At 34.3% G+C, this 58,420-nt stretch overlaps 1 long non-coding RNA gene across 3 annotated transcripts; it reads right to left on the reverse strand.

Moving 5' to 3' along the window:
* Nucleotides 1–13,068: 13,068 nt before the first annotated feature.
* On the reverse strand, nt 13,069–47,148 carry LOC142624663 (uncharacterized). Of its 3 annotated transcripts, XR_012842360.1 has the most exons (3): nt 46,375–47,053; nt 45,627–45,849; nt 44,754–45,538 (listed from the first exon to the last, which is right to left on the reverse strand). It is a non-coding gene; the product is annotated as an uncharacterized LOC142624663 (long non-coding RNA). The 3 variants fall into 3 exon arrangements; XR_012842361.1 differs by lacking the exon at nt 44,754–45,538 and adding an exon at nt 13,069–13,400 and having other exon boundaries at nt 45,627–47,148; XR_012842359.1 differs by having other exon boundaries at nt 45,627–47,148.
* Nucleotides 47,149–58,420: the final 11,272 nt, after the last annotated feature.

Genomic DNA, 58,420 nt, shown 5'->3' on the forward strand with positions numbered 1-58,420 from the left:
ATTCCCAAAAAAATAAGAAAAGAAAACAAATAGAGCAAACAAAATTACAGAATTCCAAAAAAAAAAAAAAACACACACATTAGAGTAAACAAAATTATAGGGGAGTTTGTTACTAACAACAACAATCTCTTAATATAGAAACAGAACAGCCAAATGGGTTGGCGAGAAACACTGCAAAAGACACACCGCATTGGTTGGAGGTTTTGTGAGAAGAAAATAAAAGAGGGAGAGGCAAATTGTTGCGCGTACGTTGACGTTGAGGTTGTGGTTGAATGGAGCTGGAGATGGGTGGTGCTGGACCAAAAACGTAACCCTAAACCAAAATCAAGTCTTTTAAAAGACTAAATCATATTTAAAATAGAGAAAAAAAAAAACGTTTTGACAGAGAATCCAAAAGGCAAAACAAAAACGAATTAAATCTAAACCTATCCAACAAAAAAACTCAATCAAAAGTAACATTTCATACCCAAGTCTAAAAAATGGAAAAAAAAAAAAAAAAAAAAACAATGTATGGTGCCCAATCGATGCAGTGTTTACCGTTCTGCCTCTTTCTTTGTTTTTTTGTCCGTGTCCCAGGCCTCATCCTCTCTCTATTTCATCGTCTCTCTCTTTCTCGGTCTCTCTCTGTTTCATTGCCTCTCTCTATTTCTGAGACAAAATACCAATCTATTAATCAAAACCAAATCTGACCCAAAATACCAATCTAAATCATAATTAACACCCAATTGATTCTCCAAATAAAAACCAAAAACCCTAAATTTTTAAAATTTAAACAAAACTTTACCAGTAGTGATTCCGATAGTCGAATAGTGAGTGGAGGCTTACGGTGATGGCACGGCGGCACCTTTGTCTCCATCTCTGCCTCCCTATTTCTCTATCTCTCTTTTCTCTCGATATCTCTCCTTTCTCCGTGTAGCAATCTTTCTCTTGTTTTTCTTTTAAGCGGTTATTTTCCTTTTATACCAAGAGTCTCCCAAACAGTGTTTTAATGCAACGAAACATTATAATTTAGACTTGGTTTGGATAGCTGAACGCGTCTAGCGTTCAGCGTTTCCAGCTCTTTTTTTTTTTCTTCCGTGCACAGGTTTCAACCAGATGACAAGCAGCATTATTCATCACTGTGCTGGTGCTGTTCATGCACTGTTGATGAATAATTCACACACTTTCAGTTTTTTTTAAATGGGACTCGCGGTACTATTCACATATTTAAAAATTATTTTACTATAGTATTTTCAGTTTTCCTTTTAAACGGTGTTATATTTCGCGTTTTAATTTAAACGTTTAATGAAAGTGAGTAAAAAACGTTTAATGAAAATGAGTCTCCCAGACTCATCGCATGGTTTTTTTTTTTTACTTACATGTCAACACCTCCTTAATTGTAGCAAAAGACTTCTGCTTTTATATATAGTATTAGATTAGCCGATATGTGTTGAATTGTTTAGACTTTAGATGGGTTTTGAGTTTTGGGAATTCTGGGCATGTGAAAAACAATAGAACTTTTTTTTGGAGGGGGGTGGGGGGTGGGGGTTGGGTATGTTAAATTTGTTGAATTTTTCGGGGGTATTTTTTTTTTTTTTTCGAGAATTGGTTTTAGTAGTGTGTTTAGAGACATATTCTTAACCTTTTGTTGAGAATGAAACAATTGAATTATCATACAAACTTGTGTTGCAAATGAAATCAAATAATTTCATTTTGTTAGGGTTTATTTTTTATTTTTTTTTTATTGTTGTTGATGAATTTGGATACTGATACTTGATTCTAAGCTAGTAGTTTTTATTGGATAAATCCAGTTCAGTTTAGTGGAAAACATCTTAAAGGGTTATCACTGTGTGGCTAGCTTACTAAGGCCTGATGAATCCTTAGGTGCTGAGACAAATTTCTTGGCCTGATTACTATGAACTTCAGCTGAATCTATTACATTTTGTTAAACGCCAAAAATATTCCAAATAAGCTTAGACAAGCCCCCTTCTGACCTATAGCTGGCTTAAATTAGAAATTTAGAATGTTTCAATGGTTTACTCAGATCAATTATCCTTGTTTGAAGGCTTCAAATGAACCCTTGAAACATCCAAATCAATATCAAAATCTTAGAGGTACCCTTCCAGTGTCTTGGATGCTCTCTTTTATATGGGCTTATATGTAAGCATGGTTCATGTAGTTTAAGAGGTTCCAAGTTCCTGAAGACTTATCGAAAGTCAACACTGCACTAAAAGCTGCTTATGAACAAGTACAGATTTTTTATAGTAGTCACGTAAGTGTTATTTTATTGATTAAGAACACCAAGAGGTCAAGAAAGTGGGTTTATGTCTTTATTATTTTGCTTAATTAATGAAGTTTATGAATTTTCCCACAACTGATGTTTACCATTTTCTGCCGCACGCTATCTTAGTTCATACACAACACAGGATGAAAAGATCTAGATAGTGTTCAAGGCTAAATCTTTAACAAGTCCAATTTAAATTCAAACTCATAATTTTTTTCAAACAAAAATATTTTTTTTAAATCCAAACTTATCAAGAAATAAAACTCTATCTCTCTAATAAGTCCAATTTAAACTCAAACTCAAACGTTGATATTATTATTATTATTATTATTATTATCTCTCTACTTCACTAACATGATATTTTATGATAGGTGCAAACTTATAGTTATGGATTATTCTTTTGAATGTAACTCAATCTTATTCTTATATTTTTCTCTTTTTAGTCATATATATTTTGTTTTGTTTCAATAATTTCTTAGTGAATCATTTGATTCTTTAATATTTTTTGGTTTTTTAGAAGTTTTAATATCTAAGTTTTTGTAGTATTTGAAATTGTTTGACAAATTTTTTGTAAGCCATGACTTCTTCATTAAATTATAACACAAATTGAAGTCATATAAGAGCAAATCATATAATGATGTAATTTCTTAATCAATTAAGATTTTATAAAATTATTTTAATTTACTTCGCAAATAAATAAGTTCCCATGTATAGTACGAGCTAGAGACTAGTTGATCTAAAATATGAAACTAATAAGGATACATGAATAGATGGCCGAATCAGGACCACTCGCTGGACAGAGAATGAGACAAGACAGATACAAAATCCTAAAACCCAAACCTGTATTTCACAAAGCTATTATTTGGGCTTGCGCCTAAGAATTAAGATTAGTTTCATCATGCGGTCCAATCCTACGTAAAAACCCAAAGTGAGAAAGTGGGAGAGTTGTGTCTTGGAGACAATAAAAGTTTTTTTTTTTTTTTTCCATCAATTTTTGGGCTCATGCTAGGACTTGCAAATGGTTTGGAGTTGCAGGCCATGAATCCATGATGGCTAAATTGTGTGTGGTAGTGTTTTCTTTTTCTTTTTTTTTTAATAAATAATTAGATAGTTAAAATAATAAGAATTAAGGACTTTAAACTCTAATTCTCTTCATCAAGAAGTGTAGGTAATATATACCACTAAGTTAAAAAAGCATAGGAATGGTACTACAAAAACTGACAATGAGGAGGCGGAGGTCTTGGCTTGTCGCTGTGCGATTGAGTTTGCTCTAGGCTTGGGTTTCCAAGATTTTATCATTGAAGGCGATAATGTCTCTGCAGTATGATGACTTATGGGACCTTTTCTTCTTGTCTGGGCCACGTCCCGCTTGACATTCAATCCTCTTTGTCATGGTTGTCTTGGTTTTCGAAGTCGCACATTCATAGAGAGGGTATTCTGTAGCACATTCTTTAGCTAGATATGCTAGGCATGTTTCTCATGATGTAGTCTGGATTGAGATCTCGTCCTCTAGCTTTGGAATCTTTGTATTTTGATTTAGCTCATATTGCTTCTTAAATTATATTTTAGTCCGTTTTCAAAACCAAAAAAAAAAAAAAAAAAAAAAAAAAAAAAAGAAAAGAAAGAAAGAAGAGGATTGATGCCACAAAAACTTTTTTTAATAGTGGCAAATTTGGATTTGGTCAATCTGCAGTGTCACTTAAGACTTGGCCGATCGCCCTGCCAATGCAGTATTTTTAGGCACATACCATGCTATATATGAACAAGGGCACACCAATGAAAAATCAAATATATTCTGCATATTCTATTGGCCACTATATTACATATATTGATTGGGAGATCAAGCCAAGTGGCTTCATTAATTTAATTGGGGATATCATCTTGCATATTTTGAATTGTTGATTAATACAACATCACTTTTACATGAGAATATTCAGGGATTGACCCATGTTAGGGCAAAGGGGGCCATGCCCCCCCCCCCCCCCCACTCCAATTTTGGAAAAAAAAAAAGCACTATATACAAAAATTTCCCCTAAAAAATATTTTTTTGGCCCCCTTCCTTCAAAATCTTTACATTTTAACCCATGAAAACTAAAAAGAAAATTGCAACATCCTTTTGCCCATTGAATATTGATCCAAAAATATGAAGCCTGTGGAAACTATGATCAAATGTGTGCATTAGATACTAATGCTTGTTTATAGGTTTATTTTTATGAATTATTAACTATTTTTAGAAAATATTTTATTAACATTAATGTTGTTGTAGCTTGTGGGTATGTTTGTTTGATTTATTTTTTGGACTAAATTTTGAAACGATAGAGCTATATAATATAGAAATAACGAAACTTTTACTTGAATTGTTGATGATGAGAAAATTATCTATAATATTTGATTTTTTTAAAGAGAAGAAATTACAAATAATTTGAAGCTGATAATGCAACATTGCCTCTAGTGTTGATGTCCCAATTCATGAAAATTTTCAAACAAAATTCCAAAAAATTACCACCTATTGAATTAGTATTCGGTCCAAATTGTGAAAATATGAAATCATAATGTTAATAAATGTGATAAAATTCAACAAAACTTGAGTAGATGTTAGTTTTGATTTTTATAAACTTTTTTGGGTTTATACTTTGCCCCCCCCCCCCCAACTTCAAATTCTGGTTTCGTCCCTGGGAATATCGTTGACATCGTTTTTATTATATGTAATATACCACCTCAAGAATTGTAAAGTTTATTGTGACTTTAGGTGTATTGTCAATTTTTTTAAAACCTAAAATTTTTGTACTGAATAAAGTGCTAGTATATATGGTAATATCCTATGATTAATAGTATGTCTTTCTACACGCACAAATTTGAGTAACATGGTAACATCAATGATTTATGTGTCTCTTACTTTGAGCCTTTCTCAAATTATCTTGATAGGTGAAATTAACCAGAGTTCTATAAGTAAAGAGTGTGAAATATACTCACACTTATCAAATGAAGAAGGATGTGCATGATACATTATTAGCTGAAAACGATATTGGTGTATGCCCCAACTAGGGACGAAGTCAAAAATCTTCTCTTGGAGGGGTTGACCCTATTACCAAGATGATAGTGTATAAATTCATATCACAAAATGAATAGACATACATGTTAGTATGTAGTTATTTATTTATTTTTTCTCTTGAAAACGTGATTTTTTTTTTTGGTGAGAGATAACTAAACTAAAATTGTAGAAATATTTTGTAATTAAATTTAATTTTTTAGATTTTTTTAACATCATAAAATTTCTTTATATACTGATTTATTTCACATAAAATTGGAGAAGTCAAACGTTATTAATTAAGGAGTTGAAAGATTTTTAAGTTTTATATAAAAACTCAATTTACACTTACCACTTATGTTATACTTGAAATATATTTTTGATTTTATTCACGATGAGATAATTTTTGATTTAGTGAAACCTTTAGACATTTGAAACTTTGAAAAAATAATTCCATTTACCACTCACAATACTAACAAAAATTGTAGAATACACTAGATGCTTGGCATAAATAACAATTATTTGACCCACAAATAACAAAGTAATATACCAATAAAGAATTTTAGGGAACTATCGTTCCAATCGATTTAAAACTCAGAATTTCTTTTCAATTAGCATCTCATGTAACTTTGAATTCTTTCTTATCCCAATTATCAAAAAATGAATTCTACAAAATAAGAAAACTTATAGTAATAAATTGAAGAACAAAATATTTGAATACTCAAGAAAATATATAATTAAGCATATTAAATACATAGTCTGAAAAGTACAGTATTGGAACTAGGTTGACAAACTTAAAACTTTAGACAATATTTTAGTACTCATACCGAGTTGGTAGTTTACTTTAGATTTGGCAATGTATTTTATTTGGCCACATGCCTTAAATATAATTGTATTAGAATCACTAAATAATAATCATATATTATTTTGACAAAAATAAAGAATTTGAGTGTGGTTTTGATACCATTTGTTTAATTTATTTGTAATCTCATTATGTTTTATGAGGTACTATAATTCTATAACTTTTTAAAAAAAAATCATAATTTTTTTATGGGGTGGAGTGCATACATAATTTTTTAGGGGCCAAATTATTAAAAGTTTTAATTTAAGGAAAACACATTAACTATTTTAAGAAAATGCTTAAAAATATTTTTCGTAAAATATTTTATAATGAAACATACAAAGTGTTAAAAGTTGTTTGTTTTCAAATGTCTTGCTATTGGTAATATTATATAAGTGATTTAGAATTAGGCGAAAATGTTGCATTGTTTTGCTTAAGATGAACCCTCTCTGGCTTTTCCTACATAAACATCAGCCCCATATTATTGATATGCTCCAGATTTTGAAGTTGATTATTTTAAGAAAGCACGAGGGAATATAATGAGCCATCCATTTCTAGGTGCAAGTTGTAATGAAATATAAAAAATCCCAAGTTGTTTCTATTGGTTTGGGCCTTGGATCTTTTAGATCTCCCTGAAGAATTTAGTTTCATGGGGGTGTAAACCTAAAAATGAAACATGAGTATATGAATGTCCTTGAGAGAGCATATGAGATAACATTTGCCAAGGATATTGGGTACAGTCATTTTGCTAGATAGGCTTCAACCGAGTGGTCTAATGGAACTCACAGTGTGAGGAGTCTTGTTTCTAGTTGCTTTTAAGTAGAGTGGTGGGTACACAACTACGATGAATAGTTTGCATTTGGGAATGGTTTGTTACACCCAAAAAAGAGAGAATGGAGTATTGGGATTGTAGGTGTTTAGCAAATTTTCTAGATTATTCTTTTCAGTGCAGTGAGTTTACTATCGTAAATTCATTGTACTTTTATTATTAATAAAGATTGTTTTACCTATCAAAAAAAAAAAAAAAGCATATATATTCTAGACATGGGCTTTGTTTTCTATCATATTTTCAATTCCTTTCATCCTTCCTCGTCGGCTTCAAAGTTGGTTCGAAGACCCGACTTTTATTAATTAAAAATAAGTGATCAATTACACCTCAAATCTTGATGATCAGTGGCAACTTTAAACTTTTGAAAGTTGAAATCCCCCAATGAATACAAGTGTTAGTATGGGTGACCTTCAATCACACGTGCTCATTTCCACATTGCTATGCTTAATGGAGTTCGATTATGGAGGCAAATTTTTGCCCCACATATGGAAAGGACGAAGTCCAAACAACACAACACTCTATGTATGGGGAGCTACCATCCCGCATACAAGAATGAGTGGTAAGATCTAATTATCTAATCTATTTACACTACAAAAAAACTGTACTATTGCAGCGGGCCAAAACCCCGCAAAAGCCCAAAAAACCGCCACTAAAGGTCCATTTGACCTTTAGCAGTGGGTGATATTGTGGCAATTCTTCCCGTCAATGTTATTTTGTATGGACTGTGAATAGAATCAAAAATATATTTCAAGTATAACATAAGTGATAAGTGTAAATTGAGTTTTTATATAAAACTTAAAAATCTTTCAACTACTTAATTAATAACGTATGACTTCTCCAATTTTATGTGAAATAAATAAGTATATAAAAAAATTTCTGATGTTAAAAAATCTAAAAAAGTAAATTGAATTACAAAATATTTCTACAATTTTAGTTTAGTTATCTCTCACAAAATATAAAAAATTTGTTCACGTTTTCAAGCAAAAAAAAAAAAAAAATACATAACTACATACTAGCGTGTATGTCTATTTATTTTGTGACATGGATTTATACAATATATCATCTTGGTCATAGGGGCAACCCCTCCAAGAGAAGATTTCTAACTCCGTCCCTAGTTGGGGTATACACCAATATCGTTTTCAACTAACAAATGTGTCATGCACATCCTTCTTCATTTGATATATGTGAGTATATTTCACACTCTTTAGTACTTATAGAACTCTGGTTAATTTCACCTATCAAGATAATTTAAGAAAGGCTCAAAGTAAGTGACACATAAATCATTGATGTTACCATGTTACTCAAATTTGTGTGTGTAGGAAGACATACTATTAATTCATAGGATATTGCCATGTATACTAGCACTTTATTCATCCGACCAGGTCTAGTACACTAGAAGCACTGGACCTAAACCCCCTAATAAAAATGATATCATCGATATTCCTGTGTGAAAGTGATATTGTTCTAATCAACGATTCAAAATATGCAAGATGATAGCCCCAATTAAATAAATGGAGCCACTTGGCTTGATCTCCCAATCGATATATGTAATATAGTTGCCAATAGAATATGCAGAATAATATTTGATTTTTTCATTGGTGTACCCTCGTTCATATATAGCATAGTGGCAGGGCAATCGGCCAAAGACTTAAGTAACACTGCAGATTGGCCAAATCCAAATTTGCCACTAAAGAAAAAGGGTTTTTGTGGTACCATTCCTCTTTTTTCTTTTTTTTTTGTTCTTTGTTTTTTCCTTGAAAACGGACTGAAATATCATTTAAGAAGCAGTATGAGTTAAATCAAAATATAAATATTTTAAAATCGGAGGAGGAGAGTCCTCAATCCAGACTACATCATGACAAACTTTCCTAGTATATCTAGCTAAAGAATGTGCTACAAAATACCCTCTATGAATGTGCGACTCCGAAAACCAAAACAACCGTGACAAAGAGGATTGAATGTCAAGCAGGACGTAGCCAGACGAGAAGAAGAGGTCCCAAAAGTCATGATACTGTACATAACAGAGACATTATAACCTTTAATGATAAGATCTTGAAAACCCAAATCAAGAGCAAACTCAATCGCACAGCGACAAGCCAAGACCTCTGCCTTCTCGCTGTCAGTTTTTGTAGTATCATTCCTCTGTTTTATAACTTAGTGATATTGCCTACACTTCTTTATGAAAAGAATTGAAGTTCTTATTTCCTATTATTATAACTATCGAATTATTTATTAAAAAAAAAAAGAAAACACTTCTATACACAATTTAGCCATCATGGATTCATGGCCTGCAACTCCACAAACCATTTGCAAGTCCTAGCATGAGCCCAAAAATTGATGGAAAAAAAAACCTTTTATTGTCTCCAAGACACAACTCTCTCACTTTTTCACTTTGAATTTTCACGTGGAATTGGACCGCATGATGAACTAATCTTAATTCTTAGGCACAAGCCCAAATTATAGCTTTGTGATATACAGGTTTGGGTTTCAGGATTTTTAATCTGTCTTGTCTCATTCTTTGTCCAGCGAGTGGTCCTGATTTGGCCATCTATTCGTGTATCCTTATTAGTTTCATGTTTTAGATCAATTAATTACCTGACATTTAATCCTTTTGTGGTAGCAGGAGGTAAAATCATATCGTCTAGCCTTGGCCCTTGAGTAATTGGGCCTTTAACAACTTTATGAGTCAGAATACGAAAGTTTAATTTTGCTGGCCTATTGTGTTGGGCTATAAAGATTTAGCCTCTAACACTATCTACATCTTTTCATCCTGTGTAGTGTATAAACCAAAATAGCGGCATAAAATGGTAAACATCGGTTGTGGGAAAATTCATAAACATCAATAATTAAACAAAATAATAAAGACATAAACCCACTTTCTTGGCCTCTTGGTGTTCTTATTCAATAAGGTAACACTTACGTGACTACTATCAAAATCTGCACTTGTTCTTAAGCAGCTTTAAGTGCAGTGTTGACTTTTGAGAAGTCTTCAGCAACTTGGAACCTCTTAAACTATATGAACCGTGCCTACAGGTAAGCCCATATAAAAGAGAGCATCCAAGACACTTGAGTCTGGAAGGGTGCCTCTAAGATTTTGATATTGATTTGGATGTTTCAAGGGTTCATTTGAAGCCTTCAAACAAGAATAATTGATCTGAGTAAATCATTGAAACATTCTAAATTTCTAATTTAAGCCAGCTATAGGTCAGAAAGGGGCTTGTCTAAGCTTATTTGAAATATTTTTGGCGTTTAACAAAATGCAACAGACTCGGCTTAATTCATAGTAATCAGGCCAAGAAATTTTTCTCAGCACCTAAGGATTCACCAGGCCTTGGTAAGCTAGCCACACAGTGACAACCCTTTAAGATGTTTTCCACTAAACTGAACTTGATTTATCCAATAAAAACTACTAGCTTAGAATCAAGTATCCGTATCCAAATTCTTCAACAAAAAAAAAACACTAACAATGAAATAATTTGATTTCATTTGCAATGCAAGTTTGTATGATGATTCAATTGTTTCATTCTCAACAAAAGGTTAAGAATAGGTCTCTAAACACACTACTAAAAACAGTTATAAAAAAAAAAAAATTACTACTAAAAACAATTCTCTGTGAATACTCACTCGGTAAAGTCACAAATGCCAAAACACAATATGTATTCATGCTATGCTTACAGTAGAAGAAGCAAAAAAAAAATAGAAAACCTTTATCAAGCCTCGAGTCACATCCTTCATTGTACATATATACACTTCTGTCAGATTTTCAACAGCGATGCCAGCAGGGGCGCAGCCAGGAATAATTACTTGGGGGGGCCGGGTTGTAATAGAGATATACTAAATATAATTCATAAGTCTATTGGATACAAAATTATCAACTTTCATATATCATCATATACTTGAATATTAATAAACATGAAAAACTGTCTAGTTCAATGTAGACATACAAAAAAGGTGAGTATTCCAACCAATTTGAATGTGATTCAAACCATGAAGATTGAAAACTACGGTGATAACTTTTCGGTCCTATGTATGGATACTTTATGTCTCTAGGTTAATATAGACCGGCTATGACATAAGCACGTTGAATTTCATCCTATTAGTTGACAAGGAATTCATATATTTGTTTACGTGATCCTGGATCACGGTCTATCCATTTAGATTCAATTCTTGAACATTTGGAGGGACGCTCATTAGGCATTGAAGTATCAACATTTGTTTCTACAGAAGTCCTAAGTTTTGAATGACTAATATCTTTTTTCTTAAAGAATGCATCAATTGTTTGTCGTTTGCTCATTATTTGACACCTAATTTCAATCCCAAAAAAAAAAAAAAAATCAATTCAACAAATGATAAACTAACTTGGGAGAGAGAGATGATAAATTATCATATAAAATCCATTCTTACATGAATTATAATATAAATACACCTGTAGTTAAGTAATGACCTTTTAGGATAAAAAAAAAAAAACTAAATAAAAAAATCAATCAAAAGTATAAACAATCAACATAAACCAAATAAATTTACAACACCCCACTACCATGTATAATGTAATGACTGAAAACCAAATACATAGACTCACGACCCTCACCCCAATTTCCTTCCATAGATTAATTTTTTTCATTTATAATTTACTTACTTTACTGCCTAACTACACAATGCAAGCCCCACCCGACCCCCACTCAAGGGACAAACAACACAAAAGCTAAAAGGCTGGTCTCGGAGTCAATGGATCAAATAATAAAAAATACAATAACAATAAACACAAAAAAAAAAAAAAAAGACAAAGTCAAATAAGTATGAACTGCTTTGCTGGCAAAGGAAAATCACATACACATATTTGATATTTCTATTCTACTATTAGTATTTAGTTCAGTTGTAGAGAAAAAGAGATAGAAGTCAACTAAAGAATTGAGATGAGAATGAAGGAATGAATGAGTGAGATACCTTGAGGAATTGAATTGAGGGCTTGAGTTGAGATTGAGGCAATGAAGGCTAGTTTAGCAGGCTGGTGGAGGCAGTGGCGTCACAATGAGTCAGTGGGGAGGTTGTTTTTGATGTAGAGGCGTGAGCGTGACACTATTGGAGGCGTGAATTGAAAAGGTAAAAAACTAAGGCAGAGGCGTGAAAGTATATTAGATTGTTTTCTTTTTTTCCTTTTTTCAGACGGTGAGAATTGAAGTCTGAAGATGCTTTTGTTTGTGTTTAATTAGATATTTTAGATTTTGGATTTAGGCTAGGCTGAAAGCGTCTATGGTTTAGAAAATAATAATTTTGTTTGATTAGGGAATTGGGGCTGGATGTGGGCCAAGTTTTTTGCTTAATTTGAAGTTGTATACTCTACAAGAATTGTTGAGAATAATATGGGGGCCGGATCTTCACTTTGGGGGGGGGGGGGGGGGGGCATGTAATTTTTTTTTACATACTCTAGTGGAAATTTGAAGAATTTTGGGGGGCCCAAGGAGCCAAGTGGCTCCGCCCCTGGATGCCAGATTTGACATCTTCTCTTATCTGGGAGAACGAAAGAAAAGACCTAAGAAGACCAGGTTTCTAGCATAAAAATGAAAGATGAAATATTTATAAGTTCCTTTTAACCAAGGATTTCTCTGAATTGGATCCAACAAATTGGTGATTGTTCATAGTAAATCTGCAATAAACTGAAAAATCAAATAGCAAATCCTTACTAGAATAAGTAGATCAAGTCTACCAAAAGAAATAGTTTATAATCACTCAAACTTGAGAAAAGAAAAGCAACACAGTTAAATTTTTCCTCAGCATGCTTGATTTGCTCCTATTAAGGAAGTACAAAAGCACAAATTAGGACTACAGTACAATGATATGATATAGCTTCAATGAGCTACAAATAATAGAATCAGCTTGATAATTGGATAATTTTTTTATGTAGGCACAGAATCTCTCAAAAACACAGGGGGTTAAGCCTTGTTTATCATTGGATAAGTTTTTTCTATAACTACAAAGGCACTGGCTGGACTCTTGGTATAAATGTATAAGTCATTCCGCTTCCTGTCTAACAAAATAAAGATATAGAGAAAACATTAATAGCACCATTATACATAATACAAATTCTGAAAAGAAACAAAACCAATCTAAAAGATGGTTGTACATATGCACTCAGGTTGCGTTCCTTATACACAAACAATATGTGGCCATCCATCTTTGTACACTCAGGTTGAGTTACTTAAGGTTCTGCCCTCAAGACAAACACTTCATACTAAAACTGACATCATGTTTTATGGCCACATCTTTCATCTAGCTTATACCATTAATTAAGCTAACAAACAAATAACAAAAACACACCCAAAAGTCCATTGGGACATTTTCAAAAACACTTCAAATGCATCCATTAAAGTACCTGAAATTCAATTCATTGTCACTTGCAACCTTCCTTTCCCCTTCTCCCTCCTCTCTTTCCTCCAAGTTCCTAAGCATGGAGGCATATTGTAATCCATCAATCAACAAATCATTTTGTGATTAATTGAAAAACATGAAAGATCTAATGCCCCACTTACTCTTTTTCCTCTCTGTTTCTTCTTCCATTCGTGTTTCTCTATCAGTACTCACAACTCGGTGTCAATGGGAGAAAAACTGGAGGAAAATCTGGCAATAGATAGCGATAGGAAAAAAATGAAAAATACGAAAAAAAAAAAAAAGAAAAGAAAAAGAAAAAGCCCCAACACAATTGATTTCAACCTATCGTTTTGCCCCTCTACTGCCGTTCTATTACAATACAGACAAAGGCAAAACTCTCCAGTCCAAATTTCTAACACGAGAGAACCATTTCCACAAACAAACAGAATTAGCAACTGGAAAAAAGGTTTTAAAATGCTCAGATCTATTACCAAATCCACGGTTTCCTTCAACATAGCCACCAATACTTTAGACTTGTCCCCATCTCTTCCTTTCTCTCTAAAACACTCTATCACACTCCAACTAAGTTTCTATCACCACAGAACCATTGACAAATCAGAATCTCCATGAAAACATTACAAAATTTAATTTAATTTAATTAAAAAGAACTTTAATTACCCTAAAAGCAAAATTCACATATACCCAGATGGCGAAGCACCAAGTGACCCAAAAATTAAAATAAAAATACCCCGAAAAATGCAACAAATTTGACATACCCAAAAAACTCCCCCAAATAGTTCCATTGTTTGTCACATGCCCAGAATTCCCAAAACTCAAAACCCCTCTAAAGTCTAAACAATTCAGCACATATAGGCTAATACCATTAGTTAAAAAAGAACCCAGATGCTAAAAACTCAGTTTTATGTATTTTTACCCCCAAAGCAAAAGACAATAAAGCCCGATAAAACTGCTGAGCTCGTCGTAAATCTGTCCCTTGATGGCCTTTGCCAAGGTATTGTGGTCAGACACAGAGCCATCGTATTCGTACTTGATGTTTTGATAAGTACGCTCTTATCGTACCAGTTGTCAAACGGCACTCTATAGATAACTCAAATTACGAAAAAACACCCTGCTCAACATGCTTTGGCACAATAAAATATGGACGAAAATGCATGTGTATAAATATAAAATATAAAAGAAAGAGAAACAACGTGGCGATGAAGTTGCCAACTATCCTACGTAAAACCTCCTAGCTAGAGCTAGGGCTTAAACACCAACCAATAACACTGAGCCTTTTATTATGAAGAGGAGAGAAATTGCTACTATAACAAAAAACAAACAATGGGCAAGTTGGCTAGAGACAATTTGCCTTTTATTTCTACCACACAACAATAATATGTATTCTTGCCATACAGATTAACGTGACAACGCACCTCCACAGATATGATGACCAAATTGCTAAGCTCCATGATCTTCAATGATGACAACCGGAACCATTAGCAGGATCAGGCAAGTAAGTGCATGGATTAGGCTCAGAAGGTGTAACCGGGGCTCGATCTTGTGAAACTGAAACCACCTTGGTTGTCTCAACTTTTTTTTACTTCATGACAGCAACCAAAGGCCTTGTAGCTTCAACAGGCTTGCTGTTAAAAATGAGCAACGTGAGTATCATCATGATCATCATCACCACCTTTACATTGGTGGAGAAAGTTTTCTTTGAAAACATGTTTTGCTCTCTATCAATATGTGGTTTGATGGTTTCTAATCAACTACAAGGCATAGGATGTTTATTTTCAATGCATGTTTATTGAATGAACAAATGGGCTTAATTTATAGAAATGAAAAAAAATTCAGGAGACGTCTCTATATCGGTGTATAGTAATGATGGGTGCCTTTGACTTCATAATCAAATATACCATGCAGAGTACTTTTTTCGTGTGAATAGAATAGATTTGAACACGATTTGTCAATGCGGTACATTTACATTTTGGTAACAGTTACACAAAAATAACACAGTAATTGTGTAACTAAAATGGCGCTTTAAAAAAACAAAAAACAAAACAAAACAATAGTTGTGTAATAACAATGTGTCACCAGAATGGCATTTTTTTTATTAGTTCGACAGCTATTACAATAAGGAGAGTTCAAAGGACTGTAGGAGATAATATAATTGTTGAAAATTTTAAGGATACAATTTTTTTTTTTCTTTTGATAGAAAGGACATAACTTTTATACGATAATTTTTGCCAAAATCTTGATGCGACTAATTATAAGTAATGAGGAAAATTAGATGGGTTCATAAGAAAATAATAGACAACTATCACGATCTACCATGTTTCAATTGTAACAAAAGTTATAATATTTTTAATTTTCATAAGCACAAAATTTATGGCATACATGATCTTGTGGACTTGTGTCTATTACAATTCTTTTGTTCTATTTTTTGTCTTTTGCTTTATTTGCGGTATACAATGCCCAATAACTTTTTTTTTCTTCTTCTTTTGTTTGAGAAACAAACACAAGCACACAGAACAAAGAAAAGAGAATAGGTCCCCACGCATTATAACCTGCAAACCTTAATACTTTAATTGGGACAGTATGACACGTATTTAATTCTATCTTGCAGGCCCCAAATCAGAAACTGACGTTTCAAACAGGAGTCCCTTGAAATTCAAAGTGAAAAAGTGTTCAACTTAGTGGGGTTGGCTGAGTGGTTGGACACTCGGTCTCAAAGTGGCTGTCTTAGATTTGATTAGGAGTTCCGTAGTTCAAGTTTGGGTACCAGCTAGCATTTTACAAAAACTCTCTGGGCTAGCGATTTACCCCGCTATAGGAAGAGCTTCCTAGTTTAAGTCTGAACACCTGCACTTTGAAAAAACTCTTTGAGCTAACAATTTACCTCACTGTGGGCCCACCCGTCGTAAACAGTGATTAGTCTATGATGTGTTCCAAATCGGGCATGAACAAATCTTTAGACATCAGACCGGACAAATAGGGAAAAAGTGGATTCCCAGTTTAGAATAAGCTGGTGTGTGGATTCTCTAGTTTAGAATAAGAGCGAAAGAGCTATTCAGTATATTGGGGATTGGGTGTGTGTGAGAATATTGATACACCAACTTGTATATCTCCATATTGAGGTGGGAGTGCTATACGGAGATGCTTTCCTACAACACTTAATAGTAGGTCTTGTCTGAAACATGCACCCAGATCTATAAAATTATTTCTAAACCTTCCCATAAGAGGAGATGTATGGCATGACGTCCACTCATAATGATAGTTTTTTACTATCAAATCAAGACACCAATCAATTTTTGGTGTAGACAAATAATGAACCTCGTATCTCTTATTTAACCATCAGAAACTTTATTAATTAAGCTAATTGAAACTCAAATGACATAACATACACTTAAGTTGTAATTGTATGACGATTGAAGAACAAAGAATGTTTTGCAATCTAAACATGCAAAATATAGGGTAATTATTGGGTACTCCCGGAATACCATAAATGCGTACTCCCTCCTCTCATATAACTGTGGATCCCACTAATTAAATTTATGGTGAGATCCACAATTCATGTGAGAGGGTGGAGTACGCATTTATAATACTCTCAGAGTATTCAATAATTTTCCAAAAATATGATAGATATGGTAGGCAATGCAAAAATTGATCAGCACGCGTATGTACACACCCAAGCCTAAATCAATGTTCCTATAAAAATCATAAATTAATTAAGACACTATTATTAAAAGTAAAAAGGAAAACAAAAAACAAAAACATCAGATTGCATTAGTTTCAAGCAATTGCTCCATCAAGGTGATTTCAGCATCACTTGTACTGTGGAGTCTAATAACAGGTTATTGCAAATGGGACAATGATAAGTATTAATTAGTTCTCCCTTAATTGCAGGCCGCACATCAGAAACCTACACTTCAACTCACTTCAAAGTGAATCAATAATTGTGTGAAATGCAAGGGGAGCTTGAATACTTGATTATAGGTCGAGTCCAAAACAAATATGGAATACTTGTGAGAAATTGACTTTTATGAATTACTACCACGTCTCATAGTATCACGTGCCTTCTTCTTCTTTTTTGAATACACAATAAATCAATATTCAAATAATGGGAAGGTAGAAGTTAGAGAACATGATTTTTTTTTTTCCACAACAAGCAATACTGCACACTATTTTTAGCTTTATTCATGTGTTATGAAATAATTTTTGCTTTAATGAAAATTTCAAACGTTTATCTCATAGGCAAAAATTATCTCATAACACATTAATAAAACTAAAAAAATATATTACAAATTCAGCATAAGCGATCAATGTAAATTGAGTTTTTACATAAAACTTAAAAATCTTTCAACTACTTAATTAATTTAATTAAGTAATGTATGACTTATCCAATTTCATATGAAATAAATCAGTATATATATATATATATATATATATATATAAAAGTAATAGACAGTCAAATTTCCTCTGTTTTTATTTTCCTCTGTTTTTCAACTTAACATCTAATCAAATTTTGTGTTCTTTTGCTTTGATTTCAGAATGTCAAAGCAACTCACACTGCCCCAAGGTCCTACTCAGGTCCTTTGGCTACAGATAGCTCATTCAATGAAGAAACAAACTTTAAAGTAGGGCGTTACAGTGCAGAAGAGAGAAAAGAGAGGATTTCCAAGTACAGAGCCAGAAGAACCCAGAGGAACTTCAACAAGACCATTATGTGGCGTTTGGTATGGGGTAATGTTTTAGGATTCCCAGGAATGTTTAAAGATTCCCATGTTTGGTTACAAATCACGCTAAGGAATCAGATGCCAGGAGAATGTGGATTCCCCTCTCAGTAGGAATGTGGATTCCCTTTAAAACAAGTGGGAATCCAGATTCCCAAGCTTAAAAGAAATTGTATTTTTTATAAATTGACAATTTTAACCATTTTTTCATTATCATTTAAGCAATTAAGATCAAATATAAAACAAATTATTATGGATTAAATTCTTTTAAAATTATTATTAAGAATAAAAGCATTTGAGAATTTATATAGTTATTTTTGTATTGTACCCGTTATTTTGAAATGTTTAGACTATAATTTTAATGAATTTTTCATAATTAATAATTTATATTTTGTTTTTCATTATTTATTTAGATGAAGATTTTTTTTTTAAGGACTTGATAATTCACATTCAAATCTAAGGATAGAATAGGAAAAATAAATAATTCATTTAAGATTCCTGGGAATAAACCAAACATTATCATCTTACATTCCTAGGAATCTTAAAATATTCTCAATGAAACCAAATACAGGAATAGTTACATTCTTAGGAATCACATTCTTAGGAATCTGGATGACGAGAGTAATGTGGATTCTCCGTACCAAACGCCACATTAAGGTAATAAAATTTTGGTTATTAGAAAAACAATTAGTTTATTAATTTTACCTTGTTTGTAAAAACCTTTAATAATTTAATCACAATACTATTAAGAAAGTGCCTTATAGGCTTATATAATATAAGTGTTTGATAAATTATTTTAAAAAAAAAAAAAAAACTAAATGTGGCTGCTTTTTAATTAACTTATTTTTATGTCTAATTGTATTTGCACCACCACTACCTCAGTATGCATGTCGAAAAATACTAGCCGACAATCGACCCCGCATACGTGGCAGATTCGCACGCAATGACGAAACTGGTGAGATTCCCAAAGCTGCATGTTCAACCAGTATTGAAGATGAAGATTATCTCTGCGTAAATAAAACTCTTAATACCCATTTCTAGATTTCAATTCTAACAGTTGTTCTCTGTCTTTTATTTTCTTTGCTGCAATCTTAGTTGGTATTGTCAATCTGTGTATGCAGCTTGAGGGTTTGCATGAAGCGAATGGAACAGTGAATATGGGACAGTTTGTGAACGGTTTTGGTGGAGCCACAGAAGAGTTTCAGTGCTATGGCTTTTGAAGAATTTTTTTTTTTTATACGCTTTTGAAGAATTTTGATAGTTGGAAGAATCTATAAATCTTTTTCTTGGAGGAGCTTTCATAGTATAGTTCGGTCCGTACGACATGACCAGAAAAAGGCCTCTTTGAGCAAAGTAAACTCTGAAAAGACTTCTTCTTTTTTTCCCTTCTGAATAAGTAACCAAATGTTGCTGAGGTTTAAACTTTGTAGTTTGGGAGTTGTTGTTATACACTAATTTAGCAGTCTTAGCCAGAGTTAACTTTAAAGTCTAATTTTTTTTTCTTCTTCTTGGTTGACATTTCCCATGTCTAATTGTCTATATGTACAAATGATGATCAATAATGAGATACAATGAATTTTATAATCTTCCAATTTCCAAGCTCTGACCTTGAGTGAGATCTAGATTCTATTTGGGTATCAGTTTTCGGTAGCTTTTATGCTAAATGCGTGACAAAAAAAAAAAAAAAAACTAAAATTTAAGCTAGTTTTATTATTATTATAATTTTTTTTTTTTTAAATTGAGACAAAAAAAACAAAAAGCCAAACAAACACTAGTGATTTATTGACCAAATTATTGGTTATATTGGGTAAATATGTCTAATTGTGGGTGGATTTTTGGAAAGGATGGTAATTTAGCCATGCAGAAAATAAAGAACCATATTTTTGTTAGCGTTGGAACGGGTTAGCGTAAAAACTAACAAGAGATTAAGAGTTAAATAATCGATTAAAATAATTGAATTGACACCTTTGTTTTCTTTAATTTTTTTTTTACAAAGTAGCACTTTAGAATGTTATTGGACATTTTAATGAACCTTTATAGGTCAAATGACCAATAACTTTCTAGTAATAGCCCAACATATTAGTCATTGTTTAGAATCACATGCACTAGTGTGATTCTTTCATGTGTTTTGCTTGTAGTCAAATTGGTATAAACTTAAAAAGCTTGCCAAGGTATAGGAGGATAAAGAATTTCAAAATTTTGAAAGGAAATATACTGGTTGCTTGTTGTTTAATTATAGCTTCTTCTTTTGCCAGCCTTCTTTTTTTTTTTTTTTTTCATTGGTAGCTAAAACATATTCTTATAAATGATGCTAGACACGACAACAATGAATGGGGTTCTTTTGGTTGAACCATTATATACTCATATTCTCTTCTTGATTAGATAGCTTTCCTTTCCTACCCGAAATAAAGTGCAAATGAAAAAGAGGCGAAACATATTGTTTTTTAATTATATTAATGTGACAGCATTTCAAAATGAGAATTTTGTTCACCAACCATAGATCAGTCAAAGAATTTCCAATTCCAGAGGATTTTATATATAGCTTATATATATATAAAAACTATATTCAAGTGGGGAGGGAATATAGTTTTTACTGTTAAATTACCTCATAATAGTTGAAAGGTTTATATGTAAAGCAGAAAATAGAGGAGGAGATTTTGTGGATTGCTTTTTGTATGATGGCAAAAGATAACAAGGCACCACTCAAAAATATAGACATGTTCTGTCCACAAATTTCAAACTGCTTTGTTTATTCTTAACACATATGATAAATAATTTTGCTTACTTTAGAATCAAGTAGGGCTAACCTTCTCAAAAAAAGTAGGGCTAACCTTTGTCTTGGAATTTAAATGAGCACAGGATGAATGAGAAGGCACAAATGAAAATATTTTAAACCCCATCTGGTTTCAACAATATGTTGATGAAATCCAAAGATGATTTATTCGTGTGAAAAGAACCTCTCACATTTAAATCTTTCCATTTCTTTATATTTTTAGTTACATGAGAGACGTGTGGTATTTAAAAAATCCAATGATCTTATAATCTCCATGTAAAGCATACAAAATTACACAAATTGTCACAAATCTAGCTAAAAATTTCTCAAAAACAAAAATTAAGGCAAATTGTAGAATTTTAATAGGAGGGGATATTCTTTTTAACAAAAACATACGATGCATTATTACGATAAAGGATTCAATCATTCAAGTGGAAGACAGTAAAAGTAATAAAGGACAATATGATCATCAAAGATGAAAAGTATTAAAAAAAAATAAAAAATAAAAAGAAGAAGAAGAAAAGAAAAGAAAAGCATTTAGATAAGTTAGGAAAACAGAATATTATCATGTAATTAATGGACTCAATGAACTGGGAAAAGTTCATATAATTTAAAGCACACCCTAATTAGCTGAAAATTAGGGCTCACATTTAAATATTTAATTGATACCCTTTTTATGCATATAACTAGAAATCCATGAACTGTAATGTCTTTTTCATGTAACTGCAAGATGCTAAATGTTCTCCTTCCACTCGATCCCATAACAGTTGGCTGAACCACATTTTTATTCTGTGATTGCGTGTGTTTGTGTCCTGGTTGCGTTAATTTTCTACCACAATTCCAAAACAGACTTTTTGTGTATGGTGTAAATGTGATTTTTCCTTATACATTTTTCCTTCTCACAAAAGTTTCGATGGGTTATATTGAGCTTAGTTTGTGTTTAATTTAGATTATGACTCAACTTGATATAAAAGTGTTACAATTTTTAATGAGAGATTTTCTGAGACTTAATTCATAGAGCGAGACGTGGGTTTTAGTTAGCTCAACTGGTAAAGTCTCTGATGGTTATATAAGAGATCTGAGGTTCAATCCCTGCCTACACCAAAAACTGATTGGTGTCTTGGTCTGACGATAAAGAGCTATCATCAGAAGCGGACGTCATAGGTTGAAACTCTCTCAAAAAAAAAAAATTCATAGAGCGAGGCTTGGGCTGATCAGCTACCCTAAACCTCGGGAAAAATTTTTGGCCCGTTTTTAGCCCATTGTGATTTGTGAATCCTCTATGTGAGATATAAATATCGTTGGTTTATATTAGGGTTTGGTGATGTTATTTTTATCTATGTTTACTAGGAGAACAACTTGTCCAGGAAAAAAAAATGTAGAACAATGTCCCTTCTACTCGGCCTAATTTAAGAGAAACTTGAAGGGGATTTACACGAGTTCCCAAATTTGGGTGAGAGGCGAAAAATATATAGGAAAAAATAACATACAACGTAGGAAATATTTACGAATTCCTAAATTTGTGAGATTTACGTGATTCGGCAATTTACTTTCGTTCACAAAGTTAGAATATTTTTGTTTTTGAGAAATTTTTAGCTAGATTTGTGACAATTTGTGTAATTTTGTATGCTTTACATGGAGATTATAAGATCATTGGATTTTTTAAATACCACACGTCTCTCATGTAACTAAAAATATTTTTAAAAAAATGGAAAGATTTAAATGTTAGAGGTTCTTTTCACACGAATAATTCATCTTTGGATTTCATCAACATATTGTTGAAACCAGATGGGGTTTAAAATATTTTCATTTGTGCCTTCTCATTCATCCTGTGCTCATTTAAATTCCAAGACAAAGGTTAGCCCTACTTTTTTTGAGAAGGTTAGCCCTACTTGATTCTAAAGTAAACAAAATTATTTATCATATGTGTTAAGAATAAACAAAGCAGTTTGAAATTTGTGGACAGAACATGTCTATATTTTTGAGTGGTGCCTTGTTATCTTTTGCCATCATACAAAAAGCAATCCACAAAATCTCCTCCTCTATTTTCTGCTTTACATATAAACCTTTCAACTATTATGAGGTAATTTAACAGTAAAAACTATATTCCCTCCCCACTTGAATATAGTTTTTATATATATAAGCTATATATAAAATCCTCTGGAATTGGAAATTCTTTGACTGATCTATGGTTGGTGAACAAAATTCTCATTTTGAAATGCTGTCACATTAATATAATTAAAAAACAATATGTTTTGCCTCTTTTTCATTTGCACTTTATTTCGGGTAGGAAAGGAAAGCTATCTAATCAAGAAGAGAATATGAGTATATAATGGTTCAACCAAAAGAACCTCATTCATTGTTGTCGTGTCTAGCATCATAAAAAAGAAGAAAAAAAAAAAAAAAAAAAAGGAAGGCTGGCAAAAGAAGAAGCTATAATTAAACAACAAGCAACCAGTATATTTTTTGGGCATCACCCTTCCACATTAACTTTTTTTTCCACATTCTCTAAATTATGGGCTGATATCATAAAATAGGACACACACTTCGAAAAATTATCTCTACAATCTTCCTGATAAGACTCTTATTATTAAGTGCCACATTAATTTTCTCTTTCCTCTTCTTATCGCTGATGGTATTCTTGCACAAAAATGGATTATTTCTACACCACGCATCTTCATTTATATGGCATAATCTATTAAGAATAAATAAATAAACAGTCTATATGATAGAAACAACAATCCCTTTGATTTGTTTTTTATTTTAATTTCTAATATAGAAAACTCTTGAAGCCAACAAATTATATGTCCAGGTTTCCTTTCTCTTTCAAGGAATGTAAAAGATAATTGTAAACTTTAATTAGCCTAAATAGTTAAATAATTGTGAATTCATTTAGGCTATATATATATATATTCTTAATTATGTATATTCATAATAATTTTGGTTCTTTTTATTTTCTTCCTCTTAATGATATGTATATCATAATTGAACATAAAATGAGTGTTATAGGGCCATAAAGAATAGTTAGAAATTATTTCAAAATAAAAGTATAAAGTTTCTATGCATCATGTAGGATATCAAATAGTTGATTAAAATTGTGGGATTAGGGCTGGTTAATTTTGATAAATATGTGCGAGGTACAACAATTTAATAAGATAGCAATGCCACGTGTCATGTCTGCGACAGAGGAGTCCAATATAGTTCCGAGGAGACCATCCCCTCAGACAATGAGGCTAGGGTGGCAAGCTCTGGCCACATCAAAGGCACATCATCAGAGGAGGCCACACTGTAAGGGAAGAACTCCAGGGAAGGTGACAAGCCTATCGTGTCTGCAGGGATGGAAGCTGCCACCACATTCCCACCAAACTCCCTAGTCGCATTTATGTGGAGAAGACCCCTGAACAGTGTTGTTTTGGTCGCCGTAACTCACAGAAGACCTGAGAAGGTGTCTGATGGGACAAACACTCAAGTAGTGGCTTGCATAATCAACAAATAGAGGGCCAAGATTAATGGAGAGAGACTGTATAATGTAAGGGATCCTCCAGGCAAGAGGGATCTGGAAAATGGTGGAAGAAGACACTGTAGCAACCTAGAATAGAAATTGTAACCAAGTTTAAAGAAATATATTCAAGGATTACTCTCCTCGGACTTTACCGAGGAGTAATTTTCTTCGCATACTGCTTAATTTTCTTTACTTTCCTACTATCCTTAATTCGCTGTGTGCGTTAGTCCTTCCATTAAAGCCCAGCCTATAAGCCCATTCTCTAGAAATTCATTGTGTTGGGCTCTCTAGGCCCTAGTCCTATTGCTTTTTGGGCCTAGGATCCAAAACACGTCCTTACAATTGGCGCCGTCTGTGGGGAGGACTTGAGCTTTAATAAGATCAACAGAAACTCAAACAATGGTATAACTCCAATGTGAAGTTAAGGCCATTAGCCCTTGGAGACATGGTATTGAGAAAGTTTTTGGGTACTGCAAAAAACTCAACATGGGGAAAATTAGGACCCAATTGAAAAGGGTCATACCGTATCACCTCGGTAGCTGGTATAGGAGCATACTTCCTAGAAGATCTGGACGAGCATGTTGTACTACACCCCTAGAATATAAATAACCTGCAAATGTATTATTATTAATGGAAGGCAATTCTGACATGAGTCTGTCAAAGTTGTGTGTCTTCCTGGTTACTTGTTATGATATTAAACAAAACATTGGTCATGTCTAGTCCCTCAGACCACATGCCTTGGGTAAATTAATACTCTCCATTACTTGTTCGAATATTAAACAGAAACTTGGTCATGCCTAGCTCCTCGGACCACATACCTTAGATAAATTAATATTCTTGGATATTTGCCTAAGTATTAAATAGAACATTCGTTATGCCTGGTTCCTCAAACCACATACTTTGGGTAAATTAATACTCTCCATTACTTGTTTGAATATTAAACGGAACCTTGGTCATGCTTGGCTCCTTGGGCCATATACCTTAAGTAAATTAATATTCTTGGATATTTATTTAAGTGTTAAACAGAACATTGGCTATGTCTGGTCCCTCGGACCATATGCCTTGAGTAAATTAATACTCTCCATTACTTGTTTGAATATTAAACAGAACATTGGTCATGCCTGGCTCCTCTGACCACATACTTTGGGTAAATTAATATTTTTGGTTATTTGTTCAAGCGTTAAATAGAACCTTGGTTATGACCGGCCCTCTTCGGACCACATGCCTTGGGTAAATTAACATTTCTTTAATCATAAGAATACTAAGCAGTACCTCGGACCACATGCCTTGAGTAAAATAACAGTTTGCAATTTCACCAAGGATGTGACCTCGGCATGTGCATCACCAAGAAAAAACGAGGACTTTCCCTAGGTTTGGGTCAAAAGACTCTGGAGATACACTCATAAGGTACTTCTAAGATAAAGGACCTCAAACATTCCCTTTTTTTTACTAAGTGTTTTGCTTGCCTCTAAGGACCTAGACATCCCTACTGGTTATGCAGTTTTTGGTGCCAACACATAGTTATTTTTCTCATTGCTTACATGAGTTTGAATGATTTGAATTAACAACAGTTCATTACTATTGGCTTTTGTTAAAGTATGGGTGCTTACCCTTGGAAGCATCATCAATTTAACCTTTTAGCAAGGGACAAAACAATAATTACAGCCAATTGAAGACAAACATTGCAGGGAAAAACAAAGATTCATAAAGTAAAAATTAATGTCATTTCATTGAAAAGAGGAGAAGGTACATCATAAACAGTGGCAGATTGCCACAATAAAAGAAAGGTACAAAAAAAAAAAGATAAGAAAAATGGTCCCACATTAGGCCTTGGCTGGAGCAGGAGGGTCTTCTTTGCTGCCTAGCTGGGGGGCAAGAGGGTTAGTGGCCTTAGGATCAACTTCCTTGGATTGGGGATCAACCTCCTTTGCCTTGAGAGTAGCATCCTTGGCCTTAGAAGCAGCATCCTTGGGCTTGGAAGCAGTCTCTGGGCCCTTGGCCTCTGGCAAGGGTTTGGCCTCCTTACCTTTGCCCTTGTCCTCTAGTTGAGAACCGCCCTGGCCAGCCTCCTTACCTTTGGCCACCTCCACCCCTTTACCTTGGTCACTAGCCTTAACAGGCCCTTTTGAGACCTCAAGAGTAGGAAGGGAGACCTGGATGGTAGAGGGCTACTCAGGGGCAGTTGGCACAAGGGCAACACTTGCTCTAGGGTCCACAAGTACTGCTAGAGCTTCGCGGATGTCTGGGGGGTAGTAGATATTTTCGGCTACCTCCACTCTGAAGCAGCAAGGACTCTAGTTAGGTTGAGTGCCTCTGCCAACACCTTCTGGTAGTAATCCCTGCAAAGCTTGACTAGCTCTTTTACCAGACGGACCTTATTCTCCTGCACCCTGAGGGCATAGAATTTCTGCTCCGAGTTCTCCGCAGCTTCCTTAGCCACCTGAGCAGCCTCCCACCTAAGGCCTTGCTGGTCTCAACGTGGAGGTCAACCTCGACCCTAGTCTCATTCTTGGCATCTTTCACCCACTCCTCGACCACAAATACCTCTTAGATGGCCTGCACAAAATTGGCAGAGGAACTTACCAAGGTGGCCTAACATGATGCCAGTAAGGCATGCTAAGAAACTTGTCAAGGCCAGATCCGTTTTGAAGGAAAAAAAGAGGTCTGATTGCCTCACATTCTTCAGCGCAAACATATTCCTCGGCAATAAGAGGGGCTGCTCTAAGGCTTCGGTGAGGTAGTGGGCGTGCCCTTTCTAGAACTTCCTAATGCTAGAGTTCCATGGTATGGCGGCCCCATCTAGCTCCAAACGAGGGTCCTATGCTAGGTTCTGAAGGCGCACCTTGGCCACGGTCTGGTCCTCCTTGCTCTCAATCGAAGAGGCCCTCCCTTTGCTCTTAGCCATCTTCTACTGCTTGGGGGGAACCCCCTCCTTTTAAAGGACCAACTACCCCTCCTCAACCACCTCCTTCTACTTCTTCCTTTTCTTCAGATTGGCAGGAGCAAATGGGTTGACTGGAGGAGGAGCAGGAGAAGGAGGAGGAAGAGTAAGAGGAGGCTGAGACCCCAAGGCATCCTTGGGTGCCGACCCTTTGGCTCTGTCCGTGAGAAGATTGCGCAAACCTCTCTTCCTAGTCAAAGACATTTCTTATTCTTCCTCCAAGCTGATAACTGCGTGCACAACTATAAATCTAGAGGTACAAACATTCGAAGATCTGTCAAGCTCCTCCTCCTAATCCAAGACTTGAATCACTCTCTGCTACTCTCTCCCTTCCTCAAGCTGAAATTGGTCTATCTCGGTCTTAAGTGACAGGCACAAGGAAGCTGTCTCTTCTCTGGGACCCGCTGCTTCACGGAAAGAATGATGGGAGGGCAGCCTAACTAGCACAACGTCTTCTAAAGACAAGAATCCAGGCACTGTGACGTCTATCCGAGCCAACTGAGGATCATCGGCACTAATCGCGTGGCCTACATCTTACAGGGGCTCAAAGCCGAGGATGAGATGGGCGGCTCTTAGCTGTTTGTCCTCACTTACAAATACCTCGGATCTCAACACTTTATTGAGATCGGGAATGTTGACGAAGCTGATATTGGGAGCTACGTATCTTTTATCTGCAAAAACATCCAAGGAGTAAAACCACAATCAGAATAATGAAGCCCTCCATCAGAAATAAACAAAATACTAAAGGAAAGGAGAAAGCAGCAAAACTACAGAACCAGTGCCCATATTAAAAGACCTAAACCTAGGGTACCTCACTTGGCTCTCCATCCTAGACTAGGAAGTGAAGACCATCATGACCTTCACCTGAGACAATCAAAAAGTCATCTTTCATGCCCTTGTTAGATTTGGGGAGACATGAGACGAGCCTAACAACGGAAGACCTAGACTTAAGATGGTATCCTGAATTTGCAAGCAGATGACACTTATACATCCAAACGACGTCGTGCCAGATGAGGCCTAGCCCTATTTGCTCGTTGAGAGCGTCTACACTGTCCAAGACTTTAAATAGGTTGGGTCTGCACTGGTAAGGGTGAATCCTATGGGCTAGCAAGCAGTCCTTAGTCACCCTCCCCATGGGTAGCCTCATCCCCTCTTCTATAAAGGCGATCATGGGAATGACTACTTCCCCCTCCCTCTTAAGGTCAATCCATTCCCCCAGAGGGCAATACTGCAGGGAAACGCCCCGGGGAATGTGATACAAGGCCCTTAAACCCTCAATATCGACGGGAGAATTTACTAGGTGTGCAAACCTACCCATCTAAACAAGCTAAGATGAAGTGAAAGAATTTTTTGTGAGTAAAGGAAATAGAGAATAAATGGCCGAGGAGAAAAGAACCTAAAAAGGAAAGAACTTACAAAAATAAAGGCAGGGGACACTTCAGGAGGTTCTTGAGTGTCTGAAGATTTGGAGAGTCTTGAAAGTTCGAAGATTTTGAAAGTGGGAGAAATGAATCCCCCAAGCGCTTTATATAGGAGGCAGAGTTGGGCGAGAGTTATCTTGCCCCAAATTTTGAGGAGAAATCTCAGCCGTAGGATTTTCATCTCACCGTAAGACGTGGGAGACAAGGCGCCACCAGGAGCATTAAATGAGATGTTGTGGATTCCGAAGCGCCAAAAGCGGTTACAGAACATGCGAAGTGACACTCTCACATGGGAGATTCAAAGCGTGTGGAAACAATTAATCTAGGCCAAAACCCTATTTTTCTCCTCGAACAAGAAGGAAAAAACTGGATTTGGAGGGGCTATTGTGGGGTACAGTAATTTAATAAGATAGCAATGTCACGTGTCATGTTTGCGGCCAAGGAGTCCAGTATAGTTTGAGGAGACCATCCCCTCATACAGTAAGACCAGGGTGGCAAGCTTTGGCCACATCAATGGCACATCATCAAAGGAGGCCACACTGTAAAGGAAGAACTCCAGTGAGGGGGACAAGCTTGTCGTGTCTACAGGGATGGAAGCTGCCACCATATTAATTGCATCCCACCAAACCCCTTGGCTGCATTTATGTGGAGAAGACCACTGAACAGTGCTGTCTTGGTCGCCACAGCTCACAAAAGACCTGGGAAGGTGTTTAATGGGACAGCACTCAAGTAGTGGCCTGCATGATCAACAAATGGAGGGCCAAGATTAATGAAGATAGGCTATATAATGTAAGGGATCCTCCAAGCAAGGGGAATCTGGAAAATGGTGGAAGAAGACACTATAGCAACCTAGAATAGAAATTGTAACCAAGTTTGAAGAAATATATTCAAGAACTACTCTCCTCGGACTTTGCCGAGGAGTGATTTTCTTCGCATACAACTTAATTTTCTTTACTTTCCTACTATCCTTAATCTATTGTGTACGTTAGTCCTTCCATTGAAGCCCAGCTTGTAAGCTCATTCTCTACAAATTCATTGTGTTGGGCTCTCTAGGCCCTAGTCCTATTGCTTTTTGGGCCCAGGATCCAAAACATGCCCTTACAATATGCATGCATGGGATTATGGCTAGTTAATTTTGATTAGTCCTTAGAAAGAATCAACCAAACCCTTAATTCTATTGGTTTAAATGAAAGGGAAGAGTAGGGATACCAACCTTGTGGATGTGGTGTGTCCTTAAAAGTTAAAACAAGAAGACATCGTGTGTTTTATATATTTATTTTTATATCCATTAATCCTAATGAGATTTCAAACCCAGAAGCTTTACCAATCCCACTCTAATTGTAGCACTTACCAATAACCTTCGCAAATATCATGATGAGAATAGTTTCAACTTACTTCTTTCCTCTTGTTAATGGTTTAGGCTCTCTGGTTCAAGTTGACCACCCACTTAATTTATAGGTATAAATGTTAGTAGTAGGTTAAAAGACAGACTTCGACTGTACAACCTAACATTTTTGGATGAGAACGGATATAAAAATATAAACGTTCAGAGTATATAAAATTTGGTAAATATGCGAAGAGTCATGATAGATGGTGACAGCTAGTTTACGCGAGTGTCTCGCAGGTAAGGCCTTCCCACGAGATACCCACGAAACATTCTGTTTTGCTATTTTGTCATATCTGATACACCATATCTCTACCCACACTATATATACCCACATTACCCACATATTGAATGGTGTGCTTTTTAGAGAGAAAACCCTAGCCACAAAACCTTGAGAGTTAGAGATTGTCACACCCACAATCTTCTACACAATCTTGTGTGGTTTTCCTCAACTCCTACCTCTCCATATCCAAATCCTTGAAAGGTTGATAGCCCAAACACTTACCACACCCATACTGGGTGTAAAGTGAGATTTTGGTGCTGCTGGGGAAGCATTGAAAGAAGCCATTTGTTTGGTGGATGCAATCGGCCTGAATTGAGTGATCCGAAGAGCTAAAGAAGACAAGACTTGGCAAAGTCAGTTGGTAGCAGGAGTTTGGAGGGCTCGAGTACATGGGGTAGATTAGGCTTGGAGGGTCTTTTGTTATTCATGTACTCCAACTTATACTCTAGTGGATCAATTTACTACTTAGAGGGCAGCAGAAAGGTTTTTCACCGAGGTCTTCGGTTTCCTCTTCAATAACATATTGGAGTGTTATCTTGTGTTTGCATTCTTCTTCCCTACTCTTTTAGCGTTCATTTTATTGCTATGTTGTGATGAATATGGCTTAGAGTAGTTTATTGTTTTGTTCACTCGCATTTACTCTATTCCGCACTTAGCTTAAGTTAGAGTAAAATCAACCGAGCTGTAAGTTTTAATTTGGGGGTCTAAACAGCTCTTGTCTTTTCGCACATTTTTGAGCTTTCATGATCCAAAATCATTGAAGTGTACTTTATATATATATATATATATATAGAGAGAGAGAGAGAGAGAGAGAGAGAGAGAGAGAGAGAGAGAGAGAGAGCACAAATATGAGAGGAGGTCATCGAGAGAGATTACTGGTTGTCCAAATAGATACTAGTTATCCAGAGAAGTGTTAGTTGTCTACACCACAAGAAGGTGTAGATGAACAACAAACACTTAGTGAATTTCAGATTATTTTCACTAACCAAAAACGATTAGACCACGATCTACTATTCCAAGACGTGGGGTGAATTCCCTGAAATTCTCTCCACTCTCCCCACTAAGCCCACACATCTCCCACGGTGTTAGTGGCATCTAACAAGTAGACCCACTATAAACTCTCTATAAAAGGGACCAAGCCTCACCAAACCAAGGTATATTCTACTATTCATCCACTCACTATACTTAAGTTCTAAAGAGAAAACTAACTTGACCATTAGAGAGTCCTTGACTGGTTCACCCCAGTCACCTTCGATAGCCTCTTTCTTTCTTTTCAGGTCATCCAATTGCTGTTGAAACTTGGAGTATTCAACCTACTGATTTTCAAGCATCATCACAAACTTTTCTACAATTTGAGTTTTGTTGTCTCTTACAAAATATAACAAATTTTATTCACATTTTCAAGCAAAAAAAAAAAAAAAAAAACTATGTACCAGCATGTATGTCTATTCTTTTTGTGATATGGATTTATACAATATCATATTAGTCATAAGGTCAACCCCTCCAAGAGAAAATTTTTGACACCGTCCCTAGTTGAGGTACACACTATTAGTGTTTTCTGCTAACAATGTGCCATGCATATCCTTCTTCATTTGATCTATGTGAGTGTATTTCATACTCTTCACTTATTGAACTCCCATTAATCCCACTTATCAAGATAATTTGAGAAAGGCTCAAAGTAAGAGACAAATCATTGATGTTACTATAGATGATGCACTAGATCGTCAATATATGTGATCGTCCAGATGAAGTGTTGCTTAGCCGTGACCTGCAAAATCATAATGAGATGCTCCTCCATCTAGCAACACCGGCATGGTGCCAACCAATGAATCTCCGATGGTAAAGTGAGACATTTGGAGAGGATAGTCACAAGGTAGTGAAATTATAGCTTAATAACCGTGTTCCTTTCTATTCCTGTGGTATGGTTTATATAGCCTGTCTTCTTCTAGCCGTTGGGTCTTTAATGGCTCCATTTATGCCTCTAGTAATGTATTTGCTATATTAATGAGGTCGTCAACGGGCTTGCCTCTGTTCGTGTTTGTTGGTAACGGCTGTACATTAAATGCCTGTTTAAGGCGCTTGTGATCGTCCAATCAAGGTTGGACGACTCAAAATTATGTACTCATCAACTATGTTACTCAAGTTTGTGTGCGTAGGAAGACATGCTATTAATTCATAGGATATTGCCATGTATACTAGCATTTTATTTAGCACAAAAAATTTAGGCTTAAAAAAAAAGTGAAAGTACATCTAAACTCACAATAAATATACAATCTTTGATTTGGCATATTAAATATAATAAAAATAATATTAGCGATATTCAAGTGTGAGAGTGATGTACTAACCAAATATTCAAAATATACAAGATGATTCTCCCAATTAAACTAAGGAGCCACTTGGCTTGAATTCCCAATCTATCTATGCAATCATAGTTGCCAATCGAATATGCAGAATGTATTTGCTTTTTTCACTGGTGTACCCTCGTTCATATGTAGCATAGTATGCGTCTAAAAGTACTGCATTGGCATGGCAATCATCCAAAGGCTACAGTGACACTGCAGATTGACCAAATCCAAATTCGCCACAATCAAAAAAAGTTTTTGTATTACGACCAGTCCTCTGTTGGGTCCATGTATCACACTTGCAAATAGAGAACCTAGCGATATTTTTTTCTTCTCAAGGTCATAAAATTGGCTACAGAAATTATTGGACCGGCTTGAACGTCAAATCCTAAGTGGACTTCCCAATAGGCCGAACAAATCACACAGAAAAATTAAGGCTTTGTTAATTATTTTCAAGCTCATAAACATGTAGTCCTAGCCCAACTTTAAATAAGGAATAGGCTGGGGTTGCCATAATACAGATATAAAAAAGGCCCAAACACTGTAGATTTGTTTAAAATTAGCTTATTAGCTTAACGTCATTTTAAAAGGACGTCACATTACCTCTTAAGAAGTTCAATGACAAGGAAGGAAGGAGAATGTGACCTTATATAGGGATTTTATTTTTAATTTAAATTTTAGAAAACTTTTATATGGGTATTGATTGTGTTTGTGTCTAGTGTCTACTATCTAATTATCTACTTAATTAGTCATTCATATACACACTGAGATCACATACCAGTCACCACATCTAGTCAAGGATACTTTTAAGCCCATAAAAATAAAGGTTGTTATTTATTAAAAAATAAACAAATTTTCTCAGCTAAATTTAATTTTTAGGAGGATTATGGCAGTAGTTTGGTGAGGTGGGAGAAAAAAGGATTCCATTTGTGCTATTAACAAAAGTTTTATTCTCGAAATTAAAGAAACTAAAGAGTTTGGTGAGAGATAGTTAACTCTTAAACAACCTTAATGACCTTGCTTTTTATAACGACTTTTGATTTTGCAAAATGTCTTTGAAAGGTAAACTTGTTTGAAATGGTAGATACCAGCAGAACCTGTGCATTGGGTGGTGCAATTCATGAAAATCTAGATTAGTTTCTTTTCTTTTTTGGCTGAACAAGGCAAGTTGGTTAATCTTGTTTGATTGGATTTTGTTTCTATTTGGTGAATGACGGCTTCTGGATCTTCTTAATTTGAAAGTTTGGGGGCAATGAGTAGTCGTTGGGATAAAATTAGAATTAAATGCAAATTTGAGATTTTGTGTGCATGTGTTTATTCAACTAGTTCGTAAATCTCCCATGTCGATTCAGTTTCTATACACAAGCCAAGAGTTTAATAATTTAGTGGTATTGTCTAATACTTCTTTATGAGGATAATTAGAGTTTAACTCCTTATTTCTTATTATTGTAACTGTGGGGATCCGAGGACTGAGGAAGACTAAGAATGTTATGACCTTTATTTGAAAGCACCTTAAACCCGAGGAGTGGGTTTGCCCGTGAAGAAAATGGGAAGGGACGCAATATCTCCGAGAAGCCCGAGTGGAGAAAATGACTTTCTAGGAAAAAGTCAAGGTATTTGAAAAATTTTTCCTGTAAAAACTTACCTACTACCTCCGCATTAAATAACTGACAATAGCTTTATCAGCTACATTGATGAGGAAATGACACCTGAACAGTAGATTCACAGCTAAGCAACCAATTCTACCACATTCAATAGGAGTTTAATGGGACAAGTGTCATAAGGAGAACCTAGAATGATGCAGATGGAAGGTTAGGATGCAAGAAGGAAATGAGTATATAAAGGAAGAGAACTTCTAGATGAAGGGGTAGAAAAAATCAAGAACAAGAGATTAGAACAAGAACAGTAGGGAGAAAGAGAAAAAGGAGAGGGCATATCCTTGTACAAGAGTTTGTCCTTGGGCTGACTTGAGGAAGGTATTAATACTACTTGATTCTCTCCTCTAATTCATTCATTCTTCCTTGAATCTTCGGACTTGAATTCAAACTTGTTTTTTCCACTCTTCTCATAAATTCTATCTGTTTGGGCCTAATTTGGTGGTACAGGCCTCACTATTCTAAGTGGGTTTGGGCCCCAAACTTTTGAGTCTCTACAGTAACTTTCAAATTATTTTTTTAAAAAAAATAGAATACACTTCTATACACAATTTAGCCATCATGGATTCATGGCCTGCAACTCCAAACCATTTGCAAGTCCTCGCATGGAGCCCAAAAGTTGATGGCAAAAAAAAAATCCTTTTATTGCCTCCAAGACACAACCCCCTCACTTTTACACTTTGGTTTTCACGTAGGATTGGACCGCACAGTGAAACTAATCTGAATTCTTAGGCACAAGCCCAAATAATAGCGTTGTGAAATAAAGGTTTGGGTTTCAGGATTTTGGGTCTATTTGGATAGGCTATTTTGAAAACTACGTTTTTAAAAAATAGTGTTTTTAAAATGCGCATTTTGAAAACACGATTTTGAAAGCTACAATTAAACGTTTGGTAAAACTTGTAAAAATTGCAGTTTGAAAACTGTAAATTATTTGTTGTGGATGCAAATTACCAAAAATGGACTCTCTTTTTTTAAGAAGAAATACAAAAAATAGACTTAATTTTGATGTTAAGGATATACTGTCATTTTAAATGTAGTCCATGCTAAACATGTTCACACAGTTACCTAGTACCCTCACTTCAAAGCTTTTTACTTTTATTTTTTTAGTCCCCACTACATAGTTAATGACAGCTAAGAAAAATTAATAGTATTATATATGTCCGTGGGTCTCTTCTCAACCAAATAGAGTTCACCATTGAACTCATTCTCGCAGCTTCTAGTGTGTGTCGCATGATCTTCTTTCCAACAAAATAGCTTGTGCCAAGAAGTTGCAGTCGTTGGAAAGTCAGATCAAACATAGGTGAGAACTTAATAGATTGATAAATTTGTTATTAAGCAAATACTTAAGGGTATTTTAGGTGTTGAGAGCCCTAAAACATTTGTCTTAAAACTAGCGTTTTCATAAAAAGCTAGTTGGAGGAACGATTTTAAAACGTGATTTCTTGGCATTTTGGAAAACGTATTTTGCTGAAAACTGAAGGAAAAACTGGTTTTGTATCTCATACAAAACACATAGCGGAAACAACAAATAAGGATCTATTTCATTCATAATTGATAACGTGCACTATGTAATTTTCAGAATTTAAGAACAAGATAGCGTACCTTAGTGTGGAGAAATTCAAAATAAATATTAGAAGCACTTGGGAACACTTTTAATCTTCACTTTAATTCCACTTTACGCCCAAGATGTGTGCTCTCTCAATCAATTTTTAAGAGAGAATGAAAGTGTGTCTCACACTCTCTCACACACCATTTCTTATTTCACTAATAAAAATTCAGTATGTTTCTCCCTTTATAACTAACTAATTATCTAATTGGGCTGGCCTATTGGGCCTTTCCAATTGGGCTTTAGTGTGTGGCTTAGAGTGTGACCAAAATTGACCAATAAGACACTAGCTCCAATGGGCCTTGGACTTTTCCGTCAACTCTTGACAAGTCTAAAGTTACCATTAATTATATTTAATACCACTATATAAATATAATTGCACTCTAGGCCTTATTAATAAATTATATCCCAAGACTTTATTATACATGCAACTCCTTCATAAAATATTCATAGTAACACAAAATCATAAATGTAAACTGTCACTTTGTAAATTACTACATCTTATCCTTGAGTACCCGGTTTAATCCTTTGAAGTTATTCATTATATATTTATGAATTCCAATTTCATAAATATATACTTTAGTTATTTCTTACTAAAATGGTTATGTCTAACTCTCTGAATAACTGAACCTATTAAACTTATCTCAGGAGAATATTTTATATCTCCATTAAGAGACTATGAATTCCATCTTGAGAATATATGTTCCATCAACAAGAAAATGTGGTTGCCCAACATACTAAGGTTTTGACCGTCACTTTAGATCTCACTCCTAATATATTAAAGTAATCTACACCTCATGATCAGGTCCATTATTCTTTTAGGATTAAGAGTTCATGCAAATAGAAGTCGTGAGATTTATTATTCATTTGACAGTCATTAAGAGAATAATAAATATCACAGCGGTCCTGTTCAATATGTCTTGACTCTTAAAACATATCAACATATCAACTAGAAGTCTCCACTTCCATGATCAAGACAAATCATCTTAGTTGATACGTTATAGTCTTCGCAGATGAAATGCCCAATTTCATCACCGATTACGAACTATAAATTCTGAGTTTATAAAGAACTTATAACTTACATCTTCTGTGACTTTTCATATAAATCACATACAATGCATCTCATAGACTATATGATAATGTCTCATATTCATGTTACCATTATTTTAGATAATAATAAAATAACTTTATCAATCACAATATTAAGTCATACATCATGTCATACATAATGTCATACATAATATCATACATAACATCATACAATAGGATTTAAAAGCACTAATCCTAACAATCTCTCACTTGCCCTAAAGACTATTGTGCACTAATCTAACTCCCATTGGTTCTAAATGTGACTCGAAAGTCTTTTAAGGCAAGGTTTTGGTAAAAGGATCTGCTAGATTATTTGCACTTTCAATCTTTGCTACCACAACATCTCCACGAGCAACAATGTCTCGAATGATGTGATACTTCCTCTCAATATGCTTTCCTTTCTTGTGATTCCTTAGATCTTTAGATTGTGCAACCGCTCCACTATTGTCACAAAACAATGTGATGGGAACTTGCTTCATTGTCATAACACCAAGATCAGAAAAGAATTTCTTGAGCCAAACAACCTCTTTTGCTGCTTCACAAGCAGCAATGTACTCGGCTTCCATGGTGGAGTCCGCAATACAAGATTGCTTAACACTCCTCCAACTTATGGTTCCACCTCCCAAGGTGAAAACACATCCTGAAGTTGATTTTTTGAAATCTAGATCCGATTGAAAATCTAAATCTGTATAGCCAATGGGAATTAAATCCTCACACCGGTAAACAAGCATATAATCTCTCGTTCTCCTAAGATACTTGAGAATATGTTTTACTGCTTGCCAATGTTTTGATCTTGGATTTGATTGATATCGGCTGACCATGCCAACTGAATAACAAATATCTGGTCTAGTACAAAGCATGACATACATAAGACTTCCCACTACAGAAACATAAGGAACTTGTCTCATCATATTTTCTTCCTCTTGAGTCTTAGGCCTTTGGTCATCAAATAGAGGAACTTCATGTCTAAAAGGAAGCAATCCTTTCTTGGAGTTTTGCATGCTAAACCATTCTAGGACCTTATCTATATATCCATCTTGTGATAAGTCTAACATCTTATTCTTGCGATCTCGCCAAAGCTTGATCCCTAGAATAAAGTTAGCCTCACCCAAGTCCTTCATATCAAATTGGCTTGACAACCAAACTTTAACCGATGACATTACCCCTACATCATTCCTAATGAGTAGAATATCATTAACATAAAGCACTAGGAACATTATTACTTTATTTCGATGTCTTTTGTACACACATGGTTCATCAAAATTTTGTTCAAAACCAAATGACTTGATTGCTTAATCAAATCTAATGTTCCATGACCTAGAGGCTTGTTTAAGTCCATAAATGGACCTATTCAACTTGCATACTATATGCTCTTGGTTCTTTGCTATAAAACCTTCTGGTTGCAACATGTGTATTTCTTCTTCAAGATTGCCATTAAGAAATGCAGTCTTGACATCCATTTGCTAAATCTCATAATCATAATGAGCAGCAATTGATAAGAGAATATTGATAGAATAAACCTTATTATCCTTGTGACCATCGAATAAACCTTCAACTGTTCCTTTTGGATACCCTACAAAAAATACCACTTCTGTTTTAGTCTTTAACTTGTCAGACTTTCCTTTCAACACATGTGCTGGACAACCCCAAATGTGGAGATGGCTCATACTAAGCTTACGCCCATTCCACAACTCTACAGGTGTTTTAGGAATAGACTTCAAAGGTACTAAATTCAGAAGATACATTGCAGTATTTAAGGCATATCTCCAAAAAGAAATTGGTAGAGTCGAATAACTCAACATGGACTTAACCATATCTAAAAGAGTCTTATTCCTTCTTTCTGCTACATTAATTTGTTGTGGAGTTTCAGGTGCAGTCAACTGGGATATAATCCCATTTTCAGTCAAGTAATCCTTAAAATCACCAAGAAGGTATTTGCCACCTCAATCAGATCGAATGGCCTTTATATGTTTACCCAATTGATTCTCAACTTCAGCCCTAAACTCTTTGAACTTTTCAAAGGCTTCAGACTTCCGTTTCATTAGGTACACATAACCAAATCTAGAGTAATCATCAATGAAAATAATGAAATACTCATAGCCACCTCTTGCTTGGATTGACTTAGGACCACATACATCTGAATGTACTAGTTCTAGCAAATCTTAGGCTCTTCTATCCTTTGCATTAAAAAGTCGTTTGGTCATCTTACCTTCTAAACAAGATTCGCAAACTGGAAAACCATCAAAGTCCATGGGCTGTAAAAGTCTAGTCTTTGAATCCTACTTGAATTAATATGACCTAAATGCAAGTGCTATAGATATGCATCACTAGTAGAAGGAAACTTTCTCTTTAATGATTTTACATGAGAGCTACTATCTAATTCAGAATTGTATAATTCATTCTTATCAGGAGTTAAAATATAAAGATCATCCACAATATTGCCAGAACAGATAAACACTTTATCCTTCTTTATTACAACATTGTTTTTCAAGATAACACAATATCCATGTTTACCTAAGTAAGTTGCAGAAATTAAATTCCTACGAACATTAGGTACATACAAACAGTCTTCCAATATTAAAACTCAAGACTTAAAACATAAATTAAACACTCCAACAGCTACAACCAGAATCTTGCTCCCATAAGCCAAAGTAAGAAATAGTTCTCCCTCATTCAACTTTCTGGTCTCCTGGAACCCCTACAAAGAATTGCAGATATGATTAGTACAACCTGAATCCACACACTAGGAATCCGTTGGATTCTGTACCAAACATATTTCAAGAAGAAATGAACTTTTCATACCCTTATTCTTGGCAGCCTTGAATGTTGGACAATTCTTCTTCCAATGTCCTTTCTCACCACAATAGAAACACTTTCCTTTGGTTTTCTTTTCTTTGTTGGCAACCCCTAAGACAATTTGTTTACCATCTTTCTTAGTGAAGTCCTTCTTCTTCTTCTTCTTACCCTTACCTTTCGACTTAGGTTGAGAAGTAGAAGTTTCACCTACATTGGCTTCAATACTAGAAGTACTAAGGATGCCTTCCGCCACCACTAATTCATTCATTAATTCAGACAAAGAATAAATCTTTTTGTTCATATTATAATTGAGTTTGAATTCCTTGAATGATTCTGGTAATGATTGGAGTATCATATCCACTTGAGATTCTCCATCAATGTCGGCACCTAAAACTTCTAATGTGTTCAAATTAGCAATCATCCTAAGACAATGCTCCCTAACTGAACTTCTTACAGCCATTTTGGTATTATAAATTTGTCTCATGGTTTCTTGTCTTGCAGAACGGCCTTGCTCACCAAACATCTCCTTCAGACTATGCATTATGTCCGAAACAAGTTTTACATCCTGCATTTGATGTTGTAGAACATTTGAGATAGATGCTAGGATATAGCACTTGGCCATCTCATTAGATTTCTGCCAACAATCATATCACTGTTTTTCCTCAAGAGGAGCATCTAATGAAGGAAAGGTAGGACATGGTTGAGTAAGCACATATTTGTGCTCTTCAGTAGTAAGAACAATGCCCAAATTTCTTTTCGAGTCAACATAGTTGGATCCAATCAATTTGTTTTGGTTAAGAATAGAAACAAGTGGGCTAAATGATGCCATAATAAAATCTGAAAATAATAAACATAAATATAATAAGAAAACTGGATATTATCAATTTAGCATATAAACATATAATATGGAACGTTAATAAAACCATAAAATAATATATGTAACGACAACCTAATCTCATATTCAATATCCCTCAACATAGAGTGAATATAAAATACTATAATTGATTGAAAACTATTCTCATTATTAGTGTTATCATGATAACTCTTATCAAATACTAATAATATGACGTTTTACATTTAACCTCTAAGTAATAATAATAAGAACTCAGCATAGATGATACTATAATACTTAGTCTAGTGTATACCATTGTCTAGAATCATGTGTAACCACATTTCATCCCTTTAACAGATTTATTTTCTAGTATCATGATAAAACACCCTCCGCATGAAATGCAAAGCTCGAAACTAAGACAAGGTGTTCATCAAACCATTATAAACCAGAAAATTCAATCTTGTAGGACCATGAAATAAATACTCTTCGCATGGAATGCTAAGATCGAGGCAAAGACAAAGTATATATTTCACACTACTACGAACCAACAATGGAGACCGTAAAATCCAACCATTGTATCTCTCTTCCACTAGATATTTTAAATTAAAGGTTTTTTAGATGAAGAACCATAAGAATGCTAGACACGTTGAAAATATAATCCTAATCTCATTAGGAATAAATTTCATTAAACTAGCATTAACATAATGAGATTAGGAATAATCCTAATCTCATTAGGAATAAATTTTATCAAGGATATACGGATGATACATGCAAATAATGCATATGGAAACTTTTATAATATTGCATGCAAGACAATTGAATCCTTGGTGTAGCCAAGCCGTGCAACTATATTCCATGCCATGCAATGACAATCCATGAAATTACGTCCAAGCCATGCAAACCATGCATGAAGTCCAAGTCGTGCATTGATGATTCACAAATATGGTAGTTACAAAACAGTTATTTGAACAATCAATAACCACCATAAAACAATGCAATCCGTATAGATTCATGGCAATCTATCAATGGCCATCATGAAGACACAGTACAAAATTCAATCTCACTTTCAATATATATTACAAACTTAGTTTTCCATTAATGGTTATTGAATCAATGACCAATCCGTACACATGTAGAACAATATATCACATATATTTATTAATGCACACAAGATTTATGGAACAATATCTTTATGCAAAAATTTGAAAACACAAAAATAACGGTTTTCTTAAATTCTAAAATTTAATCACACACTATATAATCATGATATGAAAACCTAGCTCTGATACCAATTGAAAGAAAAACTAGTTTTGCATCTCATACAAAACACATAGCGGAAGCAACAAACAAGGATCTATTTCATTCATAATTGATAACGTGTACTATATAAATTTTAGAATTTAAGAACAAGATAGCATACCTTGGTGTAAAGAAATTCAAAAAAAATATTAGAAGCACTTGAGAATACTTTTAATCTTCACTCCAATTCCACTTTACGCCCAAGATGTGTGGTTTCTCAATCAGTTTTCAAAGGAGAATGAAAGTGTGTCTCACACTCTCTCACACACCGTTTCTTATTTCACTAATAAAAATTCAGTATGTTTCTCCATTTATAACTAACTGATTATCTAATTGGGCCTTTCCAATTGGGTTTTAGTGTGTGGCTTAGAGTGGGACCAAAAGGGACCAATAAGACACTAGCTCCAATGTGCCTTGGGCTTTTCCGTCAACTCTTGACAAGTCCAAAGTTACCATTAATTATATTTAATACCACTATATAAATATAATTGCACTCTAGGCCTTATTAATAAATTATATCCCAAGACTTTATTATATATGCAACTCCTTCATAAAATATTCGTAGTAACACAAAGTCATAAATGTAGACTGCTACTTTGTAAATTACTACATCTTATCCTTGAGTACCCAGTTTAATCCTTTAAAGTTATTCATTATATATTTATGAAATCCAATTTCATAAATATATACTTTAGTAATTTCTTACTAAAGTGGTTAAGCCTAACTCTCTAAATAACTGAACTCATTAAACTTATCTCAAGAGAATATTTTATATTTCCATCAAGAGACTATGAATTCCATCTTGAGAATATATGTTCCATCAACACTAAATGTGGCTGCCCAACATACTGAGGTTTTGATCGTCACTTTAGATCTCACTTTTGATATATCAAAACAACCTACACCTCATGATCAGATCCATTATTCTCTTAGGATTAAGAGTTCATGCAAATAGAAGTCGTGAGATTTATTATTCATTTGACAGTCATTAGGAGAATAATAAATATCGCAGTGATCCTGTTCAATATGTCTTAACTCTTAAACATATCAACATATCAACTAGAAGTCTCCACTTCCATGATCAAGACAAATCATTTTAGTTGATACGTTATAATCTTCGCAGATGAAATGTCCAATTTCATCACCGACTACGAACTATAAATTCTGAGTTTACAAAGAACTTGTGATTTACAATTTCTATGACTTTCCACATAAATCATATACAATGCATCTCATGGACTATATGATAATGTCCCATATTCATGTTACCATTATTTTAGATAATAAAAAAATAATTTTATCAATCACAATATTAAGTCATACATAATGTCATACATAATATCATACAATAGGATTTAAGGGCACTAATCTTAACAAAAATGTGATGTCAAATGCATATTGTTTTGCATTTTCTTTTGAAAACAGGCGTTTTGCCTATCCAAACGGGCTCTTTGTATCATTCTTTTGTAGTAGCGGGAGCTAAAGTAAAACATTTCGTCGAGCCTTGAGTAATTGGGCCTTTAACAACTTTATGAGTCCGAATTCACAAATTAAATTTAGCTGGCCTATTGTGTTGGGCAATAAAGATTTAGCCTCGAACACTGTCTAGATCTTTTCATCCCGTGTTTTTTCATCCTGTGTTTTGTATGAACCAAGACAGCAGCATAAAATGGTAAACATCAGTTGTGGGAAAATTCATAAACAGCATTAATTAAACAAAATAATAACATAAACCCACTGTCTTGGCCTCTTGTGGTTCTTAATCAACAAAGTAACACTTGTGTGACTACCATAAAAAATAAAAATAAAATCTATACTTATTCTTAAGTAGCTTTAGTACAGTGTTGAATTCCAAGAAGTCATCAGAAACTTGAACCTCTTAAACTACATGAACCATGTCTACAGGTAGGCCCATATTAAAGAGAGAATCCAAGCCACTGGAGGGGTACCTCTAACTGTCTAAGATTTTGATATTGATTTGGATGTTTCAAATTAATAAGAAAATTGATCTGAGTATAACATTGAAACATTCTAATTTAAGCCGACTATAGGTCAGAAAGGGGCTTGTCTAAGCTTTTTTGGAATATTTTTGGCGTTTAACAAAATGCAACAGATTCAGCTGAAGTTCATAGTAATCAGGCCAAGAAATTTGCCTCAGCGCCTAAGGATTCCCAGGCCTTGAAAAGTAAGCTAGCCACACATAGGGACAACCCTTTGAGATATTTTCCACGTAACTGAACTTGAATCATCCAATAAAAACTACTAGCTTAGAATCAAGTATCAGTATCCAAATTTATCAAATTTAAAAGAATAAAAAAAACCTAAAAAATGAATTTATTTTATTTCATTTGCAATGCACGTTTGTATGATCCAATTGTTTCATTCTCAACAGAAATTTAAGAATAGGTCTCTAAATACACTACTAAAAACATTTCTCTGTGAATACTCTTGAGTAAAATCACAAATGCCAAAGCACAATATGTATTCATGCTATGCTTACAGTAGAAGTATAACAAAATAGAAAACCTTTATCAAGCCTTGAGTCACATCCTTCATTGTACATGTATACTCTTCTGTGAGATTTTCAATATATATGCCAAATTTGACATCTTCTCTTATCTGGGAAAACAAAAGAAAAGACCTAAGAAGACCAGGTTTCTAGCATAAAAATGAAAGATGAAATATTTATAACTTCCTTTTAACTAAGGATTTCTCTGAATTGGATCCAACAAATTGGTGATTGCTCATAGTAAATCTGCAATAAACTGAAAAATCAAATGGCATATCCTTACTAGAATAAGTAGGTCAAGTCTACCAAAAGAAATAGTTTATAATCACTCAAACTTGAGAAAAGAAAAACAACACAGATAGTTAAATTTTTCCCCAGCATGCTTGATTTGCTCCTATTAAGGAAGTACAAAAGCACAAATTAGGACTATAGTACAATGATATGATATAAGCTTCAATGAGCTACAAATAAGAGAATCAGGTTGATAATTGGATAATTTTTTTTATGTGGGCACAGAATCTCTCAAAAACACAGGGGGTTAAGCCTTGTTGATCATTGGATAAGTTTTTTCTACAACTACAAAGGCATTGGCTGGACCCTTGGTATAAATGTACAAGTCTTTCTGCTTCCTGTCTAACAAAATAAAGATATAGAGAAAACATTAATAGCACCATTATACATAATACAAAATAAGAAAAGAAACAAAAGCAATCTAAAAGATAGTTGTACATATGCACTCAGGTTGCGTTCCTTACACACAAACAATATGTGGCCATCCATCTTTGTACACTCAAGTTGAGTTACTTAAGGTTCTGCCCTCAAGACAAACACTTCATACTAAAATTGACATCATGTTTTATGGCCACATCTTTCATCTAGCTTATACCACTAATTGAGCTAACAAACAAATAACAAAAACACACCCAAAAGTCCATTGGGACATTTTCAAAAACACTTCAAATGCATCCATTAAAGTACCTGAAATTCATTCATTGTCACTTGCAACCTTCCTTTCCCCTTCTCCCTCCTCTCTTTCCTCCAAGTTCCTAAGCATGGAGGCATATTGTAATCCATCAATCAACAAATCATTTTGTGATTAATTGAAAAACATGAAAGATCTAATGCCCCACTTACAACACAAAATCCTGAATGTCTGCAATTTGTGAGAAGGATCCCTCCTATGCCCCTTTCTCTGCAATTTGTGATGGTGCAGATAACAATCCCTGAAATTTCTGCTGCCAGTATCCCTCTTTTCTTCTTCTTCTCCTCTCTTTTTCCTCTCTGTTTCTTCTTCCATACGTGTTTCTCTATCAGTACTCACAACTCGGTGTCAATGGGAGAAAAACTGGAGGAAAATCTGGCAATACAGACAAAGGTAAAACTCTCTAGTTTTATGTATTACTAGTTTATCATTTGATGCACGTGCAACACTAACAAAGGACATTCGTAGTAATTCTATCATGGCTTTGCTTAAATTATAAGCTGAATTTCTCTGTAACATTTAAAATGAGAAACAAAAATTTATTAGTAACAAAATTACTTCAAAGAGTATTTTGTTATGCAGATGCTCAAATTAAAATCTAGAGTTTGTAATTTGTATTTTTATATGAGAGCCTTCCATTATATCATTCAGTCACTGCATTTCCAAGCAATAAAAAAACAACTATAAGTCAATTAATCATAAATGTAATATAACCACCTACAACAATAACGTCAACAAAGCCTTAATCCCAAAATTTTTAGGTCAGCAATGGATACTCAACAAATTAGCTAGGGTCAGCCATGAAGATAAACAATCAAACAAATTAACATGGGAACCATTTCCACAAACAAACAGAATTAGCAACCGGAAAAAATGTTTTAAAATGTTCAGATCTATTACCAAATCCACAGTTTCCTTCAACATAGCCACCAATACTTTAGACTTGTCCCCATCTCTTCCTTCCTCTCTAAAACACCATCACACTCCAACTAAGTTTCTATCACCACAGAACCATTGACAAATCAGAATCTCCATGAAAACATTACAAAAAGAAATTAAATTTAATTAAAAAGAACTTTAATTACCCTAAAAGCAAAATTCACATATACCCAGATGGCTAAGTACCAGGTGACCCAAAAATTAAGCTAAAAATACCCCGAAAAATTCAACAAATTTAACATTAACAAACCCAAAAAGTTCTATTGTTTTTCACATGCCCAGAATTCCCAAAACTCAAAACCCCTCTAAAGTCTAAACAATTCGGTACGTATCGGCTAATACCATTAGTTACAAAAGAACCCAGATGCTAAAAACTCAGTTTTATGTATTTTTACCCCCCAAAACAAAAGACAAAATAAAGTCCGAGAAGAATAAAAACAGAAATTCAAAGTAGCCAGAAAGCCCAAAAAAAACTGCTGAGCTCGTCGTAAATCTGTCCCTTGATGGCCATTGCCAAGGCCATGAGCAGAGGATTATTGTGGTCAGACTCAGAGCCATCGTATTCGTACTAGAAGTTTTGACAAGTACTCACTCTTATCGTACCAGTTGTCAAACCGTACTCTATAGATAACTCAAATTACGAAAAAAACACCCTGCTCAACACGCTTTGGCATAATAAAATATGGACGAAAATGTAATTTCATATCCTGCTTAACGAAAATATACGTGTATATATAAATATAAAATTTAAAAGAAAGAGAAACAACATGGCGATGTCGTTCTCAAAAAAACAGAAAAAAAAAAAAAAAAAAAAAAACATGGCGATGAAGTTGCCAACTATCCTACGTAAAACCTCCTAGCTAGAGCTAGGGCTTAAACAACAACCAATAACACTGAGCCTTTTATTATGAAGAGGAGAGAAATTGCAACTATAACATAAAACAAACAATGGGCAAGTTGGCTAGAGACAATTTGCCTTTTATTTCTACCACACAACAATATTATGCATTCTTGCAATACAGATTAACGTGACAACACAACTCCACAGATATGATGACCAAATTGCTAAGCTCCATGATCTTCAATGATGACAACCGGAACCATTTGCAGGATCAGGCAAGTAAGTGCATGAATTAGGCTCAGAAGGTGTAACCGGGGCTCGATCTTGTGAAACTGAAACCACCTTGGTTGTCTCAACTTTGTTTGACTTCATGACAGCAACCAAAGGCCTTGTAGCTTCAACAGGATTGCTGTTAAAAATGAGCAACGTGAATATCATCATGATCATCATCACCACCTTTACAATGGTGGAGAAAGTTTTCTTTGTAAACATGTTTTGCTCTCTATCAATATGTGGTATGATGGGTTTCTAATCAACTACAAGATATAGGATGTGTATTTTCAATGCTTTTTTTTTTTGATTGATTCAATGCGATGCATGTTTGTTGAATGAACAAATGGGATTGATTTATAGAAAAGAAAAAGAATTCAAGACAAGTTTATAAGGTAAATAGTAACTAGCCTTTGAACACGTGCTAACACATGTGCTTAATGGCTTTTTTATTTTTTTGGATAAATATTAATAATTTGCATTTATTATATTTTGAAAATATTACATTTTCCAATCAAATATAAATCTAGAAGTGTGATGTGTATTATGCATTTGTGGGTGAAGTAATTTTTTCATCACACCCCTAAGTTTTTTTATGATTATAAAATGTAAATTCCTAAATTTTAATGAATGCAAATTATTAATTATGTTTGTTTTTTTTATAAACCACAAACTATGTGCTTAACCATCAAAGTTTTTGCATCAAGACAAAAAAAAAATCAGGAAATGTGAAGTGAAGTGGAAAGAGAGAAAGAGATTACCTTTGCTTTTGCTTTTTCTTATTTGAGGTGGAATTTTTGCCTTCGACACTTCTATTAGATTTTGACATTTCAATTATCACAGAGATCATTGATGGTTTCAGGGGAAAAAAAAGCTGAATATGATTAGAAAGGAAAAGAAATCTAGCCAAGAATAAGAAAGACCTTATTGTGATTGTAGAAGATTGAATGTTCACAGTAGTTTAGTGGGAAGTTTGTATTTTGTAGTGGGATCATATGTAATTCGTGGGAGGAGTTTTTGTTTTGTAGTGGGAAGTTGAAGATGTGAATGAAGTTATTAAAGTAGTTTTTGGCCATGTAAATTTCGTATCTACCCTTGCATTTTCTAAAATGAAACACGTTAAAATATATTAGTCTCTGAGCACGAGCTCATACACGTACTCAAAAATTCTTCCATTTTAGGTAAAATTTAATAATTTGCATCAATTATTATTTGGAATTACTATATTTTTCAATCACAAAATACTTAAGAGTGTGATGAAAAAAATATTTAATCCACAAATGCATAATACTCACCACACTCTTAAGTATTTTTTTATTACACCCCTAGGTATTTTGTGATTAAAAAATATAGTAATCTCAAATTATAATTAATGTAAATTATTAAATTTTATCCAAAAAATAGAATAGCCTCTGAGCATGCACATGCTCAGAGGCTTGTTTGGGATTACTATAGTAATATATATTGCTATTGTTTGAATCTCTACGAGTATTTGTTTCAATTTTTATTTACTTACAAATTTTTTGACCTCAGATGTACATCCTAAATTGCTAATTTTTCACCATTGAAAATTCTTTGAATGATGAGCCTCTAAAATTTATGACATTAGAAGAGATGAATGAATTAAAAAATTATTATACTATAACCAAAAAACAAAAAGAAAAAAAGAGTCTTATCGCATGAGCAAAGTGCGTGCGATGAGGATTTTTATTTTATTTTATGTCTTCTATATTTTTGTTTCTCCAAAAAAAAAAAATTGTGTTGCAAAATAAACAGGAAGTGCAATAGCAACAAAAGGCAAAATAAATAAATATTTGATGTAAAAATAAAAACCTTCAAAAGGGTTAACTAATTGGTGCCTTCACAGAATCTTATCTCTGTGTTGCAAAATAAACAGGAAGTGCAACAACAACACCCTGTAAAAGAGAACTGAAAAAAGTAAGACAAAATGACATATCCTATTTATTTTGTAATTAGTCAAAAATACCCTACAGTATTAGGATATTCAATCAGTGGCGGAGCCAGGATTTCAACTCAGGGGGGGCAAGATTAAATGACACTTCGATACTCATTATTTTGATCATGTTTCTTCATAAGCTCAATTAACTACATGTGTGTGTATGTATTTCATATCATTAAAATAAAGAAAAAAAATAAAATTATAGTAAATAAAAAAAATCTAAATACATAATGTTGAAATTAAAATAAATTGAGAAAATAAATTAATGTAGGAGTGTTAAGAATATAATAATATACCTATAAAGTTGTATTAATGTTTCAGTGCCTTGCATTCTTTTAAAAAAATTTGTAGAATTAAGCATGTGTTTCTTATTTGTTTAAGTAGTTAAAATTAAGATTTATAGAAAGAGTATGAAACTGTGAAAAAATTAGAAGAAAATATAAGTCATGTCAAGGATACAATAAAAATTCACAGCAATTTCACAACATTCCTCAACTTAGCACATCATCTCATACATGTGGGTCATTAGAAAAAAAATTAAATCATATATTGTGATTTACATCCTGAATGGAAAGAACACAAAGTAGATTTTTTTAATGCTCTATACACAAAAAGAAGGTGATTTCAATTTTTTCATCATTGACCTTTTTTATGTCTAAAAAATACCATTTTGTAATTTGTAGTTTGTATTATATACTATGATCCTGTGAGAAGCAAAGAAATTCTATAATAGTGAATTTAACTATTTAAATGGCCCACTAGGAAAAGACAAAAACTAGTATGGTGATTGTTTTTTTCTCTTATAGTAACATGCTTTCTGATATGTGTAGGGGCAATTTAGGCTTTCTAACATCAAACTCTATTATTATATTATTATATAAGCTTCTCAAAAAAAAAAAACTATTATATATATACAAATTCTGGGGCAGGTCAGGGGGGGCAGCTGCCCCCTCTCGACCCCCTTGGCTCCGCCCCTGTATTCAATTAATAGTTAATAGCATAGTAGTCTAAAACTGTGCAATTAAATATAAAAAACAAGGGGGGGCATACGACATACCTATAAATGTGTTCAAAATTGAGGCTTCCAAAATAGTGATTGATCAAAATACCTGGATTGCGTGCTCTAGAATCATCCACATCTCCTTTGGGTAGCTTGGATCCACCACGGTGTTCTTGAATGTCCCAAAGCTCTTCTTCATCTCAACACTCAATGAAGGATTGGAGTTTTGGATTGATGTTAACAAAAACTGTATGAGATTATAGAAAAAGAAAAATAGAAAGCAACGTGATATATGTTAGAGGGTTGGAGATGGAAGTAATTTGATAACATCATAACTACTTAATAACTGCTTAATGATAATGGGGAAATTTAAAATTGTTGGGCAAAAGTTTGGAGTTCTGTGTGACTAAAATGTGGGTGTACATCTGTTTTTTATTTTTATTTTTGATAAGTATGGCAGATGTGTTTTTACAAAGAAACCGTGTGTTTGTTTTATTTTTTTTTTTTTTTATAAATGAATAAAGCAATTTGAAGATCATCAAGAGAGTGGTCATATTTTGTAAGTAATGTTTTAGTAGAAGTTAAAGATGTATTTTTACCAAGTTTTGCCCCTACTTACACCTAAGGTGTAGGGGTATTTTGAAACTAAAAAAATCTAGTCCAAACAGGGGAAGCCTCTTAAATAGTAGTATAGATAATATATGGGTTATTTGTGTCAATTAACTCTAAATTACTTTCTTACTCCAATTTTTGTGTTTCTATTGTGTGAAAAAAAAAGTTGGAGTATTTTTGAAAGTCAAAGATGCAATAACTAACTTTCTGAATCTTCTTAATATATAGAGATAAATAAATAAAAGGTTATGCTAACGAGTGCTTTTAGGAAAGTTTTGACACTACTTTTATGGGAAATAAAAAAATTTAAAAAAAAACTGTCAAAACATTGTTTGCTTTTTTTTTTTTTCTTTTTCCATAAATTTTTTTTAAAATGGATTATTAACCAATACTCTAAGGGCATTCATTAACATTTTCCACAAATAAAAACTAAATAGAATAATGGGATGGTGGGATGAGGATAACAGTTATTTTAAAAAAAAAAAGTAGATGGAACTAATGGTCAGAAAAATAACAACTTTATAGAATTTCTGTGAAAAATGCCATATTGTGATAATCAAGAATGTGTATTTAGTGATTGGTGGATAAGGAATGACTTTCAGAAGGTGTTAGTTAAAACTTAAAACTTTGTGATAGCTTTTTGTGTTAAAACTTTTGTGCTGCGTGGAGCATATAATTTAAGGGTGAAAGTTCAATTAGTGTATAAAACACCAATGAACGTTTAGACCTCCAAATTTAAAGATACCAACACAAGCTTATAATTAAACAATATATGTGCGGAAAATGAAATATAAGCTATAAACACATTGGTAACAAACTCTAAACCATATTTAATCACAAACACAACAATAATTAAAAGGTAAAGAGAAAGGGAAGAATGATGCAAACACAAAGATAACATGGTGATGTGTTATCGAAGAGGATATCGAAGAGGAAATCAAAGAACTCAGTGAAAAACCTCTCCACCGCCCTCCAAGCGGTCAATAATCCACTAGAAAATGAAGTTGGGATACATGAATAACAGAAGACCCTCTAAGCCTAATCTACCAAGTGCACCTAAGCCCTTCAAGCTTTTTGCTCCAACAGAGTTACACCGAACTTTGTTTTCTCTAGCTAACCGAATCCCTCAATCACCCATTACATCAACCAAAACGAATTGGTCCCTTCTAAACTACTTCCTAAGCACTAAAATGCCTCCTCACTAATATGGGTATAGTGAGATAAGGATTTGGTAAATGTACCTCTCAAGGATATATCAATGAAAAGGGTGAGACTAGAGGAATTTGGAGAATCAAAGGATGAAGATCGTGGATGAATCAATTTTGTTTTTCTCTAGGATTTCTCTCTCAAAATTTTCTTTGAAAACTCTCTACATTTCGAGGTGTAAGGGTATTTATATTAGAGTGTATAAGGAATGTGAAATGTCAGGTTTTATCCAAACAAGACATTCTGGCGACTCGACCTCTCAACTGGAACGAGTTGCAAGTTTAAGTCACGAGCTAACTGTCTAACCAGATTCAAAATTTTGTCCTGTAGTGCTCCAGCTGTCACGACCCTTCAGCTCCCCTGTATACTCCACACATGTGCCACCTTTTGGCAACTCGCCAATCGCTAGCCAGTCGCGAGATCCAGTTGCGAGGCTCTTTTTGAGTGCACACATTTGAGGTTTCTTTACACTCTCTCACACACTATCCTTACATAATTTTCACCTAAATACATGGTATCTAATTGCTAAAATATAAGCAAATTTGGTACGGAATAAAGCCAACACATGATTGAATAAATTCAACCTTATAAAAGGTATTTTTTTAGCACATTTTTGAATAATTATTAATCTTTTGTTTGGTATATTAGAGGTACATCACATGCAAAACACTCATATATGAAAAACTTATTTTTCCCAAGCAAAACACTCATCACACCTCTAGGTATATTTGTAGTTAGAAAATGTAGTAATCAAGATGAATTCTTAATATTAGAAAGAAGAAGCAAACTCAACCCAAAAACAAAAAGATATCAACAAAAAAAAATTCAAAAGTCTTGAAACTCACACAGTAATATAATCATAAATTTTGAGGCAAACGCCCACAAAAATTCTTAAATTCTATTGTTTTTTTCCCCCTTTGTTTGACATAATCTACAACTTTCTTCTCATAGAGTACATTTTTCTCTTTGTCAGAAGTTCGTGATGGTTAATATTAAAAATTATTATAATTTTTTTTGTTGTAATTTTTATAACAAATGATAATGAGAAGTTGTGAGAATAACATGTACATGATAACTGATAAGTAGTTTGTGAGTGTTATGCATTTGTGAGTGAAATAATTTTTTCATAACACCCCTAGGTATTAACCTTTACCCAAATTATAACGGATGCAAATTATCAACCTTTACCCAAAAAATAGAAGAGTCTTTAGGAACGCGCATGAGCACGTGCTGAGAGGCTAGTGTTATTCTACCTTTGGTGTAAATATGATAGAAGTGACATCACTTCTATGTTCACAAAGGTGAAATTCCTTCTTATGTCCCTATTACACAAACATTTACACTTTTATGAACTTCATTAAGAGTGTAAAACTCATCCTCAATTTCATTGTAACGGTCTGCATTAATCCATCCTGAATGAGACACAAAATTAGTGCTCTTACTAACCACGTATCAATAGCTTGTTGTTACCTTTTAAACCTCTTTAGAATAAATCAATTTAAGGTTGGGTTCCTACTATTGGTGGTTCTCTTAAAAGAAGGGTTGTAGTCCCATTTCAAGATGTTACCCCAACCATATCTTGAGACACTGGTTTGGTTAAAAGGTCTGCCAAATTACTATTTGACCTTACATAGACAATTGAAATGATACCAAATTCTATTAATTATCTTATGTAATCATGTCTTAGACCTATATGACTAGACGTTCCATTATACATTTTGTTGTTTGCTCTGCCCAAGGTGGCTTCACTATTACAGTACACTGAAATGGCTGGTATTGGTTGTGGCCACAGCTCTAAGTCTAACAATATATTTCTTAGTCATTCTGCTTCCTTGCCTCAGTTGCCTACTACCGCCAAGGCTATAAATTCTGTTTCTATGGTGGAATGAGAAATACATGTTTGTTTCTTTGATGCCCAAGAGATGGCACCCCCACCAAAAGTGAATATCCAACCAGACGTAGATTTGTTATCACTCACACTAGTAATCCAACTAGCATTCGAATAACCTTCCAACACAGCTGAAAATTTAGAATAAAAGAGTTCTAAACTTATGGTTTTCTTTAAATAACCAAGAACTCTACCAATTGCTTTCTAGTGATCCACACTTGGATTACTTGTAAATCTAGAAGTTTTGCTCACTGAAAATGATATGTCTGGTCTTGTACAATGCATAGCATACATCATGCTACCAATAGCACTAGCATACTCGAGCTGTGCAATTGCTCTTCCAGTGTTCTCATACAACTTTATGCTCCGATTGAAAAGTGTATTTGCTTCCTTTATATTAAGATGTTCAAATCTTTGAAGCACTTTCTCAACATAATGAGATTGACACAATGAAAATCTCTCACTATGTCTTTTAATTTTGATTCCCAAAATAGTATCCACTTCATTTAAATCTTTTATTTGAAGCATAGAAGAAAGATACTTTTTGGTTTCATATTCATATGAAATATGAGCATATCATCCACATAAAGGCATACAATGACTCCATATTCCTTTGTGAATTTGGAATACATACATTTGTCGGAACTATTGTGCACAAAGCCATCTAACAAAATTGCTAAGTCAAACTTCTCATGCCATTGTTTTGGAGCTTGTTTCAAACCATACAAAGACTTGACTAACTTGCAAACTTTGTTTTCATTTCTAGGATGTACAAAACCCTCAGGTTATTCCATGTAAACTTCCTATTCAAGATCACCATTTAGGAAAGCTGTCTTAACATCCATTTGATGTACAATCAACTTGTATATGGATGTAAGAGCCAACAACACACAAATAGACATGATCCTAGCCAACGGTGCATAGGTATCTGAAAGTTCGGATTTGTGTGAAAACACGAGCTGTTTAGACCCCTAAATTAAAAATTACGGCTTGGTTGATTTTACTCTAACTTAACTAAGTGCGGAATAGAGTAAATGCAAGCAAACAAATAATAAAACTACTCTAAGTCATATTCATCATATATCAACAATAAAATAAAAGCTAAAAGAGTATGGAAAAAAGATGCAAACACAAGATTACACCGAAAAGTATTATCGAAGAGGAAACCGAAAAACTCGACAAAAAACTCTCCACTGCCCTCCAAATGGTAAATCGATCCACTAGACAATAAGTTGGGATACACGAATAACAAAACACCCTTCAAGTCTAATCTTCCCAATGCACCTAAGCCCTTCAAGCTCTTACTCCAACAAGACTTCTCGGAACTGTGTCTTGTTTAGCTTTCTGGATCCTGTAATTCAACCCGATTGCATCCGCCAATGTTTGGCTTCTTCCAATGCTTCCTAACAGCACCAAAACATTGCTTTACACTCAAAATGGATGTGGTAAGTGTTTGGACTGTCAACCTCTCAAGGATATAGATATGGAGAGGTAGGAGTTTTAGGAAAATAACAAAGAATTGTGTAGAGGATTGTGGGTATAACAATATCTAGCTCTCAAGTGTGTATGCTAGGGTTTTCAGTCTGAAAATCACACCTTCCAATATGTGGGTAATGAAGATATATATAGTGTGGGTGAAGACATGGTATAGAAGATATGCCAAAATAGCAAAACAGAACGTCTCGCGGGTATTTTGCGAGAAGGCCTTACCCGCAAATTACTCACAAAAACCAGCTGTCATGACTCTTCGCATTCCAATCATGTGCTATGCACAAGGCTTACTTCAAGGGAAGGCTTACTTCAAGGGAAGGCTTCTCATGAAATCCACTTTGTCTTCAATAGGCGCTTGAGTCTTCACACTCTCTCTCACACACAAACTATATAATGAAATCCCACATAAAATACAAGGTAAACATGATTGAACATAATTACAATCAAATTTGACACGGAATTAAAGCCAACACAAAATAGTTGTAAATAACGACTTTACAATCTCCTCCTTTGGCTATTTCCATGACAAAACCCCTAAAATATACTCTAGACATAAAACGTGAGTTTGGGAACAGTGGTAAAACTCACTCACACCTAATCTAGAAACTATGAAGTACTTGCACGTATACACTTGTATCCTGAGACACTCGCACACAAACAAACCGTTCATTAAACTTATGACAAGTTGAATATAAGGTACGTATATGAACAAGTAAAATGCAATCAAGGTAACTAACAAGATATAAACTATAAAACATAACTTGATCAAACAAGAACAGTCATTAAAGAATGACCACAATGAACATTTAACTAGTAAATGATCATTCAAACACGCAATGCAATTAAGAGCATTAAGAGCAATGCAAAAATCAATTGCATATCCAACACACAACCAATTCAAAACACAAAAGGTATTTGCATTAAGGATAAAAGATCCAACAAGGGCACAAGTACACATAACCAATGCAAAACACAAAGGTATATGCATCAAGGATACAAGATCCAACAATGGTACAAGTGTGTAGTACTAAAGATAATGTACATAACTTTCAAACCTCGGAAAGAAGTTAGCAAGGCATAGTGAGATGTTTTTCAACATTTCCATAACATCTCCAATAAGTTGTCCCTCACTTCCTCACTTAGCTTGTGCTCCCTTTGGTATTCTTCTTGAACTTTCTTGGCCACACATAAAATCAGCCTTCTTGAGTGCATGAAGCTTGAAGTAATTTGGCGTTATGTGCCCTTGCACGCCCACAATGATGAAAACAATGCTTCACTTGAGGTCTCCTTTGATTTTTGGGTAATGACTTCCCTTTATCCTTTGGTTTTGCAACAACAGGGGTCTCAATCTCAAGCTTCACCTCTTTGAGTTTCTCAATATTCTTGGCTGATACGAACCTCACTTCTTTTTTGGGTTCGCTGCTAGAGCTTCCTTCACCAATATAACCTAAACCGGTCTTATCATGTGAAGATTTTTGTGAAGATAGCACAGTGTCAAGTTTCTTGGTGAAAATGTGCTCAACCTTGACATTTACTTGGATAATTTCAAGTTCAAGAAACTTGATTTTAGAATAGGCTTCCACCAATTCTCCCTTAAGCCCTTCTACTTCACACTTTGCTTCCTTAAGTGGCACAAGGGTGCATCTATGCTCTTCTTCAATTTTCTTCATCTTTTTCACGGCATTATTCGCAACCTTGGCGTATTTGCCACAATCTTCTAGTAGAGCATCATAGACTTCTTGAAGATTCTTCTCACCTTCATTGAGACACACATCCTCATCATCTGAACCTTCAACTTCTTCATTATCTGAATGCACACCAAGCTTATCAACCAAATTGCTCAAATTATCCGTAGAATCAACGGTGGTAATTGCCATAAAGGCCCTATAATTTCCATCACTATCACACTCTCCTTCCGTGTCTAAATTTGAGCTTTCGGAATCACTAAGGACAGTGCCAAACACTTTACCCTTCCCTCTCAAATAGTTGGGACATTCCTTCTAGAGATGTCCATGATTGTTGCATTCGTAGCATACGATTCCTTGAGGGGATTAAGAATCCTTCTTATCTTTCTTCTTGAACTCCTTCCTATCACCTTTGGAGGATGAGAACTTTCCTTTGCTAAAAGATTTCCCACTGTTTTTCATTTCAAGAAATTTCTGGAAGTTCTTTGCAAGGAACGCTACCTCCTTCTCCACATCATCTTCTTTGGAGGAGTCATCCATTCTCTCATTGATGGTTTTGAGAGCAAGTGATTTGCTTGGCTTGTGTGTAGGTAGTCCGAGCTCATATATTTGGAGAGATCCAATGAGTTCTTGAATCTTGGTCTCAACTAAATCTTTGTTTTCTTCTATAGCCGTGACCTTTGCATAGAAGCTTTCCGGTAAGGACCTCAAAATCTTTCTCACCACCCTGGCATCGTCAATCTTCTCACCAAGATTGAGCTTGGCGATCACTATCTCATTGAGCTTCCTATAGAATGAATCAAATGACTCATCGTCACTCATCTTGAGCTCTTCAAATCGGGTAGTAAGCATTTGGAGCTTTGTGTCATTGACTTTCTTCATGCCCTCATAGGTTGTCTCCAAGATTTTCCACGCCTCCTTGGCAGTTGTGACATGAGAGATCCTGTGAAATTCATCAGGAGAAACACCACAAAAAATAGCATTTAAAGCCTTGCTATTAGCATTAGTTGCCGCAAGGGCTGCCTTATCCCATTCAGATTTGGCAGCCTCCAGC

This window comes from Castanea sativa, chromosome 2, assembly GCF_040712315.1.
Source record: "Castanea sativa cultivar Marrone di Chiusa Pesio chromosome 2, ASM4071231v1".
Taxonomy (NCBI): domain Eukaryota; kingdom Viridiplantae; phylum Streptophyta; class Magnoliopsida; order Fagales; family Fagaceae; genus Castanea; species Castanea sativa.